This window comes from Lissotriton vulgaris, chromosome 3_1 (genome assembly GCF_964263255.1).
Source record: "Lissotriton vulgaris chromosome 3_1, aLisVul1.2, whole genome shotgun sequence".
NCBI lineage: Eukaryota > Metazoa > Chordata > Amphibia > Caudata > Salamandridae > Lissotriton > Lissotriton vulgaris.
The window spans coordinates 1,961,380,590-1,961,452,678 of NC_141689.1; positions in this window are offsets into that span (position 1 = coordinate 1,961,380,590).

The window sequence follows — 72,089 nt, forward strand, 5'->3', positions numbered from 1 at the left end:
TAGTAAATCTAATCCCTTTAGTGTCCATCAACTTCCTCAAAGTGGTTTTACATTGGAGAGGGAACAGTAATTTTCACTCCTTTAGGGCTCGATTCCGATCGGGTAAAAAGTGCTCTGAATCTTCGTACGGAGCATTTTACCCCGTACGATTCGTACTCGTAAACGTCCCAGTACGATTCTGCAAGTACGATCCCAACCCAAAGCGTCACTCCGTACGACTCGTAACAAACTCCCTACAAATCGCAAGTCCATATGATTTGCATTCAGCTGACGCTTCACGCTACATCCGAACGTAAATAGACCGCGTCATCAGTACCAGGAAGTACGATCCGTGTTGAAGACACTCTGTATGGCTCTTTTGCTACGAGAGCTCAAAACTGCAGTAAAAGCAGAGTCCGGAACAAACCTCACCCCGGTACGCGGCAAACAAGACATGAACCCGATCGTCCGTGTCATCCCAGTCCTGTACGCCCACCACCTCGTACATAGAAACCGACAACGGCGCAGACGGTGAGTACAACGAACCCCAACAACTGAAGTATACCTGTACGTGGCGCCACACACGCACATCACCATTGCACGCCTGTAATGTCGGGGTACTTTGCGCCACACGCTACCGCATATCACCATTGCAATAGAGAGATGTGCCGCACCTACGTCATCAACCTCGGGCTACGGTATGCTACCGCACATCACCAGTGTAATAGTGAGACGTGCCGCACCTACGTCATCAACCTAGGGGGACGGTACGCTACCGCATATCACCAGTGTAATAGTGAGACGTGCCGCACCTACGTCATCAACCTCGGGCTACGGTATGCTACCGCACATCACCAGTGTAATAGTGAGACGTGCCGCACCTACATCATCAACCTAGGGGGACGGTACGCTACCGCATATCACCAGTGTAATAGTGAGATGTGCCGCACCTACGTCATCAACCTCGTTGGTGAGACGTGTGGGACATATGTCAGAAATGTATGTGTATGTTGCGTCACATCTAAATGATGTGTGGAAAACACACCCAGCAGTGCCTAGCAGCATAGGGTGTGTGTGGCTAAGACCCCCAGCAGTGCCCAGCAGTGCCCAGCATTAGAGGGTGTGTGTGGTTAAGACCCCCAGCAGTGCCCAACATTAGAGGGTGTGTGTGGCTAAACCCCCATCAGTGCCCAGCAGTGCCCAGCATTAGAGGGTGTGTGTGGCTAAGACCCCCAGCAGTGCCCAGCAGCATAGGGTGTGTGTGGCTAAGACCCCCAGCAGTGCCCAGCATTAGAGGGTGTGTGTGGCTAAGACCCCAAGCACTGCCCAGCAGTGCCCAGCAGTAGAGGGTGTGTGTGGCTAAGACCCCCAGCAGTGCCCAGTAGCATAGGGTGTGTGTGGCTAAGACCCCCACCAGTGCCCAGCAGCATAGGGTGTGTGTGGCTAAGACTCCCAGCAGTGCCCAGCAGTGCCCAGAATTAGAGGGTGTGTGTGGCTAAGACTCCCAGCAGTGCCCAGCAGCATAGGGTGTGTGTGGCTATGAGTCCCAGCAGTGCCCAGCATTAGAGTGTGTTTGTGGCTAAGACCCCCAGCAGTGCCCAGCATTAGAGTGTGTGTGTGGCTAAGACCCCCAGCAGTGCCCAGCAGTGCCCAGCATTAGAGTGTGTGTGTGGCTAAGACACCCAGCAGTGCCCAGCAGTGCCCAACATTAGAGTGTGTGTGTGGCTAAGACCCCCAGCCTTAGAGGGTGTGTGTGGTTAAGACCCCCAGCAGTGCCCAACATTAGAGGGTGAGTGTGGCTAAACCCCCATCAGTGCCCAGCAGTGCCCAGCATTAGAGGGTGTGTGTGGCTAAGACCCCCAGCAGTGCCCAGCAGCATAGGGTGTGTGTGGCTAAGACCCCCAGCAGTGCCCAGCATTAGAGGGTGTGTGTGGCTAAGACCCCAAGCACTGCCCAGCAGTGCCCAGCAGTAGAGGGTGTGTGTGGCTAAGACCCCCAGCAGTGCCCAGTAGCATAGGGTGTGTGTGGCTAAGACCCCCACCAGTGCCCAGCAGCATAGGGTGTGTGTGGCTAAGACTCCCAGCAGTGCCCAGCAGTGCCCAGAATTAGAGGGTGTGTGTGGCTAAGACTCCCAGCAGTGCCCAGCAGCATAGGGTGTGTGTGGCTATGAGTCCCAGCAGTGCCCAGCATTAGAGTGTGTTTGTGGCTAAGACCCCCAGCAGTGCCCAGCATTAGAGTGTGTGTGTGGCTAAGACCCCCAGCAGTGCCCAGCAGTGCCCAGCATTAGAGTGTGTGTGTGGCTAAGACACCCAGCAGTGCCCAGCAGTGCCCAACATTAGAGTGTGTGTGTGGCTAAGACCCCCAGCAGTGCCCAGCAGTGCCCAGCAGTAGAGGGTGTGTGTGGCTAAGACCCCCAGCAGTGCCCAGAATTAGAGGGTGTGTGTGGCTAAGACCCCCAGCAGTGCCCAGCATTAGAGGGTGTGTGTGGCTAAGACCCCCAGCAGTGCCCAGCAGTAGAGGGTGTGTGTGGCTAAGACCCCCAGCAGTGCCCAGCAGTGCCCAGCATTAGAGTGTGTTTGTGGCTAAGACCCCCAGAAGTGCCCAGCAGCATAGGGTGTGTGTGGCTAAGACCCCCAGCAGTGCCCAGCAGTAGAGGGTGTGTGTGGCTAAGATCCCCAGCAGTGCCCAGCAGAATAGGGTGTGTGTGGCTATGAGTCCCAGCAGTGCCCAGCAGTGAAAGCAGAAATACCATGGTGAACCTCATTACCGTCAGGAAATAGACACATGTTACAATACCCAAATCTGAACATCACACCAGCTCCCAGGCACACAGCAGTCAAAGCCATTATCAGAAAACCAAAAGTACAGAACCAAAAATTAAAAGCTTTATTCAGCCGCATCAAAAGATAAAACATAAATATGAGTCCATGATCACAGAAGGCCAATGGCCAGTCCGTGAAAAAAGGTTGTGGCATCCTGGATGTTGTCACACCCAAACTTGCCTGCACATAGAGTTCAATTGTCTGTGGAAACAGTGGGGGCATCATCTGGGGAATCCTCCGGCACCGCAGGGACAGGAGAGGGAAGGACAGGTGTAGTGGGTGCAGGTGGTGTGGATTCCTCCACATTGGCCGGTGCCTCACAGAATGTGGCTAGATATACTTGGCTGCACACTTCAGCCAGTTCTGAAAAACTACCACCTGAACCCGGGGACACATTGGGGGTGGAGGTAGAGGGCTGTGAGTCTGTTGTCGTGGGTCTGTGGATGCGTGTGTGACGTCTGTCCCCTCTCCCTGTGGGTATGCCTACATCCCCTTTAGATTGGGTGCATGGAGATTTGCGCTTTGTCTGCCATGTGGGTGTGCTGGGTGTGTCTGTTGTGGTGTCTGACCTGTGGCGTCTGCGTGTACGTTGGGCAGGTATGAGAGAGGCTGAGGTGGATGGGTCTGAAGGAGGGGGGGCAGAGGCTGCAGGGTGGACAGTGCTGCCGTCAGTGATGACTCTATGGCAGCCACACTCCGACGTAGATCAGACATGGCAGATGACATGCCCTCCATGAACGACAACAACTGTGTCATGATTTGTGTATGTCCATGGAGGACAGTCAACATGGATGTCTGACCTACTACAATCTGCCGGAGTAGGTCCACAGACTCAGCACTGGGGGCAGCAGGGGAGACAGGGGCAGGGGCTGCGGTGCCGCGAACAAACGAGACACAGGGGCTAGCACGGACCCTAGGGACCCTAACAACTGGGAGGGTGGAGATGGTACTGGAGGAGGAGCGGACAGCCAAAGATGTAGAAGATGGCATAGCTGCATATTCCCCCTGCTCCGGAGAATCTGATTCCGAGCCGTCCGCATGGTAGGAAGTGTCGTGCTCATTAGGTCAGGCCGTCTGACTCTCCTCACCCTCCATGCCACTGCCTCCCTCTGGCTCCTCAAAGCAGGTTGCACTGTCGCTGGGTCCCTCTGTCTGGTCGGCGCCTGTGTCTCCTCCAGATTGTGGTGATGATGCTGTTGGCAAGGAGAATAAGAAAAACATATCAGTCACATGTACACATCAGACATATCAGCTACAAATCATTTGGGCACATTTCTAAACATGGCATGCATCATGAGTCATATGCCACTGAACTCTGCACAATGCTAAGCTTAGTATTGGGCAATTGTAAGAGACACAACGCTCAATGTATAGTAGGATACAAGTAACAGGCAAGGCAATAACTTGTATGAGAGTCACAATGATGAGCCACTGCCTGACAACAGGATAGTTGATGATGAATCACTGTTCATCTGCCCACCCTACCACCCAAATCCAGACCTGGTCATGTTTGAATCGCTTTGACCCTGTGCCACATGGGAAAAGTCCTGCCCGAACTGCCATGTGAGGCCATCCTGGGACCTGAAACAAGTGTTCCATCACCTCACACTGGCATCACAGCTGTCTACATCCAAAGTCACATTGTGTGGCTGACCATCAATATTATTTACAAACAACATGCAACATATTTTGAAAATATGCACACACGCACTGCCCAGTGTGAGTATGCACAAGCCAAAATTAGTTTACATGTACAGTGTGCACCTGTAGCTAACACATGACAATTAGAAAGTTTACCATGGACAAAGGCCACTGAGGCTGACTCGTGCAGAAAACACATATTGAGACTCCTGATCAGTGCCAAAATATGAAGAAGGTCAGACACAGTGCACAGGTGGTGCTACATGTAAGGTACCAACAGGTGTCACAGACCTCCCTCCAACATGATGATGTGCAAAGGAATATGCATACTAAGACATTGCACCTTAGGAGTACATGTGAAAAACAAATAATAGCCACAGCACTGTTCAAATGTGGAGTAGGGCAAGGCATGTAAACAAGCATCTGCTGAAAATGGGCCATTCTTATGCCAATGCATAAAGTGCCTGTCTGACCACACCACTCCAACTGTGGGAGTGTTACCATGCCTCGGAGCACTGCAGGAAGCATGTGGCACACATGACAACAAACAGACATGTACCTACCCCCTTCTTGCTGCTGTCCCTCCTGCAACTGCCTATGGAGGTCTGGGAACACCACTTCCAGGACCCGGAGCATGTGGGGGGTGAGGTGGCGGGTGCCGCCATGCCGGCGTGGAGCTTCGAGCTTGAGCTGTACCCTGGCGATGCAGCGGGTCCAATACCGGATGTCCTGCCACCTCTTCCTGATGTTACTGAGCCTCCTGCGAGGCCCCCCTCACTCCTGACAGCCCTGGCGATGTCCAGCAAGATGTCACTCTTCTCATAGGCAGATACCTGTCAGGAATATAAAGTGAGACAACATCAGTACACCTGGTCCATGTCCCAAAGACACACACTTGCACCAAATTGACGATGACAACAGGGCATAGGATGCTGATCACACTTGCATCATTGTCCATGTGTATGTGGCCTGTGAGCAAACAACAATGCACCACATGCCATTGAAATCCTACAGATGCCATAAGGGCTGCAATCCACTCTTTGTGCATGGCACACACTGAGCAATATATGCTACATCAGGGTGCACTGCAGCACGTGACATGCTGTCACACACCCCACTACACCAAATAACCCTCTTCAGACCACACATGCACACCCTGGAACAGCTCATCTGCTTGTCATTGTCAACAGTGTATACAACATCACTTAGCACATGTCACACCTGCAAAAGATGTGACACAGGCCTCAAGCTAACTGTCCAAGTCATGCACACGGCGCAGCATACTTGTCTCATCACATGTGTATAGCTGGGGCATACGTCATGCACCAGTCTTGCAAAACATCACGAACACAATTTGCCAGGTAACAAAGATCAATCACACTCTTCAATGTACATCACTTCAAAGCATGCTTTTGTCCAACAAGCACACAGGTCATGCACAAATTCACCTACAGTGAGTACATTAATATGTCATTCATGGGGGAAAACTGCAATAGCTCAGGAAACCATCCAAAAAGAACATGCAAGGTGTGGCACAGCAGAAAGTGTGATTCACATTGCAGTTAATGTCAAAGTTAGCACAATGCTGAGGAGCAGTAAACACTATTACACCACATCACTAACTGCATGTGAGAGACCACACTGTACACACCGGCACTCATTTCAAACAACATAGCATCTCTTAACAATACATACACAATGGCTGTAGTGTCACACACACAACAGGTGCACAGTCCAAGGTACTGCACACATCACTCACCTGCTCCTATGGTCTCCCATACAGCTTGCTGTAGTTAGGCAGGAGGGCATCCAGCAGGGCCTTGTTCTCACTGAATGCAGGTGCCCTCTCCATGCTCAGCTAATCAGGGTCCAGAGGATACAGAGACAGCAGCTGTGTTGTCCACTCCAATGTTGTGCAGGCAACTGCCCTCTCACAGCCACATGCTGCCTTATAACTGTGCTGCAGAGGGTTTGTGAGTCCAAGCAGTAATGTGTGATAGGCCAGAATAGTTAGCATCCTATGTTTCATCCAATCCCATGACACATAAGGCCATGACACACATTTGCATGGTTTGAAAACTGAGCCTGAGCTCAACAACAACTTTTGCAACATTGTATAGGTTTTGCCCAACGGAATTTTCTAGAACAGCTGTAGAACACTCTAAAATATCTGTTTCCTTGACAACCTGGCTGCATTCTGACCATTCCACTGTTCCCCTAGATGTTCCCTATGTATTTTCGGGAATCCCCACACAAGTACGGTGCGATTGCCGTCGCAAATGCAACTCATTCAATGGTGAAACGAGCCGTACACACGCACGTTCACTTGGGGTATGATCTGCTCGCGTATGGCTACAATGCAATAGGGAAACGAGCCGTACACACCCACGTTCACTTGGGGTACGCTCTGCTCGCGTATGGCTACAATGCAATAGGGAAACGAGCCATACACACGCACGTACAATCGGGGTACGCTCTGCTCGCGTATGGCTACAATGCAATAGTGAAACGAGCCATACACACACACGTTCACTAGGGGTACGCTCTGCTCGCGTATGGCTACAATGCAATAGGGAAACGATCTGTACACACGCACGTTCACTTGGGGTACGCTCTGCTCGCGTATGGCTACAATGCAATAGGGAAATGAGCCGTACACACACACGTACAATTGGGGTACAGTGCGTTTGACATGCTCAAGTGAATGCATGTGTAGGCTGCGTTCATAAGCTCATTCATGGCACCATTGGGAGAGTGACACCAGGAAATCACATGGCAGGGATGTAGGTGTAGGCTCATGTTGAGGATGTGGATGTATACATTTGCATGGCATCCTTCCATCAGCAGGCCCTAGGTGTGGCAGACAGTGAAATAGCACAGGAAATGTGATCTTGTGGCACAGTTGATGTGTGAAGAGCTGTTGAGACATGTCATTAATCATGGTGCACATGTGTTTGACATACATTCAACACTTCTCATATGAGTTACGTCTTGAACATATTGGGATGCACATCAACACTGGTATGGCACACCATTCAGTACAGGTAACTGTCACATGATGACAGCAACATGCCCACTGTCACAGATGTCAAATTTATGCCCAGCATGACCCTGTGTGACCACGTCATGTGTGTGCCATGTGCGAGATTGTGCATGCTATTTAAATACTGTCAAGTTTATCTGCTGTAGGAGCATCTATGATGGGTCTTTGACCTGATGACAGGGTTTCACATGTACGCACACCATGCCACTTGTGCAAAAGAATCGTTCATATGTGTGATGGTATCATAGACCATTTTTCCCCAAACATACATTTCTGCAGTCTGATGATGTCCATGTAGTAGTTTTAGAAAATGCACACCTCAATCACAATATGTCTGATATGTGCAAATGATGGCACCTCTGATGTGGGTGTGTGCATTGCTGTCAGCTGTCTGGATGTGCAGACAACCTCCTCATGCAGTTCACGTGACATGTGTCACTGACGTGATACTTTGTCTTGCACACTCAGACCAGCCAAGCAGATCACTTGTATGCATGTCATGTCCATTCCACAGTCAACAGCTCTATCAGTTATCATGGAGGAGTGGCAGACAGCTGGCACATGTCCTCAATGTGTAGCTCACGCCAGACTCAAAATTAATTATGTTTGTTGAAGCAGTGTTGCTTGTGCCATGCACATTGTAATTGTCTTTGTCTGACAGTTGTACACATTTCCTCCAAAATATGTTGTGCAGGGCACCCCCTCTGCCAAGGCTGTTGCCAGACTTGGATGCCATGAGGAAAAGTGATTGCATACGGCGTTACCGCTTCACACAACAGTTGATTCAGGACCTGACGGACAGGCTGGAACCACATCTCCAGCCACGACACAGGTATCCAACTGTGCTGACACCCAAGGTAAAGGTGATGGCAGCCCTACATTTCTTTGCCACGGGTACGTTCCAATTTACCATAGGTGATGTTGGGGGGATGTCCCAAACCATGTTCAGCCGGGTTTTACGTGATCTATTGGCTGCTATGTTGCTGCACATAGATGAATTCATAACATTCCCTACTCCTGAACAGTTGACAGATGTCAAGGGGGAATTCTATGCACTGGGACGCATGCCTCATGTAATTGGTGCAATTGATGGAACACATGTTTCTCTGGTGCCACCACAGGCTCAGGAGCAAGCGTACCGCAACAGGAAACATTACCACTCAATAAATGCCATGGTGGTGTGTCTTGCCAACATGCTGATCTCCCATGTTTGTGCATGTTTTCCAGGATCGTGCCACGATGCATTCATCATGAGGCATAGCAGGGTACCACAGATGATGCTGCAGCTGCACAACCATCGGGCATGTCTTGTCGGTGGGTAAAATCTTTTACTTATGTATGTGTGTATGTCATTATTTCCTTAACTGCATCATATTACACACTCATTTCCATGATGTCAATTTGCAGGAGACGCAGGATATCCTAACATGCCGTGGCTCATGACTCCGCTACGCAACCCCAGGACAGCTGCAGACCAGCGGTACAACAATGCTCATGGGCAGACCAGGCGGGTGATTGAGCGAACATTTGGACTCCTGAAGAGCCAGTTCAGGTGCCTCGACAAGATAGGCGGAGCCCTCCAATACACCCCACTCAAGGTATGTAACATCTTCATGGTGTGCTGCATGCTACACAACATGGCAGTGGAAAAGGCCGTGCCACTCATCCTAGATCCTGATGAGCTGGAACATCCGCCCATTGAGGATGAAGGCCTTGGCCAGGATGCCAGTGACGAGGAGATTGAAGATGATATCCGGAGTCACCTCATCCGCAACTTCTTTTCATAATGGTGAGTCCTAGGTGCATTTTGTTCAAGCATGTACCATAGAGTTGCATGGGTAGCATGCTGTGTGTCCAGCTGACTGTATGCAATGTCACTTTGATGTTTGTTGTGCAGTGTCACACAGATGCAGATGTAATGCCACACACATACATGCTATGTGTGAACTTGGAATGTACAATGGTACTACAACCTCAGTCTATTCAACATGACCATGTCTGAATGACATTTTTCTGAACTTGACCCCTTGTGTGCCTCTCATTCCCAGGTCGCCCTGCCTGATGTCCGTTGGTGTCATCTTGGTCAGCCTGCTATTGCTCATGATGATAGCAACGTCAGCCGAATCAACGGAGCGTGCACGGACATGTGGAAATGTCAGTTTGGGTAAGGACTCATATAAGGCTGTTTTGCGTTGGTATGGTTTCAATTGTGTGGTACATGTTCATGCGCATGTTGTTGGACCATGCATACATGCAACACCATCATGTTTCTGATTCCATGTAGCCCCACTCCCATGACAGGATAGTCACCCTACCTGACAGTCATCTGTCGTTGAGTTTTAAATCTGGTGAATGGATCAATGTGTGTAAACATTGACACTGAAACATTGCATATACCATGGTTTGACATTGTGTGGGAGATCACAACCACGGACTCTGTGGGGGATTGCAACATCACTGTGTGCAGCGGGATGTTTCTGTATCATCCCCTCAACCTTGTGGGCCAGTACAGTTTGGTTTCCCAAAAACATGTTGTGTAGGTGTGGGCCAGTGTATGTCCCACATGTTAAGACAACTGTCCTGTGAGTCTGTTTGCATGGATGAATTGCCCCTTGTGCCACTATATCATGTCACTGTCATGTCGTTACCTCAGCGCAGGTTGAGAATACTGCTACGCCAGCCTTCACAGTGAGTTGAAGTTCAGTTTCCATTCACATGATGCCAGGTATGTTGTGCTGATGACATCACAATGGTGGGATGAAGCACATGTAAATTATTCAGTGGTACCAGTGGAGTGAGGTTATTCACATTATTCTCTTTTCCCGTGCAGCATTTCATGGTGACGGTAGGGTTCATTATGTGGCTTGGCTCCTCATTACTTGCTGTTGACTTAATTTCCACCTGCTTGTCATGTTTAGCATAGTGGGGCTTAGTTGCAAGAGCAAAAGACTGGCTACAGAGGGGCTTCATTCCATTTAGGTCATTAGCTTCCTCTTCATATGTGATGCTTTCAGCTGTTGTGGGTGATGTCAAGCTTGCCTTCATGGCCCTTACGGATACACAGGGCCAAATACAGATATTACAGTTTGCGTAAGTAGCACTGCCATACATTTTGATTTCTTGGTTTGGGACACATCATCATACACTGTGACTTAGTTTTTGTCCACATGGATCTCTTTGCATAGTAGCAGACTTGTGAGCGTTACAGAAGAATCAAATAGGAGACAGACTGTCCTAGGTTTTATGTGTCCGTGTACAAGCATCTGATCTCATGTCATTGCATTATCTGTGATCTCAAATTGGGTACAGTGGTTACACTTCACAGGTGTGGCTGCTACAGTGTATCTCATGAGGTATTTGTTGAATCAGCGACATAAGAATGTAATCCTAATGCTTGTTTGCCTCTGTTTTAGATCTCCCTCCCTGCAGTTCACATCCTCTCCTTCCCTCGCCTGATCACCCTTTTGTGTCTGTCATTTGTACTCGGACCAAGGGGCTATTTGGAGTTGGAACCGTTTGAGCATCGCACCACTCTGATGATGAAAGGTACAGCCAGTCCCTGGCAGTCGTGTGGAGAATCTTTCTGCTGCATTACAGGTGACATCATTGCATGTCTGTTTTTGTCTTCAGGGCAATGCCACTGACCATGTACATTGGATAATGCTGCATGGCCTCCCAAGGTTAGTCATCATTTTGTGTATGACGTGTGATTCCCACAGAAAATTGTGCCTCCTTGCTGTCAATGCACATGTCTTTCTGATGTGCATGTATTCAATATGGCCTAATGTAAGTTCATTGTTCATATGTGGTTATGTGTACAGTGACAACATGTATGGTGTTGGTAAAGACAAAAGTACTATGTTGTGTGTGAGGTAGATGGCTGTGTAGGTGATGTTTAGCTTGCTACCCACTACGTGCAGACTACACCTACTGACGCTGTGTGTCCTGTGCCCCACTTGGCACTAAGGGGCCTGATCCTGTGACCGTGATCTTTGGTGGTTACTCTGCCATTTTGCTTGCAGTGACCCTGAGTCAACCAGACACTCCTGCATTCACATACACATGTCACTTTGTGGCATGCAAAGGCCCTTGTGGAATGTTCTTGATTTGCATGTTGTCTCACCCCTTCTGCCGTCATGTGTTCACTCATTCCTGCTGCTGCACCCACAGCCACAATGCAGCGCAGAGTGGCCAGATCCTGGACCACACATGCCTACAGGATACTCCTCCTTCCATCCATTGGGAGAGCATGCTCCAGCCACCCTACACACAGAGAACACCAGACAATCATCCACCTGGTATCACGATACCTCAAACTCACCCATGACAGCTTCTCTGCCTGTGTGTGCAACACATACTGGCAAGACTGTGCTTCCCCACATAACAGGGTGTCTACGTACCACCAGGTCATGTGCCTCATATAGCACACACACACCTTCCAGCAGCACAATATTGTACTGTGTTACCTTGTCAACACCACAGAATCACACCTCGCCTTCCTTACAGTAACGTGGCAGTACGCAACCTCGGCACACCACTTCGACATAGCCGTCACAGACAGTCAAAAATCCACCGGGAACACACACCAAAACCACGTCTCTTGAGTGTGGTGTGATGTGGCTGTTCTGGTGAAGAGAATTATCAGACGTGACAAGGTGTTCTGGATGCGTTGCACCCGTCACAGGAGTTATGTTGTTTTGGCTGCATAGGGGGAGGTCACGTAATCAGATGAGCTTGTAGAGAGTGCTACAGCCCATTTCCCACAGTCTGTCCTGCCACCCTTGGCCTGTGCGCCTTTCATCACATCCACAGTACAGCAGTATGCTGATGATAGTTCTCATACCTCAGGACACAGATGTAGGGACTCCCTACGTGGACAACTATCTTTTTGTACCCTGATCCATACACCTCCAAGTGACTCTCCTGTGCCTGTCTGTAAGTGCAGTATTGTGAGCCAAACCCCCCTCCAGCATTTAGTAACCATCACAGGTGTGTATTGCCATCCATGTATCTAGTTGTTTGAACATTGTGACCTATGTGTGTCCTCACCCGGACTCAGATCCAAGTGTGTGGATGGCTGCAGTTTGTTAAATACTCTGGCATTTCATACATTTCCACACACATATGTTTTAGACTCTGGGTACAAGATTACTACACCAATGCGTATGATGTTTCTTATATTTATTTGGTGATCTAGTGCAGGAAACGTGAGTAGGTGCTGTACAGAAAGGGGGGGAGTCCAAAGTTTACTGCTGGAAATGAGATGCCTTACAGTTTCAGTCAACAGAGTCCAGGCCACAGTGCTTGGCATCATAGGGCAGACTGTGACCAGCAAGTCCATGTGGAAGAGTCTAATAGGTGATGCTGTTGCACCCAAGGGCAATATGCCAGGTCAGGTGTCCTGGGAGTTGTGCATGCCCCACTGCCTCTCAACGTCTTAGCCGTGGACGACCCTTCTTCCTTGGGGGACCCTCACGTGCAGGCCTGGACGATGCATGGGACGCTCCGTCAGACAGTTCCTCCTCCTCCTCCTCCCTCCCTGTTGCTGGTGTTGAACTTTGCCTTGACGTTTGCGGCCTGGTGACACAGGGAGGGTGCTGCATGTTGCCAGCAATCTGACGGAGTGATTGGCTCATATCCCAATGTACCGTCAACAGCTAAGCCAGTGTTGCCTCCACCCGTCCATGATGTCGTACTTGCCTGGCATTTTGCTCGGCCTGATGTTGTTTCAGTTCGTTGAGGGCCTCCACTACCTGGCTGACCTCCCTGAGGTCCTGCCGGTATGCCTCCAGGATGGTACTCAGTTCAGTCATACCGGGCCCTGCAGCTGGTCAGAATCTCACCTCTGCCTTGCTCCACTCCCACCACCCTGACCCACACGAGCACGGCCTGCGCTTGTGGGCACATCGGATCGATGGGACCCCCGAGTGTTGGCAGGGTGGATGTTGTCTGCCACCTCTAGGGTGCCCGCCAAAGGGTGTCCCTCATTTTCAGACTGGCTCTCTGGTGGATCATGGGCAGGGCTCTGACCTGTCTGCTGGTATGTGGTGGGAATGGTCTGGTGGTTGGCACAGATGTATCTGATCCAGTTGCTGCAGGGGTTTGATATCCAGAGGGGCCAGGATGGTTGGAGTCATCCACGGTGTGTTGAGTGGCGTCGCTGTCGTTGGGGTCAGGGTCCTGCTGAGCCTGGGACTTGGATCCTTCTATCCCCTGGTTGGGGGTCGTTTCCACACGTTGCCCTGTGGGTGTGAGAGACAGACACTGTTAATGCACTATCATGAAACATCTTTATTTGTTATCCATTGTCAGCATCACAGTTCCACCAGCTTTACATTGTTGTCATTGTTCACTTGTGTATGTGTATGTAGTGGGAGCAAATTAACATGTACTCAGGGGTAGTTTCCATGTTCCTTTCTCTTGACAATGACTGACACAGCCATTGCTGTGTCTTGTGTTGCCGGCACAACACAGATACAGCAGTGCTCTGTTTGATGCAATATTCAGGATACAGTGTCAATCCTTATGCCTGCGTCAAGCATGCACAGGGTTTAGATGCAGCATGTTCATGTAAGAGACAGAGTGGAATTTTTAAGATTCATTTCAGCTAGTTTTGATAGGTGTTGCTGTTCCATGATGGCCAACCAATGCCAACCCCCCTGGACCTGTACACCCACTTCTAGCTCATGGCTTTAGAACGTGGCACTTCTCCAAGACGCATCACCTTGTCAATACCCATGTCCATGGTGCTATTAAGTGCATCCACGACGTTCATAAGATGGGTCAAGTGCATTGTGTGAGAGGCACAATGGACTTAAGAATCAGCACTGTGCATGTTAAAGTTGGATGCGTAATCATATGAGTGATTGTTTTGTTGTGCTACATGACAATTGTGACAGTGTTGCACTCCATTGCCTGTCCTCAGGGGATAAGTTTATGTAAGGGGTGTGTGTGACAGGCCATGCTAGTAGTTTCAGTGTGATTTGTAAGCGTCCATCATTCGTGGTTTGGCTGTGCCCCCATGAAGCAGGCTGCCATGATTGTGGTTGTGGGTTCCTGCACAGGATGTCTGACCTTGTCCTGGTGTTTGTGTTTGTAATGATCACAGGAGGGCCTTGTGCTGCCTATACCAGGGCCCATTGTCTACTATCTTGTCCGTAATTTCACACTCCCTTTGCATTGAGCATGGTGCTTGGGTGTGCGCCTGGGACATATGGGATGTGAGCAGCCTCCTACCCTACACCTTCCACCCTTTCAGCCTCCCCCTTGCAACTACCCCATACTGTTGGGCACGGCTGGGACTCATGGCCACCCACACCCATACTGTTGGGCACTGCTGGGACTCATGGCCACCCACCCCCATACTGTTGGGCACTGTAGGGAGTCCCCCCATATTACATGAGTTGTTTGTATACTCACCAGGCTCAACGGCTCCTTGTATTCCGTGAACTCCCACCGGTGGTAGCAGGGTCATGACTTTCTCCTCCAAGGGCTGGTATTGTGGAGGTCTGCGGGGACCACCACCTCCAGTGTGTTGTGCACAGGCGTAGTCCTGGTCCATCTTCTTCTTGACCATCCTCTGCAGATCATACCACCTGGCCTGGCATTCCTGCCTGCTGCGCTTGATGGGTGCAACAGCATTGACCCTATCTACGATCCTCTCCCACAGGAGTGTTCTTTCTGCTATGCTGGTCTGTCTGACCAATGCGCCAAGCAGCTGTGGCTCGACTCTGATGACTTCATCTGTGAGGGTCTCCATCTCCGGGTTAGTGAACTTTGGATTCTTTTGTGTGGTCATGGTGTGAGGTGTATGTGATTGAGGGGGTGATAGTGTGTATGGATGAGGGTGTGTGGGTCTGATTGTGAAGGGGGTGGTGTGGGTGTAGATGTGATAGGGTGTATGTGTGAAGGTTAATGGGTGCAGTTGTTGATGTGCTGGCAGGGTCTTCTTTTTGCAAATAGGTATGTTGCGAAAAATGTTGGGTTGTATGGGTGGACCTTTTTATTGGTCCATTTGTGGGTGTGGCATATTTTGAATTAGTGGTGTGTGTGTTATATGGGGTGGGTGTTACTTTGGCCCTCTGTTTGCCTGTTTGTATGTGGCCAGGTCATTGTTTCCCAATGGTGTGTACACAGGAGATATGTTTTGTGGTGTTGTGCGACTCGTTTGCAACCTCCTTGTGCTGGTTTAGGGGTTCGCTTTATGTGTGCAGGTCGTACTTGTAGGTGCAGGTGGCTTATACGGGCCGTTGGGGGGTGGGGGGGGTTCACTTAGGCTTGATCGGGGTGTGTGCGTGTCGTACTTGTACATGCGGGTGACTTATATGGGCCGTTGTGGGGTGGGGGGGTTCGCGGTCACTTGATCGGGGTGTGTGCGTGTCATACTTGTAGGTGCGGGTGACTCATATGGGCCGTTGGGGGTGGGGGGGTTCGCGTAGGCTGGATCGGGGTGTGTGTGTGTCGTACTTGTACGTGCGACTGACTTATACGGGCTGTTGGGGGTGGGGGGGTTCGCGGTCGCTTGATCGAGGTGTGTGTGTGTCGTACTTGTAGGTGCAGCTGACTTATACGGGCCGTTGGAGGGTGGGGGGGTTCGCGGTCCCTTGATCGGGGTGTGTGCGTGTTGTACTTGTAGGTGCGGGTGACTTATACAGGCCATTGGGGGGTGGGGGGGTTCGCGTAGGCTTGATCGGGGTGTGTGCATGTCGTACTTGTACGTGCGGGTGACTTATACGGGCCGTTGGGGGGTGGGGGGGTTCACGGTCGCTTGATCAGGGTGTGTGTGTGTTGAACTTGTAGGTGCGGGGGACTTATATGGGCCGTTGGGTGGTGGGGCGGTTCACGTAGGCTTGATCGGGGTGTGTGCGTGTCGTACTTGTACATGCGGGTGACTTATACGGGCCGTCGGGGGTGGGGGGGTTAGCGGTCGCTTGATCGGGGTGTGTGCGTGTCGTACTTGTAGGTGCAGGTGACTTATACGGGCCGTTGGGGGGTGGGGGGTTCGCGTAGGCTTGATCGGGGTGTGTGCGTGTCATACTTGTACATGCGGTGACTTATATGGGCCGTTGGGGGGGTTCGCAGTCGCTTGATCGGGGTGTGTGCGTGTCGTACTTGTAGGTGCGGGTGACTTATACGGGCCGTTGGGGGTGGGGGGGTTCGCGTAGGCTTGATCGTGGTGTGTGCATGTTGTACTTGTTCGTGCAGGTGACTTATACGGGCCGTTGGGGGGTGGGAGGGTTTGCCTAGGCTTGATCGGGGTGTGTGCGTGTCGTACTTGTAGGTGCGGGTGACTTATACGGGCCGTTGGGGGGGTTCGCGTAGACTTGATTGGGGTGTGTGCGTTTCGTACTTGTACATGCGGGTGACTTATACGGGCAGTTGGGGGGTGGGGGGGTTCGCGGTCGCTTGATAGGGGTGTGTGCGTGTTGTACTTATAGGTGCGGGTGACTTATACGGGCCGTTGGAGGGTGGGGGGTTCGCGTAGGCTTGATCGGGGTGTGTGCGTGTCGTGCTTGTACGTGCGGCTGAATTATACGGGCCCTTGGGGGGTGGGGGGTTCACGGTCACTTGATCGGGGTGTGTGCTTGTCGTACTTGTAGGTGCGGGTGACTTCTATGGGCAGTTGGGGGGTGGGGGGTTCGCAGTCCCTTGATCGGGGTGTGTGCGTGTCGTACTTGTACATGCGGGTGACTTATACTGGCCGTTGGGGGGTTCGCGTACTCTCGATCGAGGGGTAAACGGTTCGTATGTGTTGATGCGGCTTGCTGAGAGGCGATATTTTCCGTACAAATCATTCTTCATGCGCGACTACTTTGGGCCATACAAATCGCGTACTGGGTTCCCGAACTGGATCGTACTTGTATGGTTGTACGGCATGTTTACAATTCGTACGGTTTGATTTCCGACGCTAATTCGTACGGGTCTTCGACTGTGGTTCGTATGGTTCTCTGATAATCGTACGGGAATAGGCGGGAAAGGATCGTACTATGCAGGTCAGACGGAATTTTTCCATTCGTACGGATTCAGCTACGAATACGAATCGTACGGTAGATTTTTTTCCAGGATCGGAATCGACCCATTAGTGTCCAACACCTTCCCCAAAATGGTTTAGATTGCAGTGGCTATAGTAAATCTAACTCTTTAAGTGTCCAACATCTTCCTAAAAAAAGTTTACATTGGAGTGAGAATAATAGATGTAACTTACCCTTTTAGTTTACAACACTTTTCCCAAAAGGGTTTACTTTTGAGTGGGAATAGTATTTTTGCCCCTTTAGTGCCAACACCTTTTCTAAAAAGGTTTTACGTTGGAGTGAAAATCTTAAATCCTAACCCTTAGGTGTTTAACATCTTTCACCAAAATGATTGACATTTGAGTGGGAATAGTAAATTGTACTCTTCAAATTTTGAGTACTGTCCCCAAAATGTTTTTTAGTGTGTACTTGTATAGAGTGTGTAGTATTTTAGAATAATAACTAATACACATTAAGGATTTTATATTTTTATGTATTTTATTTATTTTATTTGACTAGTTTAAATTTTTATTTTTATTTTTGATTCCTTCTTTTTTACAAAAAAGAGAATACATAATTTTCATGTTAAATTTGTATATACTTTTATGGTGTATTATGCCATGTATTGTATTTTTTAAATACACTTTTTAGACGTATTTCAAATATTTATAAAAAATGGTACACAATTATTTTTTCATACATGTATTTTTATACATAGTATGTTGCATTTTTACATTTTTATAATGTATTTATTTAGTATAACAATTAGTACTATTTAATATATTTCAATTTTTGTAATGGTATTTAATGTATGCTAACATATACATATTTGTATTTTTTCAATACGTTGTTTAACATTTACGCTGATTTCTATATGAAAATAGTCTTTTTTTAAGCTTTCATTTGGTGGCCATTATTTGGTTCCCTCTACCTGTCATTTGTACTTTATTAGTGTTACAATCAATTTCAATCATGTCCGTCGTGGTTCCCTGTTGCTGTTTAAGGGGCAAAGTAAAACTATTTAAAGTTGTTATTTAGTGTTTTAGGATAGAGGGGAAGTGGGCAGGTCTAGTTAGTGAGTGTTATGGTGTTTTAGTTATTTTGTGTTTCTTTTTATGTAGTGTAATGTGATAGGCCTAACTGTACTTTAATAGTAAGTATGTTATTGTAGATACAATCATGTGCTGTATGGTGTTTATAGAGTTGTAATACTATGTTTGTATAGTATTTGGATGTGTGTATTGTGACGGTGGGTGTGTAATGTTTTAGGTTACAAAGTCAGAGTTCAACATTTACAGCAATTTTGTATGTGTCCTTTTCAAAAGTGAATTTTGTATTTTTCACATTTCCTGTGCAGGTATTACTTTGCATTTTTACATTTTTATGGCTTCCACTCATTGTGGAATATTTTGGGGGATTTGAGTTGGACATTTTGCATATTTTTTCTAGTTTCTTGGTTTTTATTTTTGTCTTGGTGATTGGATTTTTGATAAGTGGAGATGGATCAAGAACATCAGATATGCAAATATAAATACAGTATTTGTATTTGATTTTGGGTGTGAAATGTTTAATTTGGATACCTATAGGTATTTTGGTTTCAGTTCAATTGAACAGTTTTATTTTTTTGTGTGTTTTAATTTGTGTGTTCTTTTGTACATTTTTAAAGTTGCATCTTTTTGGTTTTCCTATAAGTATTTTTAACAAAATATTTAAATCAATTATTTGTATTTCTCAGTCTTATTTTGTAGTTTCTTATATTTTGATATACACTGATTTAATAACAAGAATGTATTTACTATTTATTCAAAATTGTTTTTGTTATATTGTTGTTCTTTTTTAGTTGTGAGTATATTAGTAGGAAAGTGGTTTTTAATAGTGATTTGACTATCAATTTTAGGTAGTCTACTCTTTTGTTATTTGCAGAGGGACTGACTTTGAATTGTAGCATTTCGTCAATTCCTGGGTTGTTTAATTATTTTAGGCTTGATTTGGTTTACTTACAGCTCTTTACTTAGTTGTTGGTAGCTTTGTTCTTTTTGGAGGCCTTCTATGAAATTGTAGAGTGTTGGTTTAGTTCTTCCTAGTGTGGTTTTTAAGGTATTGTTCCATCCTTCTACTGTGTTGTTGAGTTTGGCTTATTGAGCAGTGGTACTATCAAAGACATTCCATCGTTGTATTTGAAATTGGGTTGGCATATGTGTCCAAAGCAGTGCAGTCTGCGAACCCAACCGCCTTTGGAGTAGTCCATCAGGGCCAAATTATTAGTCTGGAAGTCCATGGACCGCCAGACTCATGGGGACACAGCGATGACAGTCTTCCGAGTACACTATCACAATTAGGGCAGTCGGATCGCCATTGCCCTGCTGCAGCCCCCGGGGTAACACTGTTCCCAGTTGTTGTTGCAGCAGTCAGGAGGCTGCAATATGCTTGGCTGGACTGCCACTGTCCCGCCAAGCATATTACAAGTTTGCTCACCACCACCATTTTCATGACGGAACTTCCCCCATTAAAACCGTGGCAGAGAGGAAACAAACAGGGGCCCTACAGGTCCCCTGCATTTACCCCCGGTGACTCTGAGCCAAGGGGTGAATGCAGGGGTCACAACACATGCCCCACCCTGTGTGCATGCACCCCAGTTTCTGCAAGGCATGGACTTTTTATTCCATGCCATGCAGGACCTCTTTTTGGCATTCCCATTGTGATGTCCATTTTCAGGTCACCGCCATGGCAATGTTAAAACAAAACCATGGGTTTGGCGGTATGGCAGTGGGGCAGACCTGGCGCCGCATTACCAAACCTATAATCAGGCCGTTAGTTTGCTAATTTCTTTGGTAAAATGGGGACTCTACTAGCATGTTGTAGTGGTCATCTATGTATGTTACAGGTACATATGCTTTTTTATTTCAAAAGCATATTGGCTGTTTGTTGCATATTTTAGACTTATAGCAGAGTTGTACATATGCTTCCAAACACTTTGGTTGAAATAGCAAACTTGTATGGCTCTGTGAGGTTATAGTTTAAGTATTGGTTGTATTATTGCTACTCAAAGTCTGTTATCATCATGTGTGGAGAGTAGTTAATAGTTTTTACTTTGTTGAGATTTAAACATAGTAAGTTACTTATTAGACAGCAGTGCATAAATGTGGGGCATGTTAGTGGTATGACATTCACACTGTAGGTTGTATACCTGTGTGAATGGTTTAGGACACATTCTAAAAGTTCTGTTCATCATTCAAGGTGCATATTGGCTTACTCTTATAAGGTTGTTTTCAGTTGCAAATATAATTATTCCTCTGTTATTGGGATTTTCATGTAGGAGGAAAGGTTCACCGTCATGTGTAGTGGGTAAGTGTTCTGGAATCTGTAGGTCTCGGTACGGTCTAAGGGCAACAGGGGTTTCACTTATGGCTTTTTTAGCAAATGATATTAGCCATTTTTCAAAGTAGGAATTGATAGTGGTCGAATTGTAATGTGCTCAGGAACTTTAGGGTGTATGGGGCTTATTTACAATCCCCTTGCTCAGCCGGTGAGTCACTTTTTGTGATGCATCGGAGGTGCATTTTCCTGGCCCATATTTACAAGGACAGGAAAAGCCACCATGCAAAGCTTTCCTGTCTGTGTAAATAAGGCCCCTTTACATGCAGCATTGTGCATGAAAGGGGTGTTCCATAGGTGATCCCACGCAGCACCCATGGAACCTGACACGTTTCCAGATTTACGAGAAATCGTAAACCTGGAAATGCGTCTGAATGCTAATTTCCCCAAGGGAGGCGATGGCAGGTGCAAAGAGGAGAAATTTATTAATTTCTCCTCATTTTTTTCTCTTTCTCTATGTGCTGCATTCTGCAGCATACATTGCACGAGGAAATCACATCTGGTGATTATTTAGATACCGAAAGGTGTCCCTTCCTGCACATAAACAATCATTAAAAGATTGACGTTTTACATGTTCTATGTATGCTAATGCAGCAATATAGAAGTTGAAAAATGAGATTTCTGATTGTGTATGTGCAGGAAGGGAACCCTTCCTGCACATGAACAATCATCCTTGTGATGCAGGCATCCTTGCACCATGGTCAAGGGAGCCTGTATCGGCGCATGGCAGCCCATTGTGCATCAGCGCAGGTGAGAGCACAGGAATATGAAATATTATTGTAAGTATGTCACATCCCTCTGCTTTGAAAGTGCTGCAGCAAGGCACAGCCAAAGGGCTTGCGGTGCCTTTTTGCTGCCGTTTCTTGTAAATGAGGCCCTATGTGTTTAAAACCTAGTAGACTTTTGGAAACTAGTACTTGCCTCTTTGAAATCATGAAGTATATGCCTTAATTCTATCTCTGTTACATTTGGGGGTGGTTGTGTTCTCTGATGTTATTTGCAATATTGTTTTTTGTTGAAACCCTTCCATAACAAGCGTTTGCAAAATATGTAGTACATTTCCAATTCATGTTTTCAGTGATTGTACTTTCCTGGCTGTAGGTGTATCCCATGTGCAAAAGCAATTGTTTACCTTTTTGTGATGTGTTATATGTGTCTCTTTCTGCTTTTCTATCTGAAAGTAGCAATTAGCAATTTAAACAAGAGCTCAAATGTTTTACATTTTAATCTTCTATATGTGCAGTTGCTTAAACTTGCACTTGATTTTCTTCCATTGCTCTTTGATGTTGTCGAAATTTGAGTCAGATGGCCTTACTTTTCTGTTGGTGAGAAAATGTTTGTTTTAGTTGCATGTTAAAAATGTAGGTTTGGTTAGTTTTGAGGTATTGTGTTGTTTTAGGTTTAAGATTAACATATTGGGGTTGTTTTATTTTTATAACTATTTTAAAGTGCCTATGTCCAGGTTTATGAGTATAGAGTTAGATATTTTGGTTTGCAGTGCTTAGTTCCTGCTGATTTGCTGAAATGTTTTTTTAGGTTCCAAGTATAAATATACATAATAAAAGATAGTTTAGCCATTTATTTATATATTTGCGATTAAAAATGATGTTAGGTTACATTGTAGTTAATGTCATTTTTTTCAAACTTGTTCATGTGCATTGTTGTTTTATTGAAATCTTCCTTTAGGCTTTTCTTTGTGCGTTTTCTTGCAATTATTTTTTGATGTGAAAAATAGTGTTTTGGTTAAAGTTGCACTTGATTTTCTTCCATTTCTCATTGATATTGTCGAAATTTGAGTATGATGGCCTTTACGTTTCAGTTGGTGAGAATATGTTTGTTTTAGTTATATATTAAACATTCAGGTTTGGTTAGTATTGTGGGATCTTGGTGTTTTAGTTTTAGGATTAACATATAGTGGTTGTTTTATTTTTATAACTAATTTTGTTTTAAATACTTTGAAAGTGCCTATGTCCAGGTTTATGACTATGAAGTTAGATATTTTGGTTTGCAGTGCTTAGTTTTTGCTGATTTGCTGAAATATTTATCTAGTATCCAAGGATAAACATACATAATAAAAGAGAATTTAGCCATTTAATGATATATTAGCGATTAAAAATGATGTTAGGCTACATTGTAGTTAATTTAATTTTTAAACTTGTTTATGTGAAATCTTCCTTTAGGCTTTTCTTTGTATGTTTTCTGGCAGTTACGTTTTTCCTGTGAAAATAGTGTATTGCTTAAAGTTGCACTTGATTTTCTTGTATTTCTCTTCGAGGTTGCCGAAATTTGAGTTAGATGTGTTTTACTTTTCTGTTGGTGAGAAAATGTTTGTTTTTAGTTAGATATTAAAAATGCAGGCTTGATTAGTATTGCAGGATTGTGGTGATTTAGTTTTAAGATTAACATATAGAGGTTGTTTTATCTTTATAACTGTTTTTATTTTAAATACTTTTAAAGTACCTACGTCCAGGTTTGTGAGTATGGAGTTGGAAATTTTGATTTGTAGTGCTTAGTTTTTGCTGAAATGTTTATTTAGTATATAAGGATTAATAGACAAAATAAAACAGAGTTTAGCCATTTAATTATATATTTGTGAGAAAAAATGTTAGGTTACATTGTAGTTAATTTAATTTTTCAACAAATGTATGTGCCGTGTTGTTTTATTGAAATCTTCCTCCTGGCTTTTCTTTGTGCATTTTTTTTCAAGTTACGTTTTTCCTGTGAAAAATAGTGTTTTGTTGTGTTTTTTTATTGTTCACTTAATTGTGCATATATTTTTAGTGCTTAGTTTGTTTTCCGGTAAATTATATTGGTTACTTTGGGCCTCATTATGATCTCGGTGGGACCGACACCGATGACACGTCGCTGTTGGTCCCACTGACATCAATGTCCGCAGTCCACCCGCTGGATTATGATGTGGCGGGATGAGGTATTGGGTGAAGGGTCCATCTGCTGTTCTTTTAACAGGCTTACGTAGACTGTCGTGCATCGGAAAACACCATAATCCCCTAATGAGGGTAGAGCCAGGCTCGGCACCACCATCGGGATTATGATGGCACTTTCCAATAGCCTTTCCATGTCGTTGGGAGCCCCTAGCAGGTCTACCTCTCCCCCTGGCCCTCTGCTATGAGCCTGCAGGGCACTTATGAGTCCCCACCTAAATATCCTGCACAGTGTGCCACACGGTGCATGTGTGTTTGAAAACATCCATTTTTCAATGCAATCTTCTTCTGTAGGCCTTTTCCGCCTGCCGCACAAGCGCCCATTGTAGAATGGATGTTTCCGACTGCCCTATGGATGTTTGCAGCCTAATACTCAGGCCGCATCCGCCGACCTAAGGTCGGGCTGTTCCAGACCTCCACGGAGTCCCGACATCAGAATGAGGCCCTTTGTGTGTAGGTGGAATTGTTTTCAGTTATTAGCTTTTTTGGTGTATGCTAATCACCTCAGTCTCGGGACTGACCAACCTCCAGTCGGCGGTCCTGACAACGCAATTTCAATGCGACTGCACATGGTGTGGTAAAACACACAAGATGATGGACGGAATGTTGCACAATGGCAAAACATTCATCCCCAGTCAGAGATCTGGCTTTAATCCATCGTTATTTTTCTCCTCAAGCCACCCCAGTTCAGACATGGCCGTATGCAAATCAGTCTTGAGCCTGTGCCTCATGGGAACAGTCCAGGCCAAACTGCCAAGCCATTTCTTCCCTAGACCTGAATCAAACATCTTAGGACCGGTTTCTGGCTATCAGCCTTCATCAACTCTATCTTCCATTTCTAAGTGTTATTTCTGGATTTCCTGTGGACCCTGCAATGCCACCAGTCAGAACCCTGCCTTCAGTTTCCATGGGGTCTTTTATATTGTTATCCAGGACTTGTGTTCACTTTTTATTTTGCTGTAGTAAAGGGATTTCCCTGAAAGTTGATCTTTTTTTAAAAGTAAGATCACATTTCTTGAGTCATAAACCTTTGTTGCACAAAGCAGAGAATTTGACAGTGTTATAGTGTTTCTGCCCCCACCTCTCTTAGCGCCTTCAGTTACCTAGGACTTTGGAACTAGACATTTACAGGCACCCAAACCCTTTTCATTGTCTTCATGGCCAGTAGCCCCAAATCACAATTTTTTTTCTTATGAATAATGAACAACGGTATAGCTCAAAGAATTTGCATGTATTCTGTTTATGGTATGTCCTTTCCGCAGCAACCATTTTATGATGTGCCTTTTGTTATCTTCATTGTTCACTTGGCTTGGAAAATAAAATTTAAAATCTGGAACTTGGCATGCTGATATGAGTTCTCTCAGTAACTGTTAGGTAGTGGAAGCGAGAAGAAGCTTTGGTGGTTCTTGAAATGCAGCTAATAATGGCCTTTTTGTTCATGTTAAGATCCTCAACTTATAAATGGAAATTACATGTCCTTAACCCAACTATGCACAGGGCAGGATCGATATACAGTTCTTTTATTCCCACTCAGAACTGAAAGTATTTGTTTAATAAACTGTTTTATATAGCACACTTTCCACTAGGTCGACAGTAAGGCACTTTACAGAGACCAATAAGAGATACTTGTTTAAGTAGAATAGTGCAACAGGTCATATGTTGCTTTATCAGGCATTCAGAAGAGAAAACCCATATAACAGGATAGTGATGCGACTGGGGGCATAAGGAAGGAAATGGAAGGGAAGACGAGAACATGTGCTCAGGAGCAAGAGGGTTTAGGAAGAAGGTGAAACATTCTGTTAAATACACTGAACACACGAGAAGAGAAGCATATATATATTTCTAGATCTGAGAATTCATAACCTTTGAACATTCCAGATCAAATAATGGATTATGAACAGTCCCTTCAATGGGGGATGGGGACATGCTTGCGATATTTGGGGGGGATCATGGGGCTTTCATATTCAAGAATAATCTACATTTCTGAGTCTATAGTCTATTTTTGGAAGTCAAGATATTTCATGATGTTTTCAGCTGAAGAGTTCCAAAAGCTAAAATTGAACCCTTAAAAGGATTGTTTCAGGGAAAGGGAGGATTTGAAAATAGGAGTTTTCAGGATGAGAGAGTGTAAGAAATTGAGTTGCTGGTTGTCTAGGGGATAAGCCTTGGTCAAGCAGTGACCACAATCCTTGTCAGGGTGAAACACAAACCCACACTAAATTAAAATGTGCCAAACCCTCCGGTAGCCTGGCAGAGAGCAGTTATGCTTAGCTTAGAGGCAATGTGTAACGTATTTGTCCATCACTTCAAACAGTAATAAAGCAAAAACACCACAAAAATAGAATCCCACGCCAGTAAGAAAAATAGAACTTTCTTTAATAAACAAACCAAAACAACAAAATTCCAATCATCAGAACCAGAGATAGGTAATTTTAAAGTTCCAGTGAAATAGCACCGGAAACCACAAAGTGCCAATAGTGAATATCTGGGCACATTGGACCGGACAAAGTCACAAGTTTAGGCCAACTGCAATCTAATATACGTCCTGCAGCGATTATTGGCGAAGGAAAGGGGAGGAAAAAGGAAAACATGGAGTCTAGGGCTGAGATCTGTGAATTAATAACCTTTATAACATTCCAGGTCAAATTATGGATTATGGATAGTTCCTACAATGAGGCTTGAATATTCAAGAGTGAATCTACATTCATGAGTCTATAGTCCTTCAATTGAAGTCAAGATGTTTCATGCTGTTCTCAAGTGAAGAGTTCTAAAAGCTAAAGGTGAATGCTGAAAAGGATTGTATCAGGGAACGGGAAGATTTGAATGTAAGAGTTTCCAGGATGAGAGAGTGTAAGAAACTGGATTGCTGGTTGTCTAGGGGATGAGCCCTGGTAAAGCTGTGACCCCAATCCATGTAAGGGTGAGGCACAAATCCACCCTAAATTAAAATGTGCTAAACCTTCCGGTAGCCTGGCACAGAGCAGTCGGGCTTAACTTAGAGGCTATGTGCAAAGTATTTGTGCAACACTTCAAACAATAATAAAGCAAAAACACCACACAAAAAGAATCCCACACAAGTTGGAAAAATATTACTTAATTTAATTTATTAAATAAACAAAAACACCAAACTTCCAATCAGTAGAACCAGAGATATGCAATTTTAAAAATTCAATGAGAATAGCGCCAAAAACCACAATTTGCCAATGGTGAATATCTGGGTGCGTTGGACGAGTACAAAGGCACACGTTTAGGCTGATCGTGATGGAGCGTCGGCCAACTACAGGGACCCAGTTAGGCCTGTTTGACAAAATACCTTAAATGCCGGTTTGTGGGGCATTACTCAGATCTGCATCGAAATATGTCGGGCAGCCAAAGTGATTCTTTGGTTCTGAGATAAAGTGAGGCAGCGATGCGAGGGCCTGCGTTGTCATCAAGAGTCCCGTTGACGGGGGATGTGATTTTAAGCTGGGGATGTGGCGAGTAGTCAGAGCGATGTGATGGTTCCTAGGAGCTGTGATGCTGCGAAGTGGAGTCTGGCATCATTGTCAGGGCTGCCATTGAGGAGGGATGCACGGGCCTGCTCTGAGGATTCACTGCTCAGTGGCACTTTCAATGAGGCTGCAGAGGCAAAGCTGGTCTTTTCTGCAGGTCCAATACACACAGCAGTGGTGATGCGTTGGTTATGGTCAACTTGGTGCTGGTCAGCAGAGGAGATGTGTTCAGTTCTGCTGGATCATCAGAGGCTGGCAAAAATACCTTAAGCCCGCTTCCAAAGGTCCAGGATTGGGATGGCACCTCTTGGCAGGGCAGACTCACAGATGGCAGAGTTCAGATGCAAGTGGAACATTGCCTGTGGAGTTCCTGAGGCTTCATATGAGGGGGCCAGCAACTAGCTCCTGACACACTCTGGGATCTTAGTTCAAGAGATGCAGGTACAGCCCTTCTCACCCAGGAAAGTGGGAAGCTGGCAGAAGCCCAGCACACCATTGCGGCAGTCCTTACAAGCAACAGTCTGGCAGAGTGGCAGGCCTTTAAGCAGCACAGCAGACCTTCTTTCTGGAAGAACAGCCACAGGTCCAGAAGTGTACTCAAGAGTTGGAGTCTGAGGGCCAGTACTTATATACAGTTGTAACTTTGAACTGGGGAAAAGCTTCTAGAGGCATGCCTGTGAAGTGCCCAGGTGCCATGACTTCTAGACCCTGGCTCTAGACTAACTACAGTGGGTATACAGCTCTTTATGTGGAGACAGGACATATCCTATTGAAGTGTAAGTGGGGCTTGGCCCAGCTCCTCCCTCCCACCCTGCCAGTGATGGCTTGTCCAGTCACTCCCAAGCTTTCCCTTAGTGTGTGGCTGGCTAGGTGGAATACGAAAAGCCCAACTGTCAACTACACCCAGTCCTGTGACCCAGAGACATGATGCAGGTACCAAATGGATAACAAAAGAAAATGCCAACTTTCTAAAAGTAAGAAAGAATTGTTGCCTATGCCTCCAGATTTAAATTAAACACTAAATGGTTAAGGATAAACAAAACTTTATTAGTTTACCCTGACGTCGATTTACGTCTTTTAATTGTAACTCAGTTATCAAAAAATTATCTTCTTTTTACATAAACAGACCAAAGATCGCTTTCAACTTCATATCTGGCCACATACAGTTTGAAAAACAATTTGTGCGTATATACAGTGCAAAAAAATATCAACAGTGAACATGTGAGAAACGACTTTTTAACCATAGATGCATGGTCGTGACATGGACACATTAGTCATAAACATTGTGAACAAAATAAGCAATGCACGGTAAAAGGATCACAATCAACGATATACTAATTGGGAGAAAGAAAGGAAATGTTTCAAAATCTACTCCCAAATCCTGACATGGATTAAATCATTATTGTTCAGGAAGATTGCCCATTTTGGCATCAGTGACGTTAGCATGAATGGAATTATAATTTAAAATACGTATGTTAGGATTTGTCATTAAGATTCCAGAGACACCTAACATGAATTTTCATCTGTTCCAATTTGGAAATTACACTTATAAAATGTAATAAGGTAATTCCAATGTTATCCTATGGGAGAGGTAGGCATTGCAGTAGTGAAGAAATATTGCACTCTACCCTCTGGGCTGTCCAGAGCGGATGTATGTCAGTACAATGCGATCTTTTAGATCGCGGTACTTGACAACGCTGCCATTACAACGCAAATCGCTACAACGACTTGCGTTGGAGGGCGTCAGATTCCAACATAGTAACGAATTGCGTTGGAATGGCAGCATTGTTAAGGTAGTGCGGTGTAAACACCGCGTTGTAAACGATGTTCCCCGTCCAGAGCCTACCCTATGGGTGACGTATATAATAAAAAAAGAAGGTTTGTGCCTAGCAAAAGGTGTACTTTGCCATGTCAAAATGGCATTTTGAAACAGCACACATACAGGCTGCAATGGTAGGTCTAAGGCATGTTTAAAGTGCTACTTATGTGGGTGATAGAATCCAAGCTGCAGGCCCACTAGTTCCATTTAATTTACAGGCCTTGGGCACAGGAAGTGCCACTTTACTAAGAACTTGCAAGTAAATGAAATATGCCAATTGGGTATTAGCCAATCTTACAATGTTTTAAGGATGGAGCACACGCACCTTAGTGCTGCTTAGAAGTGGTAAAGTGCACAGAGTCTGAAGGCCATCAAAAATGAAGTCAGCAAAAACAAGAGGTCTTAAGGCAAAATGTTGCGGGAGAACCACACCAAGGATGCCATGTCTAACATAGAGATTTTACCCCTTGATTGTCTTGAGCCACTTGAGATGGTCAGAAGGGCTGCTACATGATCAATCCTATGATGCAATAAAGTGGTTAGCCCTCCGCCTAGTCTTTAAGGAAATGATTGTGACACAGAAATCAGTAATGGTGGTGACCATATAGTATGTGTAGAGAAAGAGGCAGCAAGAAGGAATACCATATATATTGTATTGTATTGTAATTGTATTTATATAGCACTTGCTACCCCTGACGAGGCATCGAAGCATTTTTTCGGCGAGTAGCACGCTACTCCAGGACCCATAGAAGATTAGTGTTGAATTAGTATAGTGAAACATGCAAGTACATTTTCAGTGGTGGATAGGTTAGTCAGTTATTTGGATTTGGAATGATAGCAGAAGGATAGAGGAGGAAAAGGTTTGTATTTATATAGCGCTTGTTACCCCTGATGGGGTGTTGACGCACGCTATTCAGGAAGCCCATAAAGGATTAGCGGTGAATTAATATGGTGAAATACGAAGTAATTTCAGTGGTGGATATTAATCAGTTATTTGGAGTGAGAAGGATAGCGGAGGGATAAAAAGGGAAGAAAGGTTTGCATGCATATAACACTTTTTACCCCTGATGAGTGTTGAAGCGCTTTTCTGGCGAGTAGCATGTCACTCCGGAACCTATAAAGGATTAGTGGTGAATTAGTATAGTTGAATATGGAATTTTAAGTGAACATGTTAGTCTGTTAATTTTGATTGAAAATGATGAAAGATGTTTTTTTTTGTTTTTGTATTTAGCAGTAGGACGAGGCTTTTGGATGAGTAAAAAGGAGTTTTGGAGGGGAGGATTCAGAGGGAAGAGTTTCAAAAGGTTTGTTTTAGGGGATCGGTATAGTAAAAGAGGTGTCAGATGATGCAAGGAGGGGTAGAGTAGGAGAGAGTCTAGAAAAGGTTACTTTGGGGAACATAGTAGGGGTATGCGGTTTGGTATAAATGAGAGAGTGGGTGTAGAGGATATAATGATAGATGTATAGGGTGAGAGATAGAGTAGTGTATTGGAAATGCTAAATTAGAAGAAAGTGATAAATATAGATCCATAAGTACCATACGTTTGTGGATGTGGATGGTGTGGGCTGGGTATTGCTAAATAGGTTAATGGACAACATTTCTGGCCCTGGCTCTGGTCAGTCTTGAACAGGCTCAAACAGGCAACTGCTCTTGTCCTCTCTGCCCTTAACCTCAACGCCCGGGCTGAGACGCCCTAACCCTGGTCTTTTATAGCTCTGGTAACCAGGTGACCCCTTCCGCCAATGGGAACCCTAGCCCTAACACTATCCAATCACAACACTAGCCCAACAATCTAGAACCAATAGGAGACCAGGACATTACAGACAATCTTAGCCCTAGTCCAAGCACCCAATCAGTTCAAAAACCCTGATCTCTGCGTCCCATAGAGGCCCTAGCCCTACCAGTAGTCCCAACCCAAGTCCAAGCAAGCAATGGCACAGGAATCCCTAGTCCCTACTTCCAATAGAAATCCTAACCCTAGCCCTAGTCCCAACCCTACATAGATTGAATCACAGACCCAGAAACCAATCAGATCCCACAAATACCCAACCAATGAGGAACTAACCCTAATCCTATTGAAACACCAGATACAACCACCAATCAGTGTACACATGTATCAATCACTAGCAGACCATATAAGGTCATAGCTACCTCAGACAAGGTTTGCTGGCCAGGGAGTTGGAAGCTGCTTCTCCTGTTCAGAATCTTCTAGGAGACAGACAGGCTCAATCCACACTTTGGACTTCTGCAGGTAAAGGTCTCACTAACTTGAAATCTAACAATACTGTTTGAATAAAACTGTACTCCCTCTCCTGGCCAAAAAATGAAGTGCACAGTCCCTAGTAAACACAGTTTAAACAGCACCCTCTGATGTAGACTATCCCTGTTGCATGGGGGCTGGTTTCACTGGCTTGTTAACACAAAATGGTGTCTGGGTTCACTGTTTTAACATACAGGTCTTAGCACAGAGCAAAGGAGAAATTTGGAGGGAAAACTGAATTGTCACCAGGAATGAGAGGGATAAACTACAGAGTTTGGACTTAGTGGTATGACATTCACACTGTAGGTTGTATACCTGTGTGAATGGTTTAGGACACATTCTAAAAGTTCTGTTCATCATTCAAGGTGCATATTGGCTTACTCTTATAAGGTTGTTTTCAGTTGCAAATATAATTATTCCTCTGTTATTGGGATTTTCATGTAGGAGGAAAGGTTCACCGTCATGTGTAGTGGGTAAGTGTTCTGGAATCTGTAGGTCTCGGTACAGTCTAAGGGCAACAGGGGTTTCACTTATGGCTTTTTTAGCACATGATATTAGCCATTTTTTAAAGTAGAAATTGATAGTGGTCGAATTGTAATGTGCTCAGGAACTTTAGGGTGTATGGGGCTTATTTACAATCCCCTTGCTCAGCCGGTGAGTCACTTTTTGTGATGCATCGGAGGTGCATTTTCCTGGCCCATATTTACAAGGACAGGAAAAGCCACCATGCAAAGCTTTCCTGTCTGTGTAAATAAGGCCCCTTTACATGCAGCATTGTGCATGAAAGGGGTGTTCCATAGGTGATGCTGTAGGTGTTCCCACGCAGCACCCATGGAACCTGACACGTTTCCAGATTTACGAGAAATCGTAAACCTGGAAATGCGTCTGAATGCTAATTTCCCCAAGGGAGGCGATGGCAGGTGCAACGAGGAGAAATTTATTAATTTCTCCTCATTTTTTTCTCTTTCTCTATGTGCTGCATTCTGCAGCACACATTGCACGAGGAAATCACATCTGGTGATTGTTTAGATACCGAAAGGTGTCCCTTCCTGCACATAAACAATCATTAAAAGATTGACGTTTTACATGTTCTATGTGTGCTAATGCAGCAATATAGAAGTTGAAAAATGAGATTTCTGATTGTGTATGTGCAGGAAGGGAACCCTTCCTGCACATGAACAATCATCCTTGTGATGCAGGCATCCTTGCACCATGGTCAAGGGAGCCTGTATCGGCGCATGGCAGCCCATTGTGCATCAGCGCAGGTGAGAGCACAGGAATATGAAATATTATTGTAAATATGTCACATCCCTCTGCTTTGAAAGTGCTGCAGCAAGGCACAGCCAAAGGGCTTGCGGTGCCTTTTTGCTGCCGTTTCTTGTAAATGAGGCCCTATGTGTTTAAAACCTAGTAGACTTTTGGAAACTAGTACTTGCCTCTTTGAAATCATGAAGTATATGCCTTAATTCTATCTCTGTTACATTTGGGGGTGGTTGTGTTCTCTGATGTTATTTGCAATATTGTTTTTTGTTGAAACCCTTCCATAACAAGCATTTGCAAAATATGTAGTACATTTCCAATTCATGTTTTCAGTGATTGTACTTTCCTGGCTGTAGGTGTATCCCATGTGCAAAAGCAATTGTTTACCTTTTTGTGATGTGTTATATGTGTCTCTTTCTGCTTTTCTATCTGAAAGTAGCAATTAGCAATTTAAACAAGAGCTCAAATGTTTTACATTTTAATCTTCTATATGTGCAGTTGCTTAAACTTGCACTTGATTTTCTTCCATTGCTCTTTGATGTTGTCGAAATTTGAGTCAGATGGCCTTACTTTTCTGTTGGTGAGAAAATGTTTGTTTTAGTTGCATGTTAAAAATGTAGGTTTGGTTAGTTTTGAGGTATTGTGTTGTTTTAGTTTTAAGATTAACATATTGGGGTTGTTTTATTTTTATAACTATTTTAAAGTGCCTATGTCCAGGATTATGAGTATAGAGTTAGATATTTCGGTTTGCAGTGCTTAGTTTCTGCTGATTTGCTGAAATGTTTATTTAGGTTCCAAGTATAAATCTACATAATAAAAGATAGTTTAGCCATTTATTTATATATTTGCGATTAAAAATGATGTTAGGTTACATTGTAGTTAATGTCATTTTTTTCAAACTTGTTCATGGGCATTGTTGTTTTATTGAAATCTTCCTTTAGGCTTTTCTTTGTGCGTTTTCTTGCAATTATTTTTTGATGTGAAAAATAGTGTTTTGGTTAAAGTTGCACTTGATTTTCTTCCATTTCTCATTGATATTGTCGAAATTTGAGTATGATGGCCTTTACGTTTCAGTTGGTGAGAATATGTTTGTTTTAGTTATATATTAAACATTCAGGTTTGGTTAGTATTGTGGGATCTTGGTGTTTTAGTTTTAGGATTAACATATAGTGGTTGTTTTATTTTTATAACTAATTTTGTTTTAAATACTTTGAAAGTGCCTATGTCCAGGTTTATGACTATGAAGTTAGATATTTTGGTTTGCAGTGCTTAGTTTTTGCTGATTTGCTGAAATATTTATCTAGTATCCAAGGATAAACATACATAATAAAAGAGAATTTAGCCATTTAATGATATATTACCGATTAAAAATGATGTTAGGCTACATTGTAGTTAATTTAATTTTTAAACTTGTTTATGTGAAATCTTCCTTTAGGCTTTTCTTTGTATGTTTTCTGGCAGTTACGTTTTTCCTGTGAAAATAGTGTATTGCTTAAAGTTGCACTTGATTTTCTTCTATTTCTCTTCGAGGTTGCCGAAATTTGAGTTAGATGTGTTTTACTTTTCTGTTGGTGAGAAAATGTTTGTTTTTAGTTAGATATAAAAAATGCAGGCTTGATTAGTATTGCAGGATTGTGGTGATTTAGTTTTAAGATTAACATATAGAGGTTGTTTTATCTTTATAACTGTTTTTATTTTAAATACTTTTAAAGTACCTACGTCCAGGTTTGTGAGTATGGAGTTGGAAATTTTGATTTGTAGTGCTTAGTTTTTGCTGAAATGTTTATTTAGTATATAAGGATTAATAGACAAAATAAAAGAGAGTTTAGCCATTTAATTATATGTTTGTGATAAAAAATGTTAGGTTACATTGTAGTTAATTTAATTTTTCAACAAATGTATGTGCCGTGTTGTTTTATTGAAATCTTCCTCCTGGCTTTTCTTTGTGCATTTTTTTTCAAGTTACGTTTTTCCTGTGAAAAATAGTGTTTTGTTGTGTTTTTTTTATTGTTCACTTAATTGTGCATATATTTTTAGTGCTTAGTTTGTTTTCCGGTAAATTATATTGGTTACTTTGGGCCTCATTATGATCTCGGTGGGACCGACACCGATGACACGTCGCTGTTGGTCCCACTGACATCAATGTCCGCAGTCCACCCGCTGGATTATTATGTGGCGGGATGAGGTATTGGGTGAAGGGTCCATCTGCTGTTCTTTTAACAGGCTTACGTAGACTGTCGTGCATCGGAAAACACCATAATCCCCTAATGAGGGTAGAGCCAGGCTCGGCACCACCATCGGGATTATGATGGCACTTTCCAACAGCCTTTCCATGTCGTTGGGAGCCCCTAGCAGGTCTCCCTCTCCCCCTGGCCCTCTGCTATGAGCCTGCAGGGCACTTATGAGTCCCCACCTAAATATCCTGCACAGTGTGCCACACGGTGCATGTGTGTTTGAAAACATCCATTTTTCAATGCAATCTTCTTCTGTAGGCCTTTTCCGCCTGCCGCACAAGCGTCCATTGTAGAATGGATGTTTCCGACTGCCCTATGGGTGTTTGCAGCCTAATACTCAGGCCGGATCCGCCGACCTAAGGTCGGGCTGTTCCAGACCTCCACGGAGTCCCGACATCAGAATGAGGCCCTTTGTGTGTAGGTGGAATTGTTTTAGTTATTAGCTTTTTTGGTGTATGCTAATCACCTCAGTCTCGGGACTGACCAACCTCCAGTCGGCGGTCCTGACAACGCAATTTCAATGCGACTGCACATGTTGTGGTAAAACACACAAGATGATGGACGGAATGTTGCACAATGGCAAAACATTCATCCCCAGTCAGAGATCTGGCTTTAATCCATCGTTATTTTTCTCCTCAAGCCACCCCAGTTCAGACATGGCCGTATGCAAATCAGTCTTGAGCCTGTACCTCATGGGAACAGTCCAGGCCAAACTGCCAAGCCATTTCTTCCCTAGACCGGAATCAAGCATCTTAGGACCGGTTTCTGGCTATCAGCCTTCATCAACTCTATCTTCCATTTCTAAGTGTAATTTCTGGATTTCCTGTGGACCCTGCAATGCCACCAGTCAGAACCCTGCCTTCAGTTTCCATGGGGTCTTTTATATTGTTATCCAGGACTTGTGTTCACTTTTCATTTTGCTGTAGTAAAGGGATTTCCCTGAAAGTTGATCTTTTTTTAAAAAGTAAGATCACATTTCTTGAGTCATAAACCTTTGTTGCACAAAGCAGGGAATTTGACAGTGTTATAGTGTTTCTGCCCCCACCTCTCTTAGCGCCTTCAGTTACCTAGGACTTTGGAACTAGACATTTACAGGCACCCAAACCCTTTTCATTGTCTTCATGGCCAGTAGCCCCAAATCACAAATTTTTTCTTATGAATAATGAACAACGGTATAGCTCAAAGAATTTGCATGTATTCTGTTTGTGGTATGTCCTTTCCGCAGCAACCATTTTATGATTTGCCTTTTGTTATCTTCATTGTTCACTTGGCTTGGAAAATAAAATTTAAAATCTGGAACTTGGCATGCTGATATGAGTTCTCAGTAACTGTTAGGTAGTGGAAGCGAGAAGAAGCTTTGGTGGTTCTTGAAATGCAGCTAATAATGGCCTTTTTGTTCATGTTAAGAGCCTCAACTTATAAATGGAAATTACATGTCCTTAACCCAACTATGCACAGGGCAGGATAGACATACAGTTCTTTTATTCCAACTCAGAACTGAAAGTATTTGTTTAATAAACTGTTTTATATAGCACACTTTCCACTAGGTCGACATTAAGGCACTTTACAGAGACCAATAAGAGATACTTGTTTAAGTAGAATAGTGCAACAGGTCATATGTTGCTTTATCAGGCATTCAGAAGAGAAAACCCATATAACAGGATAGTGATGCGACTGGGGGCATAAGGAAGGAAATGGAAGGGAAGAGGAGAACATGTGCTCAGGAGCAAGAGGGTTTAGGAAGAAGGTGAAACATTCTGTTAAATACACTGAACACACGAGAAGAGAAGCATATATATATTTCTAGATCTGAGAATTCATAACCTTTGAACATTCCAGATCAAATAATGGATTATGAACAGTCCCTTCAATGGGGGATTGGGACATGCTTGCGATATTTGGGGGGATCATGGGGCTTTCATATTCAAGAATAATCTACATTTCTGAGTCAATAGTCTATTTTTGGAAGTCAAGATATTTCATGATGTTTTCAGCTGAAGAGTTCCAAAAGCTAAAATTGAACCCTTAAAAGGATTGTTTCAGGGAAAGGGAGGATTTGAAAATAGGAGTTTTCAGGATGAGAGAGTGTAAGAAATTGAGTTGCTGGTTGTCTAGGGGATAAGCCTTGGTGAAGCAGTGACCACAATCCTTGTCAGGGTGAAACACAAACCCACACTAAATTAAAATGTGTCAAACCCTCCGGTAGCCGGGCAGAGAGCAGTTATGCTTAGCTTAGAGGCAATGTGTAACGTATTTGTCCATCACTTCAAACAGTAATAAAGCAAAAACACCACACAAATAGAATCCCACGCCAGTAAGAAAAATAGAACTTTCTTTAATAAACAAACCAAAACAACAAAATTCCAATCATCAAAACCAGAGATAGGTAATATTAAAGTTCCAGTGAAATAGCACCGGAAACCACATAGTGCCAATAGTGAATATCTGGGCACATCGGAGCGGGACAAAGTCACAAGTTTAGGCCAACTGCAATCTAATATACGTCCTGCAGCAATTATTGGCGAAGGAAAGGGGAGGAAAAAGGAAAACATGGAGTCTAGGGCTGAGATCTGTGAATTAATAACCTTTATAACATTCCAGGTCAAATTATGGATTATGGATAGTTCCTACAATGAGGCTTGAATATTCAAGAGTGAATCTACATTCAGGAGTCTATAGTCCTTCAATTGAAGTCAAGATGTTTCATGCTGTTCTCAAGTGAAGAGTTCTAAAAGCTAAAGGTGAATGCTGAAAAGGATTCTATCAGGGAAAGGGAGGATTTGAATGTAAGAGTTTCCAGGATGAGAGAGTGTAAGAAACTGGATTGCTGGTTGTCTAGGGGATGAGCCCTGGTTAAGCTATGACCCCAATCCATGTAAGGGTGAGGCACAAATCCACCCTAAAATAAAATGTGCTAAACCTTCCGGTAGCCTGGCACAGAGCAGTCGGGCTTAACTTAGAGGCTATGTGCAAAGTATTTGTGCAACACTTCAAACAATAATAAAGCAAAATCACCACACAAAAAGAATCCCACACAAGTTAGAAAAATATTACTTAATTTAATTTATTAAATAAACAAAAACACCAAACTTAGGATCAGTAGAACCAGAGATATGCAATTTTAAAAATTCAATGAGAATAGCGCCAAAAACCACAATTTGCCAATGGTGAATATCTGGGTGCGTTGGACGAGTACAAAGGCACACGTTTAGGCTGATCGTGATGGAGCGTCGGCCAACTACAGGGACCCAGTTAGGCCTGTTTGACAAAATACCTTAAATGCCGGTTTGTGGGGCATTACTCAGATCTGCATCGAAATACGTCGGGCAGCCAAAGTGATTCTTTGGTTCTGAGATAAAGTGAGGAAGCGATGCGAGGGCCTGCGTTGTCATCAAGAGTCCCGTTGACGGGGGACGTGATTTTAAGCTGGGGATGTGGCGAGTAGTCAGAGCGATGTGATGGTTCCTAGGAGCTGTGATGCTGCGAAGTGGAGTCTGGCATCATTGTCAGGGCTGCCATTGAGGAGGGATGCACGGGCCTGCTCTGAGGATTCACTGCTCAGTGGCACTTTCAATGAGGCTGCAGAGGCAAAGCTGGTCTTTTCTGCAGGTCCAATACACACAGCAGTGGTGATGCGTTGGTTATGGTCAACTTGGTGCTGGTCAGCAGAGGAGATGTGTTCAGTTCTGCTGGATCATCAGAGGCTGGCAAAAATACCTTAAGCCCGCTTCCAAAGGTCCAGGATTGGGATGGCACCTCTTGGCAGGGCAGACTCACAGATGGCAGAGTTCAGATGCAGGTGGAACATTGCCTGTGGAGTTCCTGAGGCTTCATATGAGGGGGCCAGCAACTAGCTCCTGACACACTCTGGGATCTTAGTTCAAGAGATGCAGGTACAGTCCTTCTCACCCAGGAAAGTGGGAAGCTGGCAGAAGCCCAGCACACCATTGCGGCAGTCCTTACAAGCAACAGTCTGGCAGAGTGGCAGGCCTTTAAGCAGCACAGCAGACCTTCTTTCTGGAAGAACAGCCACAGGTCCAGAAGTGTACTCAAGAGTTGGAGTCTGAGGGCCAGTACTTATATACAGTTGTAACTTTGAATTGGGGAAAAGCTTCTAGAGGCATGCCTGTGAAGTGCCCAGGTGCCATGGCTTCTAGACCCTGGCTCTAGACTAACTACAGTGGGTATACAGCTCTTTATGTGGAGACAGGACATATCCTATTGAAGTGTAAGTGGGGCTTGGCCCAGCTCATCCCTCCCACCCTGCCAGTGATGGCTTGTCCAGTCACTCCCAAGCTTTCCCTTACTGTGTGGCTGGCTAGGTGGAATACGAAAAGCCCAACTGTCAACTACACCCAGTCCTGTGACCCAGAGACATGAAGCAGGTACCAAATGGTTAACAAAAGAAAATGCCAACTTTCTAAAAGTGGCATTTTTGGAATTATAATTTAAAATACGTATGTTAGGATTTGTCATTAAGATTCCAGAGACACCTAACATGAATTTTTATCTGTTCCAATTTGGAAATTACACTTATAAAATGTAATAAGGTAATTCCAATGTTATCCTATGGGAGAGGTAGGCATTGCAGTAGTGAAGAAATATTGCACTCTACCCTCTGGGCTGTCCAGAGCAGATGTATGTCAGTACAATGCGATCTTTTAGATTGCGGTACTTGACACCGCTGCCATTACAACGCAAATCGCTACAACGACTTGCGTTGGAGGGCGTCAGATTCCAACATAGTAACGAATTGCGTTGGAATGGCAGCATTGTTAAGGTAGTGCGGTGTAAACACTGCGTTGTAAACGATGTTCCCCATCCAGAGCCTACCCTATGGGTGACGTATATAATAAAAAAATAAGGTTTGTGCCTAGCAAAAGGTGTACTTTGCCATGTCAAAATGGCATTTTGAAACAGCACACATACAGGCTGCAATGGTAGGTCTAAGGCATGTTTAAAGTGCTACTTATGTGGGTGATAGAATCCAAGCTGCAGGCCCACTAGTTCCATTTAATTTACAGGCCTTGGGCACAGGAAGTGCCACTTTACTAAGAACTTGCAAGTAAATTAAATATGCCAATTGGGTATTAGCCAATCTTACCATGTTTTAAGGATGGAGCACACGCACCTTAGTGCTGCTTAGAAGTGGTAAAGTGCACAGAGTCTGAAGGCCATCAAAAATGAAGTCAGCAAAAACAAGAGGTCTTAAGGCAAAATGTTGCGGGAGAACCACACCAAGGATGCCATGTCTAACATAGAGATTTTACCCCTTGATTGTCTTGAGCCACTTGAGATGGTCAGAAGGGCTGGTACATGATCAATCCTATGATGCAATAAAGTGGTTAGCCCTCCGCCTAGTCTTTAAGGAAATGATTGTGACACAGAAATCAGTAATGGTGGTGACCATATAGTATGTGTAGAGAAAGAGGCAGCAAGAAGGAATACCATATATATTGTATTGTATTATAATTGTATTTATATAGCACTTGCTACCCCTGACGAGGCATCGAAGCGTTTTTTCGGCGAGTAGCACGCTACTCCGGGACCCATAGAGGATTAGTGTTGAATTAGTATAGTGAAACATGCAAGTACATTTTCAGTGGTGGATAGGTTAGTCAGTTATTTGGATTTGGAATGATAGCAGAAGGATAGAGGAGGAAAAGGTTTGTATTTATATAGCGCTTGTTACCCCTGATGGGGTGTTGACGCACGCTATTCAGGAAGCCCATAAAGGATTAGCGGTGAATTAATATGGTGAAATACGAAGTAATTTCAGTGGTGGATATTAATCAGTTATTTGGAGTGAGAAGGATAGCGGAGGGATAAAAGGGGAAGAAAGGTTTGCATGCATATAACACTTTTTACCCCTGATGAGTGTTGAAGCGCTTTTCTGGTGAGTAGCATGTCACTCCGGAACCTATAAAGGATTAGTGGTGAATTAGTATAGTTGAATATGGAATTTGATAAGTGAACATGTTAGTCTGTTAATTTTGATTGAAAAGGATGAAAGATGTTTTTTTTTGTTTTTGTATTTAGCAGTAGGACGAGGCTTTTGGATGAGTAAAAAGTAGTTTTGGAGGGGATGATTCAGAGGGAAGAGTTTCAAAAGGTTTGTTTTAGGGGATCGGTATAGTAAAAGAGGTGTGAGATGATGCAAGGAGGGGTAGAGTAGGAGAGAGTCTAGAAAAGGTTATTTTGGGGAACATAGTAGGGGTATGCGGTTTGGTATAAATGAGAGAGTGGGTGTAGAGGATATAATGATAGATGTATAGGGTGAGAGATAGAGTAGTGTATTGGAAATGCTAAATTAGAAGAAAGTGATAAATATAGATCCATAAGTACCATACGTTTGGGGATGTGGATGGTGTGGGCTGGGTATTGCTAAATAGGTTAATGGGCAACATTTCTGTCCCTGGCTCTGGTCAGTCTTGAACAGGCTCAAACAGGCAACTGCTCTTGTCCTCTCTGCCCTTAACCTCAACGTCCGGGCTGAGACGCCGTAAAACCCTGGTCTTTTATAGCTCTGGTAACCAGGTGACCCCTTCAGCCAATGGGAACCCTAGCCCTAACACTATCCAATCACAACACTAGCCCTACAATCTAGAACCAATAGGAGACCGGGACATTACAGACAATCTTAGCCCTAGTCCAAGCACCCAATCAGTTCAAAAACCCTGATCTCTGCGTCCCATAGAGGCCCTAGCCCTACCAGTAGTCCCAACCCAAGTCCAAGCAAGCAATGGCACAGGAAGCCCTAGTCCCTACTTCCAATAGAAATCCTAACCCTAGCCCTAGTCCCAACCCTACATAGATTGAATCACAGACCCAGAAACCAATCAGATCCCACAAATACCCAACCAATGAGGAACTAACCCTAATCCTATAGAAACACCAGATACAACCACCAATCAGTGTACACATGTATCAATCACTAGCAGACCATATAAGGTCATAGCTACCTCAGACAAGGTCTGCTGGCCAGGGAGTTGGAAGCTGCTTCTCCTGTTCAGAATCTTCTAGGAGACAGAAAGGCTCAATCCACACTTTGGACTTCTGCAGGTAAACGTCTCACTAACTTGAAATCTAACAATACTGTTTGAATAAAACTGTACTCCCTCTCCTGGCCAAAAAATGAAGTGCACAGTCCCTAGTAAACACAGTTTAAACAGCACCCTCTGATGTAGACTATCCCTTTTGCATGGGGGCTGGTTTCACTGGCTTGTTAACACAAAATGGTGTCTGGGGTTCACTGTTTTAACATACAGGTCTTAGCACAGAGCAAAGGAGAAATTTGGAGGGAAAACTGAATTGTCACCAGGAATGAGAGGGATAAACTACAGAGTTTGGACTTCAAATCCCACAATTCAACATGTTAAATGGAAGCAATCATGGGCAGGGTAAACCACAAGTTTAAAACACAAAACAGGTGATAAAATATGCAATCACAGACTGGGTAAAACTACAATTTTAAAGTGCAACAACCACAGGCAAAGACAGTGATCACAGGCAGGTTAAAACTACAATTTTAAACAGTAACAACCACAGACAAAGACAGTAATCACAGAAAGGGAAAATAATTTTTTTATAACTTTTGTTTTGGGGAAGAGACAGTACTAGTCTGTCTCCTTACCACTTCCTGGACTCTGCTCACTGCAATCTGGGGCACAGGTAGGTTGCAACTCACAAGATGGAGGAGAATGATTTGGGGTGCCCCCGGCAAAGCTTTAAGGGGCCTGGGCAAGTGTGGGGGAGGGCTCAGAGTTGCCTGAGAGCTGAATAGCCAATGGTCTGCTGGCCTGGGGGTGGGGAGCTGCTTCTCCTGTTCAGAATCTCATAGGAGACAGACAGGCTCAATCCACACTTTTGACTTCTGCAGGTAAAGGCCTCACTAACTTGAGATCTAACAATACTGTTTGAATAAAACTTTACTCCCTCTCTTGGCCAAATAACAAAGTGCACAGTCCCTAGTGAACACAGTTTAAACAGCTCACAGAAGCACCGTTTGATGTAGAATATCCCTGTTGCTGGGGGTAGGGGGGGGCAGGGGGCTGGTTTAACTGGCTTGGGAACACAAAATGGTGGCTGGGGGTGCACTGTTTTAACATACAGGTCTTAGCACAGAGCAAAGGAGAAATTTAGAGGGAAAACTGAATCGTCACCAGGAATGAGAGGGACAAACTACAGAGTTTGGACTGCAAATCCCACAATTCAACATGTTAAATGGAAGCAATCATGGGCAGGGAAAACCACAAGTTTAAAACACAAAACAGGTGATAAAATATGCAATCACAGGCAGGTTAAAACTACAATTTTAAACTGTAACAACCACAGGCAAAGACAGTAATCACAGAAAGGGAAAATTGTTGTTTTAACAACTTTTGTTTTGGGGAAGAGACAGCACTGTTCTGTCTCCTTACCACTTCCTGGACTCTGCTCACTGCAATCTGGGGCACAGGTAGGCTGCAACAACTCACAAGATGGAGTCAACTGATTGGGAAGCTGTATGTGACTACCAATGTTTCCTATGTGCTTGATTAGAGGCATCCAAATGAATTTGGTATCAAATTTGACCCTTTTGACTAAAGGGTGTGTTCTGCTTTAAAATATATAAACAGGGGTTACATCTAGGATTTCTAATGTTTTTTTTAATGATGTTGAGCATCCTTCTTTAGAAGGAGGAAATTCTGATCACACGCTTGGTACTTTGTGTTCCTAATCCAATGATGGAACCTTTGTAAAGTTTTGGTCAGAGTGGTCATAGGAGGAGTAAAGACTGTTCAAAATGATTGGTGATGGTGTTTTTTTACGTTTAAAGTCTGTAGTTTGTGTTTGGGAGACCAATAGGTTTCTTAAGAAAACCCTCACCCACCAACCAAGTTGGTGGCATGTTTCATCATTGGGTCCCACCCAAGGCACACAGTGCACCCTGGGTGTGCTTCAACACGTGAACTACAGCGGAGCGTTTTTTTTTTGGTGTGTTCTGATTAGTGCAGGATTAGTGATGTTAAAACTATCTATAGGGTCCCCTTCAGATAGTAGACGTAACTTTAATAGTGAGGCCCTATGACAGGGTTAGAAAGATTGGCGGATATGTGTAGAGTATTATGTTTTGTCTCAAGTATCCTAACTACAGGTCTACATGTTTCAGCCAGACTGTATCCTATGCTGGCTGTCATCAGGACCAGGAGTGAAAGTAAGTGTGTGATTTAGTCAATGGGAGATTTCCAATACTGAGGTGCAAAAAGTGTGCATGCGCTAAAGTGCGATAAGTTGGAGAGAAACTACTCGTTTCCTCCTTCTGTTTCTTTGTAAATTCTGTAAAGGAAAAAGAACAAACAATAATCGTCATGACAAACATGGAATATATACTGTACCACAAGAGACAGGCATGCACTCATGTGAGCCACACGCAGTGTCAGACTCAATCTATATTTGATCATATGATATGGTGACAAAATGTGCACCCATGCGTGCATCGTAATAGGTGTTGTGTAGAAGCATTGTACTTTTGCCTTTTTTGTGCAAAGAAACTTTGCTTCCTGTTTAGAGATGTAGTTCAATGTTTCTGCTTCTTCCACTAAATTGTAGATCTTCTTTTTTAGTGTCCCGGTTAGGGTCCTCTTTAAGTATTTCGTAGTTCCTTCTATCATTAAGTAGGCATTTGCATTCTGGTGTATAATCATCTTTGTTCTGTATGACTATATCTCCACCCTTATCTGTTGGCCTGATGGTAATTGTGTCATTGTTTTGCAAGTTTCTTAGTGCGTTCCATTCCTCTTTGTTCAGATTGAGCCCTCTATCTTGTTCAAGACCGTCTTTTCAAAGGCAATGAATTCCACTGGTGTTGAATATACAGAATTTTCACTCTTGCTCCCCTTTATTATTCACTCAATTTCATTTAATTGTTATTTATTTGAATAAGCTAGCATATACTGACTCAATTGACATTAAAAATGGTTGAAATAATCCTGACAGCATAGACACACACAAGATGGCCCCTGATAGAGTCTTTCCTTTAGGTCTCACTATGAATGGACGCCCCTGTGTGATGATGTCATGACGCGGGCACCGAGGTCTGGCCCGGGAAACTCAGCGTTAAAAACCAGTCTCCCGAACAACCACACATCCTCGGGATCCCGTAAGAAGGCCACAACAGGTATAAGTGGAAGGCAGTGGACCTTGATAATGTAAGTAGAGCCCCCGGTCTCACCTACCGGAACCGCACCGCGCTGTGTGTCCCTAAAAATATACCGGTGTGCCAATCCTTTACCCTTGTAATTTCAGTGTGTGACTACAGGCACTGCCCCCTGGTGGGATACATGTCATTATCGTGAAACATTGAATTCTTTGGACAAACACACCCCTCTGCTGTAGGCACAAAGTTCAGCCCTGACGGATTAGGATACCTAAGCTTACTTCTCCCTGCATATTACAATGCACGATTGGGTGTACATTTTGTCACCACATCATATGATCAAATATAGATGGAGCCTGACACTGTATGCGGCACACAAGTGTATGCCTGCCTCTTGTTGTATAATATATATTCCATGTGTGTCATGATTATTATTGCTTTTGTTTTTGTTCTTTTTTCTTAACAGGATTCAGAAAGAAACAGAAGGAGGAAACGAGTAGTTTCTCTCCAACTTATCGCAACTTAGTACGTGCACACTTTTTGCACCTCAGTCTTGGAAATCTTCCATTGACTGAGTCCGCACTTTCCTTCACCCTTGGTCCGGACGAAAGCCAGCATAATATACAGTCTGCCTAAAACATGTAAACATGTATTTAGGATACTTGAGACAAAACATAATACTCTATACATATCCGCCAATCTTTTTAACCCTGTCATAGGGCCCCACTATTAAAGTTACTTCTACTATCTGAAGGGGACCCTATAGATAGTTATTATCACTCATCACTGCATTAATCACAACACACCAAAACAAATGCTGTGCTGTAGTTCAGGTGTTGAAAAACACCCAGGGTCCACTTGGTGCCTTGGGTGGGACACAATGACGAAGCATGCTACCAACTAGGTGAGGGTAAGGGTTTTCTAAAGAAAACCATTGGTTTCCCAAATACAATCTACAGGTTTTAACTATGAGCCAATTCTTCTTGATTACACATGTCTATAATGAGAAAATGAACTAGTTCAACTTGGATTCCTCTCTGTCTTGTTGATATTTCCATATTAGAGAGTGCACAGGTGTGATATTTGTTTGTTACTCAGCACCTTCTCAAACCCCTGCCCAGCAATTATGGCAGAGAACACAGGGCTAACCTTTTCAGAAGAAGATTAAACGAGATCCTCTTGGACCCTCTGCTACTCATGGATTTCAACATCTCTCAGACCATATCACAAACAACTGACTGGGAAAAACTAAAGGAGCAAAAGAGAAATACAATTCGGACAATCTTACATGGAGGGATATTAACCGAATACCTGCGTAGTAACACAGCCCCAAAAGGCCTGCTTGTAACCAATGCACCCAGAATCTTTCTGGAAGACCCGTCTTTCAGGAAAGATTGGGCACAAATAGCTTGGCACTGCACCAGGGATTGGATAGTGCTAACCATAAAACAGCAAAGAGACTATCAGGCGCTATGTTGATAGAAATCCAAACTACAGAAAATCACTTAAAGACAACCATCACCTCTTTCAAGGAAAAACTGGATGAGACTAATAAGGAGATGAACTAATACAAAGAGTTCCTGACACAGCCTAGGATCTCTACATTTCAAAAGGATCTTAAAAGGTTCTCCTATTCAAAGACCTACCCTTATGCAGATGAGGGTTTTTTCCTACCTAATATTCAAGACATCTTATCAGACATTTCGGGAGATGAAACCTCAGCCAGCAGCAGTTCAAGCACAGGCAACAACCCCTAGATGAGGAAGGAGAAAATCTCATCAATGGCCACAACAATGGGGACCCTTTCCAAACCAAGGCCAAATATTTTTTCAAGCTCCCTTCAGCCAACCACCACTACACCCATTCTACGGCTGGAACCCCCAGTTCCATCTTGCCCCACAACATTTCTTCCCAAAAAACCAAAGGCAGCTTTTTTTAGGGAGAGGCCGGAGAGGAAGAGGCAGGAGAAGAGGCAGACAACATGTACACTGGGGAGAGGAAGAGGGACCAGTAGGGCCGAACACCAGGCGCAAGATGAAGGAGTCCCAACCCGGACCGAGCGGACAAAGAACATAAATGAAGCTTGTCACAAACAAGACTTAGTATTCAACCCGTCCTCCACAACCCTTACTCCAGTGGAAGAGAGAGTCCTTAATAAAGGACTTAGTTTTGTACCAATGGCATGCCTGGATAAATGTAAACGTCAGTGGGAACTGGCTGAGTTTTTCAGGAAACTCAAACTAAAAGCATTCTTCGAAAACCAGACACCAACCGACAGTCCAGCGATCCAAAGTGATACAGGTTTGAGATTGAAATTGACCTCTTGTCCTCAACCAACCTCAACACCAGTGGAACTCATCGACTTCAAACAGGTGGTTTTTAACGAGATAGAGAGCACAGAAGAAAAATACACTTTTCGCAATCTAAACATAGAGGAATGGAACACACTTAGAAACATATGAAAGAATGACACAATTACTATCAAGCCAGCAGATAAGGGCGGAGGTATAGTCATACAGAACAAAGATGATTATGCAGCGGAATGTAAATGCCTACTTAATGACAGAAGAAACTACAAAAGACTTAAAGAGGACCCGGCCGAGACACTGAAAAAGAAGAGGCACAATTTAGTGGAAGAAGCAGAAACATTGAACTACATCTCTAAATCAAGCAATCAATCAATCATAGCATTTGTAAAGCGCACTACATACCCGTGAGGTTCTCAAGGCGCTGGGGGGGGGAAGCTGCTACTGTTCGAAGAGCCAGGTCTTCAGATGTCTCCTGAAGGTTAGAAGGTCTTCGGTCTGCCGCAGGCGGATGGGGAGGGTGTTCCATGTCTTGGCGGCAAGGTAGGAGAATGATCTGCTGCCGGCGGTCACTCTACGGATGCGAGGCACAGTGGCGAGGGCGCGATCTGCGGAGCTGAGCTGGCGGATGGGGGTGTAGAGGCTGAGTCGGCTGTTGAGGTAGGCTGGTCCGGTATTGTGGAGTGCCTTTTGTGTGTGGGTGAGGTGTTTGAAGCTTATCCTCTTGTTGACAGGGAGCCAGTGCTGGTCTCTCAAGTGGGGTGTGATGTGACTGCAGTGAGGGATGTCGAGGATCAGCCATGAGGAGATGTTCTTGATGCGTCGGAGCTGTTGCAGGAGATTGGCCGGGGCTCCTGCCTAGAGTGCGTTTCCGTAGTTCAGTTTACTGCTGACGAGGGCCTGGATGACCGTCCTTCTTGTTTAGTTGGGGATACACTTGAAGATCCTGCAAAACATGCGGAGGGTGTTGAAGCAGGAGGAGGAGATGGCGTTGACCTGCTTTATCATGGAAAGGGTAGAATCAAGGATGACCCCTAGGTTGCGTGCGTGGTCGGTGGGTGTAGGGGGTGCTTCTAGTGCAGTCGGCCACCAGGAGTCATCCCAGGCCGAGGGGGAGGATCTGAGGATTAGGACCTCCGTCTTGTCCGAGTTCAGCTTCAGTCAGCTGTTCCTCATCCATTCGGCTATGGCCTTCATTCCTTCGTGGAGGTTGGTTTTGGTGGTGTGGGGGTCTTTGGTGAGGGAGAGATTCAGCTGGGTGTCGTCGAATAGGAGATGATGTTCAGGTCGTGCCGTCGCAAGAACTGGAGTTTCTTTGAACCAAAATGGTGAAAGTACCATACTTCTACACAAAAGCTAAAATTCATGAAGACAAAATACCTTGGCCAGTCCTGCCAATCGTGTCTGGCATAGGTTCCCTGTTAGAACCATTGTCACGCTTCTGTGACTTCTTTTTAAACCCTCTGGTACAGAAATCACCTACTTACTTAAAGGACACTAAACATCTACTCAACCTTCTTATGGACATACCTTTTGACCCAGTAAAATACATGCTGGTCGGCTTAGATATAGAAAGCTTATGCACAAGTCTCCCCCAAGAGGAAACCCTAACGGTGATTAATAAAATCTGGGAGGACACACTGGGATTTCAACACCCCAAGGGAATTTGTGATGAAGTGTGCATCCCTGGCCCTTAAAGACAACTACTTTGAGTTTGAAGGTGAGTTTTTCCTTCAAACCAACGGGACATCCATGGGCAGCACTTTTGCCCCTAGTGTGGCAGGAATCTACGTGTATGCCTTTGAGAAAATCAACATTTTGGACAACAACAACACCTTAAAAAAACATATCAAATTTTAGCAGGGTTTCATCGACGACATTCTGATGATATGGGAAGGCCAAGAGGAGACCCTAGAAACATTTCTGACATGGCTTAATGGACGTGACCCATACTTGAACTTCACTAGCACAGCAGACAAGGAAAACTCACATTCCTGGATTTACCATTGAGGCAAAAGATGGCTACCTTAAAACAACTACTTTTTACAAACTAACATCAAGAAATACACACTTCAAATTCGACAGCTTCCACCCGCGATCTTTGAGGGAGAATTTACCATATGGCCAATTCCTTCACATTAGAAGGAACTTCAGTAACCTAGAGGACTACGGGGACCAATAAAAAGATTTATCTGAGAAACTGTTAAAACAGGGTTACCCCAACAGAATAATAGAGAGGTCCAGAAAGAGAGCCAGGAACGAGAACATGGATTTACTGTTGGAAGAAAACCAGCGGACAGATACAACAATCCCTTTAACCTGTGTGACCACCTACAACACGACTTCCAACAAAATGACTAAAATCATTACCAAGCATTGGAAAATACTAAATATGGGCAAACTGAAGTGGGAAAAGCCTTTGTTTTCATTTAACTGATCTCGACACGTCCTAGACTGACTACAAAAACTAAAGATACATCAGTCTTAATGCGTGGGGCCTACCTAGTGTCAAAGGCCACTTCCCCTGTGGAGTATGCAGCATATGCCACCTACCTGCAGCGACCAAAACCCTGAAACTTGAACCACGCAAGACCTGGTGCTTGAGGAAATACAGCAAAACCAAATGATGGTAACACCCAATGCTACAGCATTAACATAAGGTCCATCCTGATCCACTGGAACTGATACGACTCCCTTACTCTGTCTGTGGCTGTCCTAGCAAGTGAGGAAATCAGAATTATCACTATCTGTGCAATAATCGTCATTGTATTATTGTGCAGACTGAGAATTCCGCTGATCAAAATAATTTGTAAAGTCCTGAGGGGGGTTCCTCAGACGACGCACCACGCCCTCTACCTCTGGACACTGACCGAGAATCTCCACGACCCTGTGGTGCTAATGATCCACCATAACGCTGCAACAAAATCGAACAACTATTTTTAAAATGACCTTCCTCTTTACAATAGGCGCATTGATTAGGACCCAACGGAAATCGCGGAGCTGAAGATACAAGTTTTTGCAACAGCTTCTGAAACTGTGGAGGCTGTTGGAATTGCGACTGAGCAGAACGAGGAGGATAAGCCTGTTGCAGAAGAACCTTCGTTTTTAATTCTTTAGTTTTCTTTTCCGCTTTCTCCTTATCTTCCTTATCCCTATTCTCATAATATTGAGCAGTAGCTAATATCTGGTCCGTTGAAGAAACGGCCCATGGACTCTCAGATTGTTTCAATTTATGCAATAATTCTGGGAGTAAATTAAAAACTAATTTATCTACAAATAATCGCTGTCCACCTTCAGTACTCATATCTTGACCACTATGGTCAATGAAAGTCTCTTCAAAACGAGTAAAGAAATCAGAGACGCTTTCATCAATCTTTTGTTTGCACGCTGCTAACTTATCCCAGTTAACGCGTACAGCAGGCATCATCGTTTTCATAAGATCTATCATTCTACCTGGCAACTCCGTAATCAGATCATCAGTTTTGGCACCACCTACTTGTCCTGCATCTGCGGCTGTAATAGCAGCCCAATCACCACCTAAAGCTTGAGCATGGTCTTGCCTACGAAGTTTAGCCCATAAAGCTTGTGGGACTACATTTGCCGTAAGTAAATCAATATCTGCCAAATTCATAATACAAGCATTAACAGTGTGAGACAATTCTTTATAATACCCAGCAGGATTCTTACGAGGGTCCGGTAAGGACTGCTTAAGTGCCAACACTTCTGATCTTTTCCAAGGATCATGTACCCATATGCGCTGAAAATGAGCGAGATAGCTGGATTAGCATTTGGATCTGCCTCTCTCCATATTGGAGGAACTTCTCGCATAGGATATTGTGCCATTTTACGACAAACCGCAGGATCAGGCTCAAGAGAATTTTGAGAGAAAAAGGAAGATCGGAAAGTAACAAGCTTCTGAACAGCAGACTCTACATGACGACCCACAATAAGTCCCTTATCAAATTGATCCCATATTTCAAATAAATCCTGAGGAGGTGAATCCAAATCCATATCTTCCCACACTTTAATAAGAGTGTTGCACATAGTATTAAAGACATACCTCTGCGTAGGCGCGTTCCATTGCAGAAAGGTGTCTAAAATATCACGTACACTATACTGTAGACTACTCGTGATCCAATTACGAGCAAGAGAATCTAACTTAGTCCGTTCTTCCAAATCTGGAATCTGGCTACGAGATTGTCTTCAAGATGAAGCGGGAGAGAAGAAAAGAGGTCCAAGAAAAGGTGACAAAAGACCAGAAACAGTTTCAACTAAACGTTTTCGAGCTGAAGGGGAATCTGACACTAGAACAGGAGACAACGTATTCTGCAAAACAGGAGAAGAACCAGTACAAAAGAAGGTAAAGGTAAAGGAGTGTGGTATTCGGTTCTTCAGACCTACATACTCTGCAAAAACTCCATGACACCATAACACAGAAGTTGGCACGGAAACTGGAAATGCAAAAGACAAGTTTATTAAGACCCCATGGGGTGGTGGTACATTCCTACAGCACCCTTCGGCAATGCAAGAAGTATCACACCGAACATCGGTGCGAGACCTCTTTTATACAGTTTTGCAGTAATAAAAAAAATGGGTGGAACATATTTGCTCAATTTAGGTACATATAAGGACATTTTTGGAACACAGCCAGTTTGTGGGAGGAGTTTTAACACCACTGGTCAGTTTGGGGAACATTCCTAAGCGATGACTGTCCACTAATACAGAGGGTGTGACTGCGCATGTGCAAGCTTGACCAGTACTAAAAATAGCCTGTTGCTGGGCAAGTTAGATGGTCATTGGTACAGAGAAAGGACAAAAGGGGCATGCTGACCACGAGGCAGCACGTTCATGTAAATGGAAGCCAGTAATTCAAAATGGCCTCCGAAAAACGTGGTCATGAGAAGGAGAAATTCGTGTAGCTGAGCTAAACGCTAACCGATCATTGTCAAATTACGACAGACGACCCTTTTAGCGTTTAGCTGAAGCTACCTCATAATGGACGTAATCGGGAAATTCATCGTTAGTATTAATCAACATAATATTTGTTATTTCTCGATTAATCATTTGCTCCTTCTTAGCAATGGCTCGTTTGGATGGAATACAAGCAGAAATACACATAGAACATAACATAGGGCCACATTGAATACATAGGCAAAGGAAAAAGAGTATCCCAATTATTATATATAAAATTGTTAACAGTTTCCAACCCCAAGTACTAAGCAAAGTCCAGAACCAACTTGAAAATGTCCATGTACCGTTTTCAGGATGTATTTCAGCAGCTACTTTATGCAATTTAGAAATAGCATCATATACAGAAGGTGAGTTATCAGGGACATATACACAGCAACTACTACCGATAATGCGGCATGCACCCCCACGATCAGCTAACACTACATCTAGAACCATACGGTTCTGAAGCGTTACAATTCTGGTAATTTGAAGTTCCTCAGTCAAATTCCCTAGGGCAAAAACTGTTTCATTAGCGACAGCTTCCACAACACGTGTCAATCGTCTTATTTTTCTGCTGTTTAGAGCTGCACCAACAAATGAAAAGAGACCTAAATTAAAATCAACATATTGCTGTAGCGAGGTGTCTGTTTGATCGATCTCATCAATTGCTAATGTTCTCTTCACTCTATTTAATATAAAATCATGGTATAACACAAAGTCATTATGATACATGGGTGGGGCAATAAACACAGGGGGTAATACAAAGGATATATAACATGTTCCTAACCATCCAATAGGAAGACAGTGATAACCTTTATTTCCACAAATGAAATAAGTGTTTCGTGAGGCCACAAAGGCGATACCATTTGGAGTGTCAAAGGTGAGAGTAGTATTGCATTCACTTCTCCCTACTGGGATAGTACCTTTATTTCGGACACATAAATCAGCTTTGGTATCAATAACTGTAATCACATGTAAACTAGACATATTTATACGTCTTTGATTGGTGTAGACTCGAGGCAACGACACATTATCTGGTCGATATTCTTCCCATTCAAATTTAGTTCCTTCTGCTTGCGGGTAGCCATCTCTGTCATTATAGCAAACTTTATTAAGCCGGAAGAGTAGTCCAGCTTTTGTCGGCCATCTCAAAGTAAACAGAAGAGTGTACCAAGCATTGCAAGAACCATTATGAGAGAACGGAAGAGGAATAAGCGGAGTGCCTCCTTTCTTCTGATGTCCAGGCAACATTCCACATACCCAACAGTTCGAAGTGTTCGTCATATTATGGGTGTGGTGTAAAATTTGAATGAAACTGTTATTTAGGTAAGTCTGTCTATGTCGTTCTTCATGATAAGGCAAGGTGAAATGAAAATGTTCAGATGGAATTGGGGTAGTAGGCAATAAGTATTCTCTTGCCGGAACCAATCGTTCTACAACCCAAGCTATTACTGCTATTACCACTATAGTCGTAACAAAAAGTACTGCACCAAGAATTCTCTTATTTCGTATCGTAGTGGGTGCCATAGTTCAAAGTACAAATGTCTCAAAAACAAAACAACTAAAAAATACAAATATGAGTGCTGAGCTCCGAGGTAGCCATTGGTTTCTTCTCCGAGATTCAAGACGGGTGTCGCTACACTTGGCAGAACTGATCCCCCCCCTTGATATTCCCGGCTTCCGTTTTCACTAACCTCAGAGCGGTTACTCAACCAGTCTCGCACAAAACAACTTCTTTCCTTGGCCGTGGATTGTATCTTTCTCCACCAGAAACAGTGTGGTCCGAGAAGGCTCCCTCTGATTCAGTAGACGTAGTAGCTGGGCTCTTCTCTGCGTCCAAGATGTCTCGATAATCAGACAGCACAGTGGGGTTCACCAGATCCGGAGAGACACGACGACAATGAGTAGAATGCACCCACCGCTTCTTGGGAGTCATCCCAGGCCGAGGGGGAGGATCTGAGGATTAGGACCTCCGTCTTGTCCGAGTTCAGCTTCAGTCAGCTGTTCCTCATCCATTCGGCTACGGCCTTCATTCCTTCGTGGAGGTTGGTTTTGGTGGTGTGGGGGTCTTTGGTGAGGGAGAGATTCAGCTGGGTGTCGTCGACGTAGGAGATGATGTTCAGGTCGTGCCGTCGCAAGAACTGGAGTTTCTTTGAACCAAAAAGGTGAAAGTACCATACTTCTACACAAAAGCTAAAATTCATGAAGACAAAATACCTTGGCCAGTCCTGCCAATCGTGTCTGGCATAGGTTCCCTGTTAGAACCATTGTCACGCTTCTGTGACTTCTTTTTAAACCCTCTGGTACAGAAATCACCTACTTACTTAAAGGACACTAAACATCTACTCAACCTTCTTATGGACATACCTTTTGACCCAGTAAAATACATGCTGGTCGGCTTAGATATAGAAAGCTTATGCACAAGTCTCCCCCAAGAGGAAACCCTAACGGTGATTAATAAAATCTGGGAGGACACACTGGGATTTCAACACCCCAAGGGAATTTGTGATGAAGTGTGCATCCCTGGCCCTTAAAGACAACTACTTTGAGTTTGAAGGTGAGTTTTTCCTTCAAACCAACGGGACATCCATGGGCAGCACTTTTGCCCCTAGTGTGGCAGGAATCTACGTGTATGCCTTTGAGAAAATCAACATTTTGGACAACAACAACACCTTCAAAAAACATATCAAATTTTAGCAGGGTTTCATCGACGACATTCTGATGATATGGGAAGGCCAAGAGGAGACCCTAGAAACATTTCTAACATGGCTTAATGGACGTGACCCATACTTGAACTTCACTAGCACAGCAGACAAGGAAAACTCACATTCCTGGATTTACCATTGAGGCAAAAGATGGCTACCTTAAAACAACTACTTTTTACAAACTAACATCAAGAAATACACACTTCAAATTCGACAGCTTCCACCCGTGATCTTTGAGGGAGAATTTACCATATGGCCAATTCCTTCACATTAGAAGGAACTTCAGTAACCTAGAGGACTACGGGGACCAATAAAAAGATTTATCTGAGAAACTGTTAAAACAGGGTTACCCCAACAGAATAATAGAGAGGTCCAGAAAGAGAGCCAGGAACGAGAACATGGATTTACTGTTGGAAGAAAACCAGCGGACAGATACAACAATCCCTTTAACCTGTGTGACCACCTACAACACGACTTCCAACAAAATCACTAAAATCATTACCAAGCATTGGAAAATACTAAATATGGGCAAACTGAAGTGGGAAAAGCCTTTGTTTTCATTTAACTGATCTCGACACGTCCTAGACTGACTACAAAAACTAAAGATACATCAGTCTTAATGCGTGGGGCCTACCTAGTGTCAAAGGCCACTTCCCCTGTGGAGTATGCAGCATATGCCACCTACCTGCAGCGACCAAAACCCTGAAACTTGAACCACGCAAGACCTGGTGCTTGAGGAAATACAGCAAAACCAAATGATGGTAACACCCAATGCTACAGCATTAACATAAGGTCCATCCTGATCCACTGGAACTGATACGACTCCCTTACTCTGTCTGTGGCTGTCCTAGCAAGTGAGGAAATCAGAATTATCACTATCTGTGCAATAATCGTCATTGTATTATTGTGCAGACTGAGAATTCCGCTGATCAAAATAATTTGTAAAGTCCTGAGGGGGGTTCCTCAGACGACGCACCACGCCCTCTACCTCTGGACACTGACCGAGAATCTCCACGACCCTGTGGTGCTGATGATCCACCATAACGCTGCAACAAAATCGAACAACTATTTTTAAAATGACCTTCCTCTTTACAATAGGCGCATTGATTAGGACCCAACGGAAATCGCGGAGCTGAAGATACAAGTTTTTGCAACAGCTTCTGAAACTGTGGAGGCTGTTGGAATTGCGACTGAGCAGAACGAGGAGGATAAGCCTGTTGCAGAAGAACCTTCGTTTTTAATTCTTTAGTTTTCTTTTCCGCTTTCTCCTTATCTTCCTTATCCCTATTCTCATAATATTGAGCAGTAGCTAATATCTGGTCCGTTGAAGAAACGGCCCATGGACTCTCAGATTGTTTCAATTTATGCAATAATTCTGGGAGTAAATTAAAAACTAATTTATCTACAAATAATCGCTGTCCACCTTCAGTACTCATATCTTGACCACTATGGTCGATGAAAGTCTCTTCAAAACGAGTAAAGAAATCAGAGACGCTTTCATCAATCTTTTGTTTGCACGCTGCTAACTTATCCCAGTTAACGCGTACAGCAGGCATCATCGTTTTCATAAGATCTATCATTCTACCTGGCAACTCCGTAATCAGATCATCAGTTTTGGCACCACCTACTTGTCCTGCATCTGCGGCTGTAATAGCAGCCCAATCACCACCTAAAGCTTGAGCATGGTCTTGCCTACGAAGTTTAGCCCATAAAGCTTGTGGGACTACATTTGCCGTAAGTAAATCAATATCTGCCAAATTCATAATACAAGCATTAACAGTGTGAGACAATTCTTTATAATACCCAGCAGGATTCTTACGAGGGTCCGGTAAGGACTGCTTAAGTGCCAACACTTCTGATCTTTTCCAAGGATCATGTACCCATATGCGCTGAAAATGAGCGGGGATAGCTGGATTAGCATTTGGATCTGCCTCTCTCCATATTGGAGGAACTTCTCGCATAGGATATTGTGCCATTTTACGACAAACCGCAGGATCAGGCTCAAGAGAATTTTGAGAGAAAAAGGAAGATCGGAAAGTAACAAGCTTCTGAACAGCAGACTCTACATGACGACCCACAATAAGTCCCTTATCAAATTGATCCCGTATTTCAAATAAATCCTGAGGAGGTGAATCCAAATCCATATCTTCCCACACTTTAATAAGAGTGTTGCACATAGTATTAAAGACATACCTCTGCGTAGGCGCGTTCCATTGCAGAAAGGTGTCTAAAATATCACGTACACTATACTGTAGACTACTCGTGATCCAATTACGAGCAAGAGAATCTAACTTAGTCCGTTCTTCCAAATCTGGAATCTGGCTACGAGATTGTCTTCAAGATGAAGCGGGAGAAAAGAAAAGAGGTCCAAGAAAAGGTGACAAAAGACCAGAAACAGTTTCAACTAAACGTTTTCGAGCTGAAGGGGAATCTGACACTAGAACAGGAGACAACGTATTCTGCAAAACAGGAGAAGAACCAGTACAAAAGAAGGTAAAGGTAAAGGAGTGTGGTATTCGGTTCTTCAGACCTACATACTCTGCAAAAACTCCATGACACCATAACACAGAAGTTGGCACGGAAACTGGAAATGCAAAAGACAAGTTTATTAAGACCCCATGGGGTGGTGGTACATTCCTACAGCACCCTTCGGCAATGCAAGAAGTATCACACCGAACATCGGTGCGAGACCTCTTATATACAGTTTTGCAGTATTGAAAAGAATGGGTGGAACATATTTGCTCAATTCAGGTACATATAAGGACATTTTTGGAACACAGCCAGTTTGTGGGAGGAGTTTTAACACCACTGGTCAGTTTGGGGAACATTCCTAAGCGATGACTGTCCACTAATACAGAGGGTGTGACTGCGCATGTGCAAGCTTGACCAGTACTAAAAATAGCCTGTTGCTGGGCAAGTTAGATGGTCATTCGTACAGAGAAAGGACAAAAGGGGCATGCTGACCATGAGGCAGCACGTTCATATAAATGGAAGCCAGTAATTCAAAATGGCCTCCGAAAAACGTGGTCAAGAAAAGGAGAAATTCGTGTAGTTGAGCTAAACGCTAACCGATCATTGTCAAATTACGACAGACGACCCTTTTAGCGTTTAGCTGAAGCTACCTCATAATGGACGTAATCGGGATATTCATCGTTAGTATTAATCAACATAATATTCGTTATTTCTCGATTAATCATTTGCTCCTTCTTAGCAATGGCTCGTTTGGATGGAATACAAGCAGAAATACACATAGAACATAACATAGGGCCACATTGAATACATAGGCAAAGGAAAAAGAGTATCCCAATTATTATATATAAAATTGTTAACAGTTTCCAACCCCAAGTACTAATCAAAGTCCAGAACCAACTTGAAAATGTCCATGTACCGTTTTCAGGATGTATTTCAGCAGCTACTTTATGCAATTTAGAAATAGCATCATATAGAGAAGGTGAGTTATCAGGGACATATACACAGCAACTACTACCGATAATGCGGCATGCACCCCCACGATCAGCTAACACTACATCTAGAACCATACGGTTCTGAAGCGTTACAATTCTGGTAATTTGAAGTTCCTCAGTCAAATTCCCTAGGGCAAAAACTGTTTCATTAGCGACAGCTTCCACAACACGTGTCAATCGTCTTATTTTTCTGCTGTTTAGAGCTGCACCAACAAATGAAAAGAGACCTAAATTAAAATCAACATATTGCTGTAGGGAGGTGTCTGTTTGATCGATCTCATCAATTGCTAATGTTCTCTTCACTCTATTTAATATAAAATCATGGTATAACACAAAGTCATTATGATACATGGGTGGGGCAATAAACACAGGGGGTAATACAAAGGATATATAACATGTTCCTAACCATCCAATAGGAAGACGGTGATAAACTTTATTTCCACAAATGAAATAAGTGTTTCGTGAGGCCACAAAGGCGATACCATTTGGAGTGTCAAAGGTGAGAGTAGTATTGCATTCACTTCTCCCTACTGGGATAGCACCTATATTTCCGACACATAAATCAGCTTTGGTATCAATAACTGTAATCACATGTAAACTAGACATATTTATACGTCTTTGATTGGTGTAGACTCGAGGCAACAACACATTATCTGGTCGATATTCTTCCCATTCGAATTTAGTTCCTTCTGCTTGCGGGTAGCCATCTCTGTCATTATAGCAAACTTTATTAAGCCGGAAAAGTAGTCCAGCTTTTGTCGGCCATCTCAAAGTAAACAGAAGAGTGTACCAAGCATTGCAAGAACCATTATGAGAGAACGGAAGAGGAATAAGCGGAGTGCCTCCTTTCTTCTGATGTCCAGGCAACATTCCACATACCCAACAGTTCGAAGTGTTCGTCATATTATGGGTGTAGTGTAAAATTTGAATGAAACTGTTATTTAGGTAAGTCTGTCTATGTCGTTCTTCATGATAGGGCAAGGTGAAATGAAAATGTTCAGATGGAATTGGGGTAGTAGGCAATAAGTATTCTCTTGCCGGAACCAATCGTTCTACAACCCAAGCTATTACTGCTATTACCACTATAGTCGTAACAAAAAGTACTGCACCAAGAATTCTCTTATTTCGTATCGTAGTGGGTGCCATAGTTCAAAGTACAAATGTCTCAAAAACAAAACAACAAAAAAATACAAATATGAGTGCTGAGCTCCGAGGTAGCCGTTGGTTTCTTCTCCGAGATTCAAGACGGGTGTCGCTACACTTGGCAGAACTGATCCCCCCCCCCTTGATATTCCCGGCTTCCGTTTTCACTAACCTCAGAGCGGTTACTCAACCAGTCTCGCACAAAACAACTTCTTTCCTTGGCCGTAGATTGTATCTTTCTCCACCAGAAACAGTGTGGTCCGGGAAGGCTCCCTCTGATTCAGTAGACGTAGTAGCTGGGCTCTTCTCTGCGTCCAAGATGTCTCGATAATCAGACAGCACAGTGGGGTTCACCAGATCCGGAGAGACACGACGACAATGAGTAGAATGCACCCACCGCTTCTTCTTCGTGACTCGCACAGCCGTTCGAGTCGCCAGCAACACCTGCTCAGGGCCACGCCACCTCGGCTCCAAGCTGCTGGTTCTCTCAAACGAGCGGATCATTACATAGTCACCAGGGCGAAGATTATGAGCCTCTCCAATGGAATTGTCGGGGAGCGCTTCTCGAACCTGTTGATGAATAGAAAGTAAATCATTTGTTAATCGTGCCAAATAATCGTTCATCATTATACAAGGCACATCATGTAGCAAACGAGGCTTAGGAACTCCCCATATATTCATAGGCCTTCCAAACACCACTTCATAAGGTGTGAGGCCAGTTCTGGAATGTGGTACTGATCTAATTAGTAGCAATGCTAGAGGCAGAGCATCCGGCCATTTCAAAGACGTAGATGCCACGATCTTTGCTAGCTTCAACTTCAGAGTAGCATTATACCTTTCTACCAAACCTGCTGACTGCGGATGGAATACAGCATGAAATCCCCAACCCATTCAGGACGTACTCCACTACTTTCCCAACAAAGTGAGGACCGTTATCATTCCACAAAAATTTACAAACACCATAGCGTGGGAAGTACTCCTTGAGCAAAACCTTAGCTGTTGTCAACCCTGTATTATCCTTCGTGGGGAAGGCCTCAATCCATTTACTGAAAGCACACACCACCACTAAGACATACTTTTTTTTTTTTTTTTTTAAATCTGTTTATTAGCATAGTGTTGAGAGCAGTGATAGCATACAACTTCATACATATAATTACAGTGTAAATTCCGCTGGCATATGTATGCGGCTGCTCCGAGCATATATAGAAACAGAGGGACTTTGATTTTCCATTTTGTCGATGTTGACGAACTAGAACAAACTAACAAACCCCGTTCAATTCTGGTCCCACCCTCCACCCCTAAGCAATCCCCCCCGACACTCTCTAATGAGGCACATAAATGAAGTATCTACATGTGGGCCACACTTAACGTGTTGAAACAAAGTACAAGGCTTGCACACAGGTTAGGTGGGGTAGTGTGAGCGATGGGTCGGGGGTACCCGTTCCCAATCGCAGTGCACCGTAGGCAGTGGCGGCAATGCATGGGAGGGGCGGTGGGGGGGGGGTGTTCGGGTCGGGGCACAGTAATACCCTGAGCGGCTATTCGCTAGTCTCCTCTTCACCCTCGTCATTGCCAGCCTCAAAGACCCCCAAGGTGTCAAACCATTCCAGTGAGATCGGTGTCTTCCGGAGGCCCCTGCTCTCCTCTCTTTGTAGTGCTTCGCCCTCCGCTTTCCCCCATCGTACTACTTCCGCCCGCCACATGTCTGGGTTGGGTGGTCTAGCCGATTTCCAGCGCATCGTGATGGCACGCTTCGCCAGCAACAAGGCCAGATCGGAGAAGCGCGTCGCCACGGTTCTGGTACGGGTCGAAGGCCCCAGTCCTAAAAGAGTACGTTCCAGTGTGGGTATTGTGGGCAGTGTACCAGCTTTCGCAAGTGAGTCATGGACAGTGTTCCAGAAATACCCTAACTTGGGGCATAGCCATAGCATGTGTACTAGTGATGCGTCATCCTCATCGCATCGGGGGCAGTTGTTCCTGGTCGCAGGGAACATCACATGTAGTCGGTGTGGTGTCAGGTAGGCTCTATGTAGTAACATCAGCTGGATGAACTTGTACTTGGGATTCCTAGCTACCTTCCTGGGGAACTGAAGTATGCGCTCCCATTCCTTGTCTCGCAGCGGCCTTCCAATATCTACCTCCCATGTCGCTCTTAGGGGTGACAGTGTGAGTGCCCTCCCCGATTTAATGCTAGATGTGAGCCACTTTGTCAGGTGGCCGCCTGTGCCCATGAGGTAAAGCATTGTGATAAGAGGGTTCGCAGTAGGCTCCCGCCCGTCAGGCGACCATTTGTGAGAGATATAGTGTCGGAGTCCAGCGTATAGTAGAAAGGAGCCGCCGGGGACGCCCTGTGACGTTCTGAAGTCCTCGAAAGACAGTAGGTGTCCCTCCGCAAACAGGTCACCCACGTGGGTCACCCCTACGTCATGCCAGGGTCCCAGGAGCGTCTCCGTGAGTGTGCCCAGACCTAGTGGGATGCCCAGTAGTGGAATCGCGGGGGCATATAGTGTCCCGGGGGTCGTATACTTCAGCGCCTTCCGCCAGTATGTGATCGCCAGTTTGAGAAGCGGCGGGGCGTTTCTAGGTAGGTCCGAGCCAGGAAGGAGCAGGGTGTGCACTCTCCCCTTAGAGTGGTCGTCTCTTGATATATTAATCTCATGAAGATTACGGCCCACCACCCAGTAAGCTAGCCATTGCAGCTGACATGCATAATTATAAGCCCTGAGGTCCGGCAGGCCCATGCCTCCGGAATCGGAGGGGAGCTGCAACTTGGCCAGACCTATGCGCCTGGGCCATGTCCCCACACAAGCTCGGACAGTAGTGAGTCGAGGGTCTTGAACGTCGCCGCTGGGATCTGGAATGGGAGGTTGGTGAAATAGTAGATAAGCCGGGAGAGCATCACCATCTTGGTGATCGCCACTCGTCCGGGTATCGAGAGTGGTAATGTGAGCCAGAACTGGATTTGTGTCCTCAGCGCCCTAATGGCCTTCCCTAGGTTGCCGTCTATCATCATGCTCGCCTCTCTGTATATCTGGATCCCCAGGTATCGGAAGGTGGTGTCAGCCATTTGGAATTCGTGAGGGGCAAAAGGCAGGGGGGCTGAGACATCCGTAATTGCAAAGGTGAACCCGTAGGACTTAGACTCGCTTATAGTGAGGCCAGAGATCTCCCTAAAATCCTCGAAAACCCGAGAAACCGGACTCAGATCCCCTTTCAGGTCGCGGAAATATAAAATGATATCATCCGCATAAGCAGATACAATGTGGTCCATGCCATGTCGACGTATGCCATGAAGGGGGGCCATCAATCTGAGTCTACAGAGCAACGGTTCGAGGGCAAGGACAAAGAGGAGAGGGGAGAGCGGGCAGCCCTGTCTAGTGCCTCTGGCTATAGCCATAGGGCCTGAGATTTGATTGGAGGTACGCACTCTGGCAGTGGGGGTGGTGTACAGCAATCTGACCCAAGCTAGGAATTCGGGCGGTATCCCGAATCGTAATAGGGTGGCGAACATATAGTCCCATCTCAAGGAGTCGAAAGCTTGTTTCAAGTCTAGGGAAATGCACCCTCCGGAGCCATGGTTCACATCGCCACCGAGCATGAGTTGGGCCAAGCGCCTGAGGTTCATGGCCGTACTGCGGCCCGTTACAAAGCCGCATTGATCCGGGTGGACCAGGTGAGGTACGTATTGCATGAGCCTCGTCGCCAGTATCTTGCTCAGTATTTTAGAATCAGTATTGAGAAGGGACAGGGGCCTGTAATCGGCCAAATGCAGACCATCTTTGGCCGGTTTCAAGAGGGACGTGATCAGGGCCTGCATTGATGATAGCGGTAGGGAGGTTGTGCGTAAGGCTGCCAGATAAACCGTATGTAACCGTGGGGCTAGAAGGTCTATGTATGTGGCGTAAAACTCAGTTGGCAGGCCATCCGTTCCAGGTGCCTTACCCTTCGGAAGGGCTCTGATCGCTTGTCTTATTTCCGCCACCGAGATAGGACGTTTCAGGGCTTTGTTCTGGTCGGCAGTAAGTTGTGGGACGTCCAGACCTTCCATGAAAGCCACAAGTGCGGGCTCTGACAGGGGCTGCGGGGGGCTGTACAACGTGGTGTAGTAGTCTTTAAACGCTGTGTTGATCCCTATTTGGGCGGTAGCTGAGCGGCCAGATTGGTCAAATACCCTAAGGATGGGTTGGCTGACCGGGGAGTCCCGTAGGAGGCGGGCGAGTAGGGGTCCGGCTCGGTCAGCCTGCGTATGCTGCCTGTTCGTGTACTCCCTATAATCTATAATCCGCAGTTCTTCCAGGAGCTCCGCGTGTCTAATATGTGCCTCTTGCAGTGGTGTGAAGGGAACATTGGTGCCCGCTGCCTCACTCTCTAGGGATGCAAGTGATCCCTCCACCTCCTTCAGTTCGCTAATCACCTCCCGTTTCCTTCCCACCCTGATAGCCATAGCAGCCCCCCTAATACAGACCTTGAAAGTGTCCCATTCTATCTGCCGGGAGCTGGCCGTGTGTGCATTAGTGTAGAAGTAGGTGTCTATAGTGTCGGACAGGGAGGACCGGAAGACCGAGTCCTCGAGGAGGTCAGGAGACAGCCGCCAAGTCGGAATGGGAGCCAGCTTTCTACCCCATTGCCATGTAATCTCCACGGGGTTATGGTCCGATAGTGTCTTTCCCATGTGTTGGGCTTGGACAATCCGTGCTGTGAGGGAACGGGAGCAGAATACATGATCAATTCTGGTGTGAAGTCGGTGGGGGGGGGAGAAAAAGGTGTATTCCCTATCTAGAGGGTGTATGCTGCGCCACATATCCGCCATATCCCAGCCCTCTGCCCAACTTGCAAGCGCAGCTGCCTGTTTCCTGCTCTCGGTAGCCAGTAAGGGGGGATGTGATCTATCTAGCATAACATCAAGTACAGCATTGAAATCACCCCCTATGATCCAGCGATGGTCAGCCCAATCTGCAATTACCCCATTGACCCTGAACAAAAATTCCGATTGATTCGTGTTAGGTGAGTACACACAGCCAATGACCACCGCCTCCCCATCCAACAGTCCCCGTATAAATACATAACGACCCTCCTGGTCGATCCGTTGCTCTAGTAGCTGGAAGGGAAGAGAGCCACGGAGCCAAATTGCCGCCCCCCTGGAGAATGCAGAATATGAGGTTGCAAAGAGCTGCCCTCTCCATTTTTTGCGCAGTTTCACCGCTTCAGCAGCGTTCAAATGTGTCTCTTGCAGGCAAGCAATCTGTGTCCCCCTTCTGTTAAGTTGTGCAAGGATTCTATGACGTTTATGCACAGATCCCATGCCACGCACATTCCAGGTGCACAAGTGATAGTCATTAAGGGGTCCCATCTCCAACTGTGTGGTTCAACAATTCGATACGACTGGGTGACCCCACATGTCCTGTTGTGCTAAGAAGTGAGAGTGTCTTGCAAACAAACAACCCCTGAACAAAAAGGTCCCTGAGCCAACGTACCCAGGAGCCAAACCATAGTGCCCAACCTGGGCACAAGTCAGTCAAGTTCTTGTGCATACCGGGGGTGGTAGGCCTCCGTCGATCGGCACTTGAACTGTCTGCGTGGGCATGATAGCCCACGATACAATGGGCCCCTGCACATACAACCCACCATATGTGGAGGAGGGGATTAGTCATACGTTACCACCCGGAGAGGTCAATCGTGGCGTGGTTCAGAACTCCTCTGCCATCTGGGCTGTGATCTTTGGGAAGAGCTGCAAGCTGGTAACCGAACCAGACACCTCTGTGTGGGTGTCGGTGGTGACGGAGAGTCTGTCTCCGGCTGCTTCCGCGTCGTGGGCGGCCAGTGCCTCCTCAGTAAGACGATGGTGTGGGGACGAAGATGTTCCGCTTGTCGCCTGGCGTCCAGGTGGCTGCGTCGTCGTCGGTGCTCCCCGCGCTGAATGATGGGCGGGGCTGTGAGTGTCGCTCTGTCTGTCTTGCGAGCCCCTGCGGGTGTCACTTCGGTGGTCCACGAATGGGTCCTGCGATGCCGGCGGGGTCAGAGTGACCTCCATCCACTCCGCCGCCTCCTCGGGCGAATCGAAAAAATGGGACCTGTTGCCATGGAGGATTTTGAGCCGGGCAGGGAATAACAGTGCATATTTCATGTTTCTGTCACGTAATTTTCGTTTCACCCCCATGAAGTCGGACCTGGCTCTCTGCACAGTGGGTGTGAAATCGGGGTATACCGATATATTCTTGTCCTCGAAGCGTATTGGTGCTTCCTCTCTGGCCGCCCGTAGGACAGTGTCACGGTCCCTGAAGTGGAGTAGACGAGCGATGAGGGGGCGCCCCAGGTTGCGGGGGTCGCGATGGCATCCTGTGAGCTCTTTCCACACTGTAGAGGGCGGTGAGGTCTCTCTGGCCTACTAATTTCCTTAGCCAATCCTCCACAAACTGCGTGGGGTCCCTCCCCTCGCTTTTCTCCGGTATACCCAGGATGCGGACGTTGTTGCGGCGGGCACGTCCTTCCGCGTCGTCCACTCTACCCCACAGAAGTTTCAGTTGCTTCTCCACGTTTTCTAATTTCATTGAATGCTCCGTCTGCTGCGGTATTAGGTCGTCCAGCGCTATTTTCTGTTCTGCCACTCGGTCCGCTAACTTGTTGTGGTCAGCCTTAAGTAGGGACAGGCCAGTCGCCATATTGTCTATGCGCGATTCTAGCGCTTCGCGCGTCGCGCGTATTTCATTCAGGATGAGATCCAGTTTGGCGTCTTGCGATCCCTTACCGGTCGGCGGGACGATGTCCATGCTGGAGGAGGCTAGCGGGTCCTCAGAGCCCGTGGACTGCATGTCTGATCGGGCGCCTTGATCCTGTGGTTTGCCCCTGTTCCTGCCCATGGTTCGTGTTAGCAGGGTGGCGTTGTAGCGGGCGCAGCAGCCCGCCGCTGTCCCTCCGGGTGGTCTGCAGTGGATGCGGACGGGCTAACGTTCACCGGGCAGGGGCGGTGGTAGTGGAGACCCCAGAGTCGTTGAGGATTATCCCGGCTAGGTAGCAATGCGGGGGTGGGTCGGTGCGTCACCAGCGTCACATCCGCAGGGGCACCCCCAGGTCCGTAGAGGTGTCGGGGGGATAGGTGACGGGTCCAGGTCGCCACCGAGCTAGTGCGTCGTAGTGAGAGAGAGAGTGGAAAAGGTCCGGGCCGCAGCGTTGTAAATAGGCGCCAAAGCGCGTGGTGCACCACTCCACCCCACCGCGATCCGCGTGTCTGTATTGCGTGCCGCTGTATGTTGTGTGTCTGACCCAGGCCACCAAGCAGACAGCTCCGTGGTAGTGAGGTGAAATTGACAGGGTCCGAGGTCTCCGCTAGGCCTGAAGATGGCGTCTCGACAGTGACAGGGTCTGGACGCTCCGTGTTATGGCGCTGGCAGCATGATCAGAGCGGAGCTGAATCCGTGGCGTGTGTTGCATCGCCCGCTCCACCGTTCCACTGGATTCTCCCCCCACCGGCGGAGCGCCGGAGTCTCATGGACCTCGTGGGTCAGTGCGGGGATGGTATTGAAGCGGCCCCGCGTTCCGCAGGGGCCGCGTTGCGATGTGTCTGGCCCGTGGCGGGGTGCCCAAACGGGGGAGGCCACAGGGCTACAGCGAGGGCAGGGGCCCCCTACCTCTGTCCGTGGGTCCGGCTTGCAAGTGGTCGGAAGTCCGATCTTGGGTCACGGACGGACCGCGAAGGAGGTGGGTGGTAGGCCGGTCCGGCCGATCACTCCAGGCCGGGGTCCGTCTCGGGCTGCAGGCCGCAACAGGCTTCGCCGACAAAGTTTCCTCAGGAAGCGGTCGCAGCGGGGCCACGCTGCACCGCCTCACTCCGCTTGTCCCCGGGGGCAATCTATGCAGGGATCAGGTGGGTTACAGGCAGGGGGACACAGGATAATCAGCTCATATACTGGGCATAGGACGGAGCTAGCGAGCTACACGTCCACCATCGACGGCTCCAGGCCACGCCCCCCCACCACTAAGACATACTTAAGGTTATTGCAACGCTCAAGCTGGATGTAATCCATTTGCAATACTTCAAATGGTGCAGTAGGTGGAACAAACCCTCCTTTCGGAGTATAAGTCCCTTTAGCAGGGTTGTACTGTAAGCATATCAGACAAGTCTGCACTACTCTTTTGGCCGTATTGGCAATCTCAGGATGCTCCCAAACTCGTGTAAGCAATTTAGTAATTGCGAGAGCTCCAACATGTGCCAATCCATGTGTCATTTGAACCATTGCTTGCAAGTAAGCGGCAGGCAATTTCCATCTCTCCATGTCCTTGCTCCTCCAGCAACCCTCATCATCCAACACTCCCTCCGTTGCCCAGGTTGCGAGTTCTGCTTTGGACGCTGATTTTTGAATGTCTAAGATCTCCTCTCTAGCATCATGCCATCGCTCAGCCTGTGATTTCACCACATATATCGGCGAGACATTTGGTAACATAGCAGTTTCCCTCGCTATGCGATCTGCAAAAGCGTTTCCTTGTCCAACTTTGTCTGTCACTTTCTTATGTGCACTGCATTTGATTATCGCTACTTTCTTTGGATGTAATAGCGCATTCAGGAGGTCACGTACTAATTCTCCATGCATAATGTGCACTCCGTGTGATGTCAAAAATCCTCGCTCCCTCCAGAGCAGGCCGAAATTGTGCACTACTCCAAAGGCGTACCGGCTATCAGTGTAGATATTCACACATAAACCAGCACTCAATTCACATGCTTTTGTTAAAGCTATCAATTCAGCTGCTTGGGCCGATTTCTGCGGTATTCGTGCTGCTTCTACCACTGTCTTAAGTGTTGTGATCGCATAGGCTGCAGAAGTTGTACCATCTGGCAGCCTTAAACACGATCCATCAACCCACAGTTCCCCATCTACATCTGGAAGTGGCGTATCCTGTAAGTCAATACGACCCTTTGTTTGTTCTTCAGTCAGGAAAACATAATCATGGTGTTCTTCCTCCTGGCCCTCAGCAACTGGATACAGCAATAAAGTAGCAGGGTTCAAAGTGGCACATCTCTTTAGTGTAATATGTGGCGCCAACAGTGTTAACTCATATCCTGTTAAACGTGCACTCGTTAGGTACTGGGTTTTTGTTTGGTTTAGCAGAGCATCTACCGCATGGGGAACTAACACCAACAATTTGTGTGACAAAACTATTCCCTCACTCTGTCGTATAGCCAGTGCTGTTGCTGCAACTGCCCGAAAACACCCAGGTAATCCTCGTGCTACGGGGTCAAGTACTGCTGAAAAGTACGCACAAGGTCTCTGTTTATCTCCGTGTGTCTGCACTAGGACTGACAATGCACATCCATCCTTCTTGTGTACATATAATGTAAAAATCTTTGTATAATCTGGTGTACCTAGCACTGGTGCGGAACAAAGGGCTTGTCTCAATTGTTCAAAAGCATTCTGACATTCATCTGTCCATTCAAGGGGGATCGGTGTAGTTTTGGACAACAATGCTAACAAAGGTTTTATAATGTGTGAAAACCCCATTATCCACTGCCTACAAAAAGACGTTAAACCTATAAAAGCACGAACATCTCTTTGAGTGCGAGGGACTGGTGTATCTAATATTGCTTGGATTCGATCAGATGTTAATGCACGTCCCTCCTTAGACAAAAGATGACCGAGGTAGGTCACCTTTGGTCTACAATATTGTAACTTTTTCCTAGAAACCTTGTGATTATTATGGGCAAGAAAAGAAAGCAGGGCAAGACTACTCTCTTCACATTGTTCCTGCGTGTCTGCTGCAAGTAAAATGTCATCAACATATTGAATAAGAGCCGCTCCAGACTGTAAATTGAAAGAATCAAGCTGTCTTTTTAAAGCCTGGCTATAAATTCTAGGGCTTTCAGAGTAACCTTGAGGAACTCGACAAAATCTATATGATTTATTATTTAATGTGAAGCCAAACAGGTACCGGCTATCAGGATGGATGGGGATCGAAAAGAAAGCATTTTTCAAATCGATGACAGTGAAGGTAGTGGCTGTGGGCGGAATGAAAGTAAGTAGGGTGGTAATATCAGACACCATTGTGTATTGAGGCACTACTATCTTATTAATTTCTCTCAAATCAATAATGAAACGATAGATTTTAGTGTCTGTATCTTTCTTTAAAATCGGAATAGGGCTGTTACAGACATTATAGGGGACTTCTTCTACCACGCCTGCAATAATCAAGTCATGTACAATATGCCTCAAAGCAATTTCACCTTCCCTGGAGATTTTATACTGCGGTACACGAGGCAAAGACGCCCCCTCCTTAACAGTGATACGTATGGGAGGGATAATCATCTGTCCCACATCTGTATCTGAAGTAGCCCATAACGTTTTTGGAAGAGAGGCTAATGCCTCGGTCTCTTGCATGAGGCACACTCTCATTACATCTGGGTAATTCTCATTCAAAATGACTCGCACCCCTTCAGGAGCGCAACGTATAGTTGCTCGAAAATATTTAAGCATATCTATTCCCATGATATTATCTGGAGTGTTTGGTGACAACATAAACGGACATGGGGCAGCAAATTTGTCAATGTGAAACGTAATGGGTTGTGACAATGGGCTAAGAGAGGGTGTTCCATCGAACCCTATTGATGGAAATATTTCGCCAGACAGGGGAGCCCTTGGAACCAAGTGTTTGGACAGAGCACTACGAGTAGCTCCTGTATTGACCAGAAACTGATCAGTAGAACCCAAAACATGCGCTGATACTTATGGACCCCTTTGATCTACTGGTACTTCAACCGATTCCACACCCCATCCTACGCAATCCTATGCATGTACATAATCCTGAGACTCCGTAAACTCACCCTCAGCTATCTGATACTGATTTCGTCGATCAAAAGTATTATGATCATCCTGACCACGACCCCTCGCTTCAAACCTGCCACGATCATTCGCTCCGCCCCTCGATCCTGAATAACTATTCCGCGTCCTTCCACTTCCTCGACCACGCTGATTACGCTGTTCTCGAAGCACCGGACAGTCTGAAGCCCAATGTCCAAACTGTTTACAGTATGCACACTGGTCCTCAGAAATGTCGGAACGAACGGAAGACGTACCATACGATCCACGCCTACCCCTATCATTCCCTCTCGTCTGGGTTGCATGAACCTGAGCCAACATCACCTTCATCTTTAACTCCTTCGCTTTCTTATCACTACTTTCCTTAGCCTCCAATTCCTGTCGTTCATAATACTGAGCCATAGTCAATAAAGAAGCAGGGGTCGCTGTGGTCCAAGAACTTTCACTAGCCTTTAAACGTTTCGCAATCTCCGGTAGGAGATTAGCCACATACTTGTCAACGAACAAATGCCTACCCGTATTCTCTGTTAGCAATTGCCCACTATAGTCATGGAATGCTTCCTCAAAACGCGAAAAGAAGTCAGAAACAGATTCATCCGGTTTCTGTTTGCAAGAAGCTAACATAGTCCAATCAACCTTCTTAGGGGGAACAAGCATTTTCAATTTATTCAAAATAGCCCCCAGGAGTTCTAAAATTAATTGACATGGCTTACACGCGGGCTTCCTATCTAAATCGGCTTGGGCTATTTCTTTCCAATCTGCACCCAAAATCGCTCGGTCATCGAATTTATGAATCGCTCTCCACATATCGGGAGGTAATATCAATCCGAAGAAGAGATCAATATCAACTAATGTCATAACACACGAAGAAATAGCCCCTTCCACTCCTTCATAGAAAGCTGCCGGGTTTTTACGAGGGTCAGGCAAAGCAGTCTTAAGTGCCATAACATCTGTTCTATTCCATGGCGTGTAAACCCAATTATACATAAAATAACCCTTTGCATTCACAGATGTTTTATCATCATCTGTACCTTGCCCTTTAGGAGGGACATATAAAGGTGCAGCTTCTCGCATAGGCATAATGTGAACTGTAGAACTCTTATCTGTTCCAAAGATAGGACACTTTGGATATCTCCGTCGATCCAGGCGCAGCTGAGTCTGATGCCTTTTTCGCCACCCGTAATTGTAACGCCTCAACCCGCAGATGGACCAACTGTTGGAAAAACGAATCCGCATCTGTAAGAACAAAAATACCTTTACGCAATTCTCACGACCAACTGATACATCTTTTGGTTCCAACTCAGATGAATATTTTCTAAACCGTTCTACAACTTCATCTCCAAAATGACTCAGGAAATACAACCGTTCTTTCTCGGACCACTTACGCATGTGGTCATCAATCTCTGAAATAGTGATAGTTTTAAGATTACGTTTTCGAGCAAACCCACGCAATTCCGCAGCCCGATCAACACTTAGCCTGGTACGACTATGCCCTTCATCGTCTTCATCCGATCCCTCATGCGGAGCCGTAGGTGAAACATACGGAGGCGGGCAACGGTCTAGCAATAAAAAATCATCAGGTTCATTAGTAAGGACAGGGTAAAGAGGACGTCGAATAGGGAATTGACCATTAATTTGCAAATTACGTTCTCGTGCCTCCCTCTCTTTCTTTTCCTGCAACTCTTTCTCCTCCAGCTGTAAAGC